At 48.3% G+C, this 71,750-nt stretch overlaps 1 protein-coding gene across 1 annotated transcript; it reads right to left on the bottom strand.

The window, feature by feature from the left end:
* Positions 1 to 30,960: 30,960 nt before the first annotated feature.
* On the bottom strand, positions 30,961 to 67,445 carry IGSF5 (immunoglobulin superfamily member 5). Its single transcript, XM_024561773.4, has 9 exons — positions 66,973 to 67,445; positions 63,669 to 63,747; positions 56,932 to 57,249; positions 52,316 to 52,618; positions 44,709 to 44,849; positions 41,919 to 41,943; positions 38,711 to 38,811; positions 37,378 to 37,451; positions 30,961 to 32,285 (listed from the first exon to the last, which is right to left on the bottom strand). Exons 2-9 carry the CDS (start codon positions 63,724 to 63,726, stop codon positions 32,190 to 32,192), a joined length of 1,116 nt encoding a protein of 371 aa, XP_024417541.2. The 5' UTR covers positions 63,727 to 63,747; positions 66,973 to 67,445; the 3' UTR covers positions 30,961 to 32,189.
* Between the last annotated feature and the right edge of the window lie 4,305 nt (positions 67,446 to 71,750).

The raw sequence follows: 71,750 nt of genomic DNA, 5'->3' as shown, positions 1-71,750 counted from the left end.
TACTTTTTCACCTTGGCAGTGGCACTTCCTCCCAGCTGGACCTAATTTGTGGTTTCTCCCACATTTGCAGACCCCAAATTATGCGGCCTCAGGTACATGGAACACAGACATTGATCTGAGGAGTGTGTCCTCTCCCTCCATCATTAGGAAGGAGAGTCAGAGGGTCAGATCCTTTCCATATTAATTCTCATCTGGGCAAAGACTGGTGTGGTTTCTGCCCCTGATGAGCCTGCCTGTGGGAACCTTATTTCTTTTAGTGTTCACGAAACCAAGTGAGGGAGGGAATTTTATTATCCTTATTTTCACTGCTAAGGAACCTGTGGTTCAGAAAAGTTAGTACTTTGCCCAAAGCCTCACAGTTAGTGACTGAGAACGCTTGTTTGCAAAAGACAAGCAGTCTGGCTCCATAGTTTATGTGCTAGGCTTCACAGCAGCATACATGCTACTAGGCCTGGACTCACTGGTATGAAAGGAAACATCTGTTCAGGGCCATAGAGGAGTAGTAGGATTCATAAGTACTACAGGGTCAGTCCGCGATCACAGAAGCATCCAGGAGAAGGCACTGTGGATCGTGCAGGAGGAATGGAGTCTTATATTTCAGACAATGTCTATGTGATAATCCCCAAGTGACCCAGAAAGAAAAATGCCAGTGAAACAGGAGAGTCAGCTGCCGTCACCCACAATATTAACTTCTAATTCTCTGAATTCAAGCAATCCAACTATTTTCCCTTGGACAAAAAAAAAAGTTTATAAGGTAATAAAAGTTTAAAATTTGCTTATGGTTTTTTTCTTGGAGGGATTAGCATGGTGGACACCGTTCGTTATTCTTGTTCTCTCACGGTCCATGGTAGACTCTCTTCCCTGCACTAAGGGTTCTGCTGAACAAACAAACAGGGTAAAGGCTTGCGGGGGGTGTCTCAGGTGTGGGGCTGCAGAAAGGGGTAGACTGAAAGTAAACAACCACAGTACATTCCCAGGGGCACCTTCTACACCACTACACTGTACAGCATTTAGATGGGTCATAGAAGAATCATTTATGGCCACCACTATCGGCACCTGATGTACATGTCACCGAATGCTGGAAACTGCACGAACATCCTTCAAAAGGAAAACAGAAATGATGCCCAGAATTGATCTGCAAAAAACTTTCATGTCATTGTAGTTATTTCAAGACTGTAAATTATTAGTATAAAAAGTGATGTTCATTTCATTTACTATGAATACTTGCTTTAACTAATTCCAAACACTAAATCATGCCAAAGACCTTATTACCAATGTTGTAAAATTAGAAAAAACACTCAGTCAATTAAATTCCATGAACTAAAATTCTTTAGAAAAATCTAACTCCCTAATTAAACAGCTGAGGGGTGTGATGCTCCCTCCAGATCAGCCAGAATCACCAGCCTTGTAAATGAGCTCATCTGACTGCACTGCAATTGTGGAGAATGAAGCTTAAAGATGCAGAAGTGTCATCGTATGCTTGGATCCCAGGAGACATGGCCATTTTCATCACGTAAAGAAATTAAGCAGCAAAGCTTTAATTTGTCTCCTGAGACATGGCTTACGCAACCAGGTACCTACAAGGCAAAAATATTTTGAGTGACAACATTCTATTCAGTGGCCCTACTTTAGTCTGAACAGACTAATGGCCAGAATGTCCTCTATAGCAACCTCCCTTCCCAAAACACTAAAGTGTGGACAAGCTTGCTGCCCACTCACCCATAAACACGTATCCCTTAAGAGTACTAGTAATGCAAATAACAACATCCATGGGGACGTGGTATCCTTCAGAGTCCATCCATCCTTTGATCTCTAGGGCCATCAAAAAATACCTGAAACAACATGAGGTCCTTGCACTACTGGAAGATCAGCCAGCAACAATTACCCTTCAGAGAGGTTGGCAATAGAAGGCCTAGATGAATAGCTGCAGGAAAGAGCTTTATCCTTGGGTGAGGGGTGGGGCCAAGCCATGGGAAAGGAAGGTGGGGCTCTGCAGCAGGCCACTAGCACTCACCAGGTGTCAAATTCAACATGGGAGAACCAAGGACCAGAGACTACAGGGAGAGTAGAGTCAAAATACAGGAAGGGAGGAGCCAGTAGAAATTTCCAAAGAGGTGTCTCAAAGAATCACTGAGTGCAGGACAGGAAAAGAGGCCCGCAGCCCAGGAATAGGAAAGGTCTGAGATTGGGCGTGATGAGAGGAGTTAGGCAGGGCCAGCAAGGTCAGCACCGTGGAGCCAGGCAGCTAGGTTGCAAGGCGAAATAGAAAAGGGAGGCAATTCTGGGTCTAGACCAGAAGAGGAAGAGCTGCATCTCAGGGCATCCTGGGTTGGAGGGTTCTCACAGATAAAAACTGGGCTGAGCTGGGGGTTAACTGGGAGAGAATCCATGGGCACTGGAGCTAGTTGTCTGAGAGATGACCCAAGGGACATCTGCCAGGAACATGTCTTCAGTTACTGGCCACTGTGTCTGTCTAGTGCATCGTGTTGGGACAAGATATCACTGGGGTCGCTCCCCCCGACAAAGTCAGGAAAAGCAGAGTTCCTAGAGCAGACAAAAAGGGGTCCCGCTGTCAGCCTGGCCTCAGAGGCCTGGCCAACAAGTTGGTTTTGCCTCTCTGCCCTGGTCCTGGCCCCCCTGTAACCGTATCTAAAATTTGTTCACATTATTCATCAGTGAAGGGGGTTTGGTTTGAGGCTCCAAAAGAGCGAGACATGCATACACACACATGTGCACATACACACTGCCGTCATGAGGCTTTGGACCAGGAGAAACCCCAGCTCTACTAAATATGCTCTTCCCTCTGCCCCCGGGGTGAAGGAGAGATGAATGGCATGCATCCAGACGTGAGTAATCCAGGCTGAGACCAGGGGTAAAGCAGCAGCCTCGGCAGCAGCTCAGAGCTCCAAACCGCTAGACACTATCTAGAATGTTAATGATTCACCTGGAAACTCGTCTCCAGCAAAAAGTTCCAGAAAATTCTCACGTATCAAAGAATTTCCCTAAGTGACTGATGAGCTGAGAAGCTGATTCTTGTTGTGTAACAGGCACAGTCCTTTTCTTCAGGTACCTTGAATGTATTATTTGTTAATAATGATGGGAACTAGTAGTATAATTACAACAACAAAAGAAGACTAGGGCAGCTGTCTGCTGTTGTCACTCTCCCTTTCAATATCTGAGGATGGAATTTGTTACACCTAATTCTATGAGTCGATATTAAAGGTATTATTTCCAAGTAGTCCAGTGACTTTTATGAAGTTAAACCTTTGAAGATAATGATGCTGGGATACATACGCGGTAATGATCCAAACACAAGGAAAACAGATGCTCTCACTGCCCGTGGAAAATCCCCGAGATGAAAAGCATTCACAGGTAATAGTTATTTAATATGGAAAGCGCCCATGTTCTTACTTAGAAATGTAGTTCGATTATAATACATTCCCATTATATTCAAATTAGCTGCACGAAAAATACATGATTATTAGATAAATTTCCAGACAAATTACAAAACCAATTTCAAAGAGGGATTTCAGTAAGAAAATGTTAGTAAGTTGGAAAACCAAGAAATTTTTCTTTGGATTGTTTTAATTAAAAACAGCTTCCAGTTTCACAGGTAATTTGCCTTTTTAATTATGGAAATTTGAACAATGAAATCTCAGTATCTCTACTCTGAAAATATTAACATTTGTGTAGTCAAGTCAAGATGCAGGTCATCACATTTGCATGAAGTTGAACTTGACTTTCTAAAGAGGGAGTCTGATGCATGTCTCACCTTTCATTCGCATTCAGCCATCTATGCCAAGTTGGAGCAGGCGGGGTTCTCCGGCTTTGGCTTGTTTGGGTTTTGAAAAACAGTAAATATTTCCAACCAGCTGAAGCCAAAGAGAAAGACTGATGGTAAGAAACAGACTGCCTCCTGGAACCCAGGGACAGAGGGCAGGTAAGATCAACAAGGACAGCTGGACTTAGGACCTGGGGACCCAGGCCACACTGGTAATTGGTTTCCACTTTCTCTCTGCACACTGGCCTTCCCAGGTTGTTCAGGGCAGAAAAGATGGAAGATAACCACCCACAAGCCCAAGTTCATGTGTGTGCTTCCTACCACATGGGCTCTCTATGTATACAGGCGGTCAGGTGTCCCAGGAACTAGCCCGGTTGGGCGAGGTGCCCGTCCCTGGAGGGGCTGGCTATGCCTGGGGAGTATGGTCACACAGCAGATACATGACATGTCCAGCATAACAAATATGGCTCCAGAAGGCAGCCCTGAGCTTGGCAGGGCCAGCACGTCCTCAAAAGAGGAGCTGGCCAGACAGCCTATTAGCTCCTGACAGAAAGCGACTCCCACCTGGGCAGGCTCAGATGCTATTGCCTCAAATATCCTGGGGCTCATTTGGGCCATGTGGCTAAAGACAAAGGAACGGGCATCTGGAACAGAATGACTGATTGCTGCTCAGGGAAACCCCTTACACAGCAGGGCCCTTAGCCCCTGGTCCACCCAGGAAATGCCGAGAAAGGGAGGTGCCGCTGAAGCAGACCACTCGGCTGCAAGCGCCTCCTCAGAGAACAGCGATACGTCCTGTTGAAAAGCAATGCATCTAAGTCTATACTTTTCGAAATACCAGGTGTGGGTCCCTGTCCCAGAGCGAGGTCAAATAACACAAGCTTTGAGCACCAGACCAACCTCTGCAGCCCTAAGCAAATGTCTGAGCCAACCCATGAACCGTGGTTCTTCACCATCCAAAAAAAAAAAAAAAAAATTCATGAAGTGATACCTTTCCCCTTAGACTTGTTGTGAAGATTAAGAAAATCCGGTGTTAGTCTGGCCAGTAGGAAATGTCTGGTTTTGTAGGTCAAACAGTAGAATATCTGCAGTTTCCGAGGGTTCAAACCAACACTGAATGGTTTTAGCACCGTGTCTGGCATGGAACAAAATAAAAACATGAATCCTACCAGGCTTCCAATTAAACTTGGATTGTGCAAAATGCGATGTTTAAAAAACAACTTCCAGGTAGGAACATGGTGGACATAGCACAGGCCATTAACGTACCCTTTGGGGAAGTTTTAATTCAATGCCATCTGTGACAGCTCGTGACAATTGGAAGAGCAAAAAGAAGGTACTGTCCCAGCGGAGCCTTGGAGCATAGTGGCCATCTGTCCTCCCGTTCTGGAAGGTGCCGGAGAAAGCTATTATCTGCGAGGGTGCGGCCTTCCTCCTCTCTCCAGCGAGCAGCCAACAGGCTGGGCTGGGGCTGAAGGCTTTGTGGACTTGGCGATGCCTTTCATTTTTGTTTCAGCCCCGCCGGTTGCATAATTTTGCATTAAAAATAACTTTTATTTCAATCTCCCCAAGTCCCTGACCTGTCACTTGCATACAAAGAGTGCCCTCTGGCCCTCTGCCTGGCCCGTGGTCAGGAAAGCACAGACAAGATTGACCGCCCGGCTACAAAGCAGAAAAATCTCCCTCAGCACGTTCCACTGGCAGTTAGCTTTTACCATATTTTGCTGTGTATAATGCACACCCACATTTTCGGCCCAAACTCCCAGGGAAAAAAATCTTTTGTTTTAATTTTTAATTCATTTTTTTATTGATTTGTAAGCTCAATAAAACCAATTATCATATTCCAGGGTATTGTTTCCTTATACTTTTAACTCATAAGCATAAATAAAAAAATTTAAAACATTTATATAGATATGGAATTAGTACTACCCATGTATAATGTGCATCCTTATTTTTTCCCTCAAAAATTTGTGCCAAAAAGTGCATATTATATACAGCAAAATACGGTAATTAAAAGGTAAAAAAGGTGTTAATTATCAGTTAACAAATTCCAATCTCTCCTCAGACAAGGAAATTAATGTGTTCCAAAAAGCCCTGGATAATCCTTTCTTATGGTCCAGGAAGGGTGGATGAAAAAGTATACTCAGTCCCACTCGGGCTTACGGAAACATGGATTTGCAGGCGGCTATGCCCACCCTTGTTTGCCAGGCTCAAAATTTAAGGGCCGCATTATAAATAACCTTAGGAGGATGGGCCTCTAACCCCAGCAGAAAGGGAAGCTGTTGGCATACTGCTAACAAGATGGATTTTCTCCACGTGCAAAAAGTGGCTGGAGCTCAAAGAAAATTCTTCCCAGGTGGGAAGACAGGGGTTTCTCCTCTCTCGTGACCTCCCAGTGATCCGCGGTAGAGCTGCCCAGTGCAGCATCCTGCCTTTGGACTGCCCTTGTTGTGTTATTTACACCTTGTGATTTCCCCCCAGAAAAACCCTCCCTCTGAGATAGTGCCCCCTTTTTCCAGAATAAGCATTTTCTTTCCTTGGAAGGAAAATTGAACAGGTAACTCTTACGTGATAAGAGCAAGTCAGTCAGCCACTGAGGAATGGGAAGGGGTAGGGGTCAAAGGCATTCAGCTTCTCAGATGAAGCCTGGCTTCCACATAGCCATCCAGGTCCCACAGGCAACCTGCTGGGAGCCATCCACCACCCCCTCCCGAATACGTTAAAATGTGGGTTAAATCTAGTAAAAAGAAATTTTTTTCACTTGCAAGACCCCAAGGTAGGCTGTGTTTTAGATCTTTCCCTGAACCACAAGCATATTTTGAGGTCACAAAGCTGAGGAAAGGGGTGAGGGGGAAGCTTTGCCAAAGGTCAGGCCAGAGACAGCAGTGCCAATGCACTGTGGTCAAAGAGCCCTTTCCCTCGGCACAAGGTGGGACACGTTTCCGACTGGCCCATGTCTCTGCGTGCATGAGCCCCTTGGTAGAATCAGAGAATCAAACTGGAGAAGAATTGGAAGAACAAAGAGTGGTGTGTAGGATTTGGGGTGACACCGAGGTCTTTATCATATCCCCTAATGCCTTACAAATGTGTGACTTGGAAACCATGGCCACCGGTCCCACCACTGGGGAGGACTTGGAGGTACAATCCTCTCATCGGAGTGGTGTCCTCCCTGTGGGCAGAGAGAGACCCATTCACAGCCAGCGAGGTGGCTCCTGTAATGGAAACTGGCCCTGGGAAGAAGCCAAAAGCTCCTGGACACAATGATGCCAGGGTTTATTGTTTGGCAAGGGACAATGACAAGGTAATGCAATAGGAGCGACATCCCTTTTGCTGGGTGTGACTGACTGCCTTGTCTCCAAGAAGAAAGAGTACTCACCATGTCCCTGCTTTGCAGGTGAGCGAGGAAGGTTGAGAGTGAGGCTGACGTAGAGACAGGCATCAGCCTTCCTAGGCACCCCTAGGGAGCATGCTGAACCTGCCACCTGGGGCCTCGGTGGCAGCAGGAGTCCCCAGCGGCATCCAGCCCAACCCGGAGGTGCTCAGGATTCTAGACTTGTGAAGGGACCAGCGTGAGAAAACTCAGTCTTCCTAAGGGGAGGGGAGGAGTCTCCTGAAATCGACCTGATCCTTCTGTGAAGACACAATATGCCTCCCTCTTCATCCGGCAGGGGTCCGAAAAAACAAACAAACTATGAAGTCCTCAAGATAAAGACAGCAAGCACCCCCACACTTTGTTGGGATCTGATACAAAGGTTAGCGCCCCCCTCAAACCATCACTACAAACAGGCCTTTTTATAAGATAGACCAGTGCTTCCCAAATCAAATGAAAATGAGCACACAACCTGTTTGAAGTTTGAAAGGATAGAATTCTGAAAAATGTGGCTGCTCCAACTTCAGTGTGCATTTCTTGCTTGTCGTCCATGCCCTATTCCTTACAGCACAACTTCATAGAAACTCTAGGAGCTGAGCCCTGGCACGTCATCCCTGCTCTATTATTGCACAGGCCTTAAATTTACGTCACTCTCAACTTACTTGGGCAACTCCCTCACACAAACCACCAAAAAAGGAAACAACAAAAGAAGAAAACACAACATCCTGTGTCGAAGAAGGTCACACTTTCAAAGTCAGGAAGTCCAGTGTCCTGAGTGTGGGGCACGATACTGGAGGGACTCACAAGAGCTTCATGACCCACAAAGGTTAAAATTCCTTGCCCTTCGCAGAAGAGAGTGACCCATTTTATTGCCCCAGGAAGGGTGCAGGAGAGGCTCATTCATTCATTCAGTGTCCCAGGTATGAATACTCAGCACACACGCAAGCAATATTTACTGAACACATGTCATGGGAAAGGCCGTGAGCTAGCTAGCATCTCGGGGGCACCTGTAGAATGCAGGAGATAGGACTTTGTCCACGAGAAGCCAACATCCCACTAGTGACAGAAGAACACCCACAAACAACTGGAGTACAAGATTAAAATTGCCGAAAGAGAGCTATAGATACTTAGGTTTCTATGTGGATTTTTTTTCTTGCAAAAGTTTAAGAAACTTTGAACCTAAAAAAGGTCAAAGATGACAACAAACACCTATGCATCCTTGACCTCAATTCACCAATTGCTAACACATTTCCGTACTTGCAGCTTCCTCTCTCTCTCTGTCATTCCAAAGTAAGTTGAAGTCATTATAACATGTTATCCCCAAATGTTTTCTCCCCAAAAGTTTCTTCTAAGAAAAAGGATATTTTCTACATAATCTGAACATCATTTTCATACCCTCCAGAAAATAAAATTGATACATAACATTATGGCGTATAGAATGCATAGCCACATCCTAGGCAGCTGAGACCCTGTCAAGGATCATACAGTGTATTTAATCATCATGCCTCTCTCGTCTCATTGCACCTAGAACAAAGCCCTTGTCTATGTTTCTGGTTTTATGTTTGCTTTCATTGGTATTTGAGAGTCCAGGCCAGTTGTTCTGCAGAGTGTGCTACCGTCTAAACTGGTCTGACTGTGTCCTCGTCATCAGATACAGGTTAAACCCTGGGCCAGAGTGCTGAATATTTGATGTCCTTCCCTTACATCAGAGCAGGAGCCCATGATGTCAACTTCCCCAGTGACCCTGTGACAGATGGCTGGGCTGGGGAGGGAAGTTTCCCCTGGTCATTAATAATAACCGGGGGGAGCGCTACCCAGAGGCCGTGTGACGACGCTGTCCCCGACTGCTCTTCATCTCATGATTTCACCTGACTCAGGGATGGTGGTGATTGAAAAATAAAGACTTTTTTCTAATTCCACCATTTTCCATCTCACACTGTCTCCCCCTTCTGTCTGGTTCTGTTTTGCACTGGCCACGTAGATTTGAAGGAGGAGGGAGCTCTCCAGCTGCGGTAATGCAGGAAACCTCAGAAGGAGATGGCATTGGAGACGTGGAAAAAACTGAAAAATTTCCATTTGGTGCCTCATATTAGGAAACAGATACTACAAATCCAGGTGGCGTGTCCTGGCTGGGCTTGGTGACAGTAACACTCCTTTCTCAATCTTCTGCTGCTTTGGACAGACACGCATGTGAGGAGTCACGTGAGGGGAGGTGGGACTAGAGCTGTGTCCACGATTGGGGCACCAGGTTGCCGGGGCGACAAGAGAAGGTCAGGTGCTGGCCCTGAGCTTCTTGGCTCATTGGGACCAAGGAGCCCTGAGTTCCTCAGACACACAGCTGTAGGGCACGTGCGCTTAATACAGCATCCCAGAGTGACATGTTGGGTGTCCAGGGGGAACAGACATTTTTCTATTGAAATAAATAGGACTCTGATAAGAATACAAATCATAAACAAAATGTGAAACTGAAATACGAGATCTATACAAATGTTCTGTGCCTTCGGTAAGCCGTTCCAGGTCATCCCCCAGAGGCCCAGGGATGCCTGCCTTCTCTCCCTGCTGCCAGGGCCTCACTGAGGGGAACATCCGAGAGACACACTGCACCCCCCGTAGGCCCAATATTGTCCGAGAGACCATAAGTGTCAGGGACCAGGGAGGAAAAATAGATGATAGGAAGACTTGATTCTACAAAGACGAATGGAACATTGACTGGCTATTGACTACTTAGAAATCAATATGTGGTCACCTGAAGGGAGAATTACTCACAAATAACCTCTAAACATTTCATGTCCTGTGAAACCGTTATTGGGAGAGAGGGCTCTAACATGGGCTCCTGCGTCTTACCCTGGGGATGACAAGAACACTTCATGGATTGTGTTAGTAACAAGAAAACCAGTTCTAGCTTTTTTAGGGTTTAATTTTAGGGTTCCTTTTTTAGGGTTCAAGTTCTATATTTTGCAGAGAGAAAGAGAACACTTTTTTTAAAAAAACCAATCGAATAGAAGAAGCATTCCAAAGTCCTACCAGGATTTGGAATCTGGCCCATCATTTTATAAAACAGAGAAAATAAATCAATGCTTTAAATAGAACAAAGTGAAGTCATTCTTTTTACGGAATTTTTGAAAAGTCCAACTCTGAGGATTCAGACTGAGTTTATAAAGTGAAAACCAATAGAGCCTGTAAGTGTAGATTTTTATAAAGTGGAAACTATGCTAATTTTTTATCATTACAGAGTAGGAGACTTTTTTGGGTCCACCTGTCCACTTTAACTTTGAGCTCTCTTAAGTATTTAGTTTATTGCCTCTTTGGAACCGAAGTCTCAGCAGCTGAAATTTTCATGATGTTGGAAAGCACACAGTGCTCACACTGCTGGCTGTGCCCGTGGAGGGTGTTAGGTAACCGGCCTCATGCCCACAGAGGAGACCAGCTCACTCCAAGAACCCAGAGCCCGTAATGCACTGAGAGCAGCTGGTCACCCCGCTCCTGGGTCCTTCCCACTAGGGACGTGTGTCAGGACGCAAGCAAGGTGAACCACGGCACGTAAAACACACCCCCCCAGCTCAAAACCAGCCGATCTCAACTGAGTCCTTCTCGCACTTTCTATCCTAGTATTTCTCAGTTTACAGTTGTGTATTTACTTGTCTAAGGTATGTCTCCTCAACTAGACTGGAAGTTCCCTGGGGCTGGGGATCATGCTCCCTGCCTGCACCTAAGTACCCAAGACAAACTTATGCTGAATGAATGAAGACATGAATGCATGAATGGCTCCCACATAACAGTCCTGTCCGACAGTTTTCCTCCTTGCCCGGGCATTGGTTACTTGGTAACTGGTCTACAGCCCAGCTGGACTTTTATTTAACCAGTTGAGTAGGCTCGAGACTCCGGCTTCCTGTAAACTCAGTCATTCATCCCGCTAATGTTCCCTGAGCCCCCTCGTGCTCCGAGCACTACTGCAGGGGCCGGGGGTGCAGAGACCAACAGGATGCAAACAAATGCAAACACGCCAACCAAAGCAAAGCCTGCAACCACCGTTCCTTCTCAGACACGAGCACATTAATGCTTTCACTCTTAAAACACAATATGGAAAAAAGAGAGAAACTATCAACTTAAGAAGAAAACAACAACCTTGACTCGCTAGTATCTTGGCCCGGAGGGGAGTGAGCTCTCTGATTTCACCCCCTGCAGCCCTAAATTGTCCTCTCCTCCAAGCAGCAGACATTAATAGTGACCCCTAAATGTCTTATACATAGGGACCCTCAGCAACCAAATAATTGATCTCCCACGCCAACTCCTATTGACTGGTAGCTGTGGGCTGAGAAGCCACTACTGGGCCACGTGGGAAGGGCCACCATCGATTACGGATGTCTGCCACATGCCATATTCTTTCAGTCCTGCCCCGGGCTGCAGACATTACTTCAGGGCTGACATGAGGAAGGTCAGAGGAGCGTTTTCTGGCCCTGCCTTAGCACAATACTGGGCCTGCAGTGGGTGCTCAAGAAAAATGTAATTAGGTTGATTCATTTCTATCCCAGTGGTGTTCGCTCGGTGAGTTCCCACCTGCCTTCTGGACCATGTTGTAGCTGAGGAGTCTATGGAAGGTGATGGGTCTGAAACGAGACATCGCAGGTGGCCTGGGTGCTGGTTCTCATTTATGATTATCCGGTAGAGTAACATTCCTCTAAGTCGTCTGATGCGTGCAACAGAGCCCAAGACATTCCTGAGATTTCAGTTATACCCAAGAGATTCCCTGTGTCACCCCCTACCCCACGACACACAGCCTTCCCATGCCATTATGATCATTCATTTATCCATCTGCAAGTTCTGTAAAGACAGGGGTCGTTTCTAACTCATGTTTGTTTCATGAACCCCAGAGCAGTGCTTGCTACATAACAGGTTCTTATGAAATGTTAACTCAATGATGAACTGAAAATCTTGCACCAAGAAATGGAAATGTTGGCTCAACGGCAACATCTGGATATCGGAACCATGACGGACAGCTCATGTTGCAGAGTAGCAGAAAAGCTGAGGTGAGACATCTCTGAGTTGGAAAGAAAAAGATAAGTTCTGTTCAGTGTAAGGCAGAAAAATAGTTATATTATAACTACTCCTCATTATACATTTTTTTCAAAAATAGTACAAAATACTGTGATGTTTAAATATATAAAAAGCAACTATGGGGAAGTCAACAATAACAACAACAAAACAAAGACCCAATTTTTTAAATGAGCAAAGAACTTGAATATATGAGGTCCAGCAGAAGTAACGCTTGCTTCAGTGTGGTGGGTAGGGTAATAATGTGGGTGTGATGATTTATAGTTTTATTTTGAACATCTCACCTAAAATGTCATAGTGTGTGCTTGAGTGTGATACTACTATATCACAGAATTGCATGCTTATGATTTTGTAATACAAGATTTTGTAATTAAAAGGGGGCATTATTTGTGCCAGACCCTATATATTTCTCCAAAGAAGATATACAAATGGCTAATAAGTACATGAGAGATCGTCAACATCTCCAATCATCAGGGTTGTGAAAATCAAAATCCCAGTGAGGTACCACTGCACAGTCATTAGGATGACTATTACTTTAAAAAAAAAGAAAAGAAAAGAACAAGAAGTAAAGTATTGTTGAGGATGTAGAGAAATTGGAACCTTTATACACTGTTGGTGAGAATGGAAAATGGTGCAGCTTCTGTGGAAACAGTACGAAATTCCTCAAATTATTAAACATAGAATTATCATATGATCCAGCCAATCCTGAGTATATACACAAGGCACTGAAAGTAGAACTCGAACACGTATTTGTTCGAACACCAATGTTCACAAGAACCAAAAGGTGAAAACAACCCAAAAGTCCATTCACGGGTGAGGGGTAAACACAGCGTCACACCTACATGTGGTGCAATATTTGTTGGCCTTGATAAAGGGAGGGAATTCTGACTGATATGGCAACATGAACCACCTAGAAGACATCAAGCTGGCAAAGCACACCGGAGACAAAAGGACAATGTTACACGATTCCGCGTCTGTGAGCTTCCTAGCGCGGTTACAGTCACAGAGACAGAAAGCAGAATGCTGGTTGCCAGGGGCTGGGAAAGTGGGGAATCAGTTTTAATGAGGAGAGAGTTTCAGTTTGGGAAAATAAAAATGTTCTGAAGAGGCATCATGGTGATGATTAAGATGCATAACCATGTGAAGGTACTTCATGCCACTTCCAAATTATTAGGGTGTTAAATTTTATGTGATGTGTATATTGCCACAATAAAATTAATATATTTTTAAAAATAAAAACCACATGCCCTAGGGATTATGCTGTTCCGCCTCTGTGGAACATTATCCTGCATGTTTAATCACAAACACGTGACATTACGTGTGTATAATGTTATCTGTGGCAGCATCATTTATAAGAGCAAAATTTTGGATGCTGTCTAAACGGCATCATGGGAGCACCAGCTAAATAAATTATCATTCCAAGCACACGATGGAAAATTTTGCTTCTGTAAAAATGAATCAAGCTGCTCTCTCTATACTCATATGGAAAATTTTCCAAGATAAATAATTGAGTGAAAAAGGCAAGGTGCAAAGCAGAGTGCATTGCATGCTATGGTTTGTCTCAAAACTGGGAGGAGATATGACCTTGAATTGCTTGGCATGTGTAAGACTTCTCCTGGGAGAACAGAAGCAACTAATGAGCAATGTTGCCTGGGAAGGGGATGGGGCTGGGGGTGGTAGAAAGGGGGTTTTATCACACATTCCCTGTTTAATTTTTAAGTTGAGAACCATGCAAATGCATTGTCTGTTCATAGAGAATGCTAAAAACTACTTTTTAAATAAAAATAGGGTATTCCAACAAAAATAAAAAGTGATTATGGGGAATTTTTACTTCTATTGATACCCTGCCATAGCAAATGACCACCACAGACTCGTTTATAAAAATCAGAGACTTACTTTCTCACAGTTCCAGAGACCGCACGTCTAAAGTCAGAAGGTCAGCAGGGCCACACACCCTTGGAAGGCTCTCAGGAGGCTCCTTCCTTTTCTCCTCCAGCTTCTGGGGGCTGCCAGCACTCCTTGGGTTCCTTGGCTTGTGGCTACATCACGCCAATCTCTGCCTGTCTTGTCACATGGCCTTTTCCTGTGTGTTTCTATCTGTGTCCACATTTCCCCTTTGATATAGGGCCCATCCTAATGACCGCATCTTGGTTACATCTGTAAAGGCCCTGTTTCCAAATAAGGGCACATTCACAGGTTCTGGAAGGACATGAGTGTGAGAGGACACTAGTAAACTCAACACATGGCTCTGGCAGAGGTACCCAACCTCCAGGCCACAGACTGGTACCAGTCCAGGCCTGTTAGGAACCAGGCCGCACAGCAGGAGGTGAGCTTGAATGTAGTGCACTTCAATCATCCTGAAACCATCCCCCCACCCCATCCTGTGGAAAAATTGTCTTTCACAAAACCAGTCCGTGGTGCTCTGAAGAGGTTGGGGACCGCTGCTCTAAAGATTATGCTGGTATCTGAGCGTGTTTCTGTCATTACCATCTTATTCGCTCTCCCAAGAAGGCTGGGGTAGAGATGCACCCAAAGGGAACACCCAAATGACCTAACACAAGAGCCGATGCATCCCCTCTTCTATTATTGTTGCTGCGGCCTTTTCCAATTCCCATCCTGTGACAACGTTAGGCACCAGTTTCAGGTATTTCTATATCAACCATTGTTGGGATTATTTTAATCTTTACATTAAACTGAAGGACTTACATGAGAATGACTATCTTGCTGTGATAAATCTTTGAGGGTATTGGCTAAATTGTTAAATCAAGCATAAGGCACTCATCAGAGACACAAATACAAGTTAGGTCCTTATGCTTATTTTTCTTCCTTAGGAAATAAATACTACTGCTCTAGCTGGGGAGAAAGCAGGTTAGTTTTGCAGTCCTCATCATTCCATCCACGGGTCGTGATGTGATATCTTATTCTTAGCTATAATGAGCCGTTTACAGGCTCACTCTTCATTTTACTCAACACCCACTTGTTCTGTTACTGAGCTCTGCTGCTCTTGCAAAAAGTGCTCACAAGCTCACTTCCTCCTTATCCATCTCCTTTGCTTCCCTTGATCCCTTCAGGCCCCAGCAAGCCCTGCATCACAGTGCGTTCTCTGACCCCTGTTGTGAGGGAGGGAAGACAGAGGGAATAGCAGTCAAAACACAAGACGTGGAGTCAGACCCCTGGGCTCAGATCTCACGTGTGACCAGCAAAGAAGGCTCGCACAGGTAACGGAACCGCTCTGAGCCTCAGTTTCCCCATCAGACAAGGAAGTCCACTCTGAGGAGGTGACAACAAATCTGAGACCCAGAAGATGTGAAGATGTGTGGGGACAGTGCCAACACAGAAGATCAGCAAATCAAAGGCCCTGAGATGGAAACAAAACTGACAGATGTGGGGGAGACAGAGCAGGCCAGGGTGTCCGCAGCATGGTGTTCGGCCTGTTTGTGCACTGAGGGGTGGGGCAAGGTAGGAGGTGACATCTGAAGCCAGAATAATAAGGAAGAGCCAAACTGGGGGAGGCTGGAGGATTTCTTCTCCTTCAGTATGATGAGAAATCACTGAATAGTCTTACTGAAGGAACAAATATTATCTGGTTTACATTTGTGAAGATTTCTTGCTGTTTGGACTAAAGCTAGAATGAATCTAAGAAAACCAGGAAAAAGGGTCCTTATGTAGGTGAGAGGTGTTGGGGACCTGTTCCAAGATGGGAGCCATGGAGATGAGCCAGTGGCTGGGTTGGGGGAGTGTATTGTGAAGGGAGAGCTGACGGGACTTCCTCGTGCATTTAGGCAATTTAAATGGAAAGAGACTTTTTTTTTTTTTCATTTTATAGTGGGTCACCTTATCTGTTTGGGACTCTCTGGTTTGAGAAGGCTAGTAGGCCTTCAAGTAGAGACATCAAGGGGCAATTAGGTCCTTGAAGTTGGAGGTCAGGGACAGAGCCAGGTATGAAGATAAACTTGGGAGTCACCATCCTATAGATGCTCTTTAAAGTCATGGAACCCCAGGAAATCACCTAGGGAGAAAACGTAAACAGAGAAGGAAAGAAGGCTGCAGACCAGGGGTTCTTCCACATGTGATCCCCTAAAAAACAAGGAACACAGAAGGCAGTTTGAGGGAGGAGAAAACTTGGGAGAAGGAAGGAACATGGAAGCCCAAGAAGAAAGTGTTTCAGGAGAAGGAAGAGGTCTACTCGCTCCAATGTTGCAGGAGGACCAAGGAAAGAACCCATGTAGCTCTCCCGGACCTTGGCAAGATGGCAGTCATTAGTGGCCTTGGCGTGAGCTGAGTTGACTCTGTGCTGGGGGCAGAGGCTGGATTGAAGTGAGAAGAGAATGGAGGAGGAGAGACCGCACCTGCAAAGGGCTGCTCTTGGGGAGTCAGGCACACGGTAAGCTCCAGGACATGTTACGATGTATCGCTGTCCATCATGAGGCATGTCCCGTGTGCAGCGCCACATGACGCCCAAGTTGTAGATTGCTACAGGCAGAAATACTGAAGTCAACATGCACTCCAAAATGCTTTCATCCCGGAAGAGGGTACCAGCAGAGGAATTTGGCCAGGGCGAATAAGCCATTTGTTAAATAGGTAAATAAATGTAAACTTCTATTTTAAATCACAGGAAGGTATGTTTAGTGAAAACTCATCATGTAAACAAAGGAGGCTATAAATGCTTAAGTGCTGCTGCCCCATCGGGTCCTGGGGCTGGGTGGGAGGAAGTGGGCGTAGGGGGAAGGGTGTTCCTGGACGTGCAGAACGAAGGAGACACCTGCTGGAATTCCTCTCCTGATGAAGGAGTTGTGTTGTGAATAAGTATCTTTTTAACAGCACATGCCCTGGTGTCCCAGCACTTCAGCGATGTCACCGGAAATGAGAGATGTTGGTTGCCGGACTTGATCAAATGGTCACGCTCACTGCCTGAACTGCAGGCCGTGACAGTGTGGTACCCGCTCATTTTGTAAATAGGAGGAGGGGGCAATCTTCTTCCAGCCACCGTGACATTCAAAAACTCCGTGAGTGCAGCAGAAAACCAAAGGAGCAAGCAAAATGCCATGGCCTCCCGCACCTCTGAGCCCTGAGGCAGCAGCTGACTGTCCCGGTCAGACGCTCCCCCTGTTTGACTTGCTCCTTGAACTCTGCTGCGTTGGAATATGTTCAAGGTGCCAGCCAATCCAGCATCTCTGCCTTCCAGAGCTCCAGGCACCCTTCACCCCATGAACCCACTGATGTGTTTATCTGTCTGATAAGGAATTAATCATGTAGAAAATTGAGAGCATCTCTCTCCATTCCCTCTCCAAGCCCCGGAAGTGTGGCAGAGGTGGGTGCATCAAATCATGGACTTAGACACTGTAGCCACGTTCTGCCCTTGACTCATTCACTCAACAAACACATGTTGAACCCCTGTCACACGCCAGGAGCTGCTGCAGCCAGCAGTGCCCAGAACAGCAACACGCAAAACAAACTTTAGGGGTCCTCGTGAAGCTTTTTTCTAGTGGTAGAGACAGACAATAAACTAGCATAGGAATGTGTCCATAATATTCATTTCAAATGCTAATAAATGCAATCAAAAATAATATGGCCGTGAAGGGAGAGAGGTGGCAGGAGTGGGGAACAGGACACTTATAAATACAGCTGACCTGGAGCTCCTGCACTTGGAGGTGCCGTGCCAGCATTGACCTGAACAAAATTAAGGCACAGACCTGGTGAATTTCCGGGGGAAAAGCAAGGATTCAAGGGAAAGGATTGAGCAGGGACACAAGCTCTGAGGCAGGGGTGAGCTTGGTGTGCTCTAAAAGTGCATGTTTGCTGACGGGAATGATCCAGGAGAGAAGGAAGCACTGATGCCGCAATGAGCTGCAGCAGGCGCCGGCCCCACACGCACTGCGTTCTGCAACTGCAAATAGGAATCCGGGCGGTTACACAGGACGGCTTCCAGCCCTCCTCCCCTTTGCAAAGAGGGAATGAAACTTGTCTCTGCAGCTGGACAGCAGTTGAAGTGGTAAAAACAGATTTTATCCAGAACGATTGCAATAGAGGAAGAGACCTCAGCATAAAACCAGGCTCAATTCCTGGGCAAGTGAGAATTATAATCAAGCAGCAGGGTGGGCTCCGTGGGTGGGAAATTCCTAAGAGGAAACATCAGGGGTCGGGGTATTTGGCTAAACTGACCTGCCAGGGTCTTCGCTGAAGGCAGGCCAGGAACATCAGCCATCACCTGGGCGTGGGGGAGGGTGAGAACATAATCAGATATTGAAGGTAATCAGATGTCAAGGGTGTTGGGGTCCTTGTTAAAATGATTTAGCAGGGTTCTCACTAAAAATAGATTTTTCAAGGAAGTACACACAGCAGCCTAGGAGAAGTTTCAAGAGCCTGACTACAGTTTGGCCAAGCAAAGAATTTTTTCCCTGGCTGGTGTGGCTCAGTGGATTGAATGCCAGCCTGCAATCCAAAGGGTCACCGGTTCAATTCTCAGTCTAGGGCACATGCCTGGGTTGCAGGCCAGGTCCCCAGTAGGGGGCGTGTGAGAGGCAACCACACATTGATATTTCTCTCCCTCTTTCTCCCTCCCTTCCCTCTCTAAAAATAAATAAAATCTTTTTTTAAACAGGAGGAAGAGAAGATTAGTGTTTCCAGATTTAAACCCAAGTGGGAATATGGGATGGTCCCAGGTCTCATCCCCACGCCTCATCTCCCTCCACCTTGACATTTAAACACACACTTCCAGGGAGGTAAATCTCTCCGGATGGACTCACACTATCTAGTTACACTCAAACTTCCAAGGTTTGTCCTTATAACCCAGGTCCCACGTTTTAATGCAATTTTCTCAGAAAGCTCTAACAGTGCAGAAACATGAAAATATTTTCTCTGCATTTCCCCAGAGAACAGAATGAACCAAGTGTCCAACCCTTCAGTGAACAGGGAGAAGTGACCAGAAGATGAGCCTAGGACAGTGACAAGTCAGTGTGGTGTGAGGACTAATTGTATGTGTGGACCAGACTGGACCACAGGGATCCCAGATGCTTTGTTTAACTTGATCCTGGGTACATCTGGGAGGGTGTTTCTGGGTGAGATTAACATTTGAATTGGTAGACTGAGGAAAGCAAGTGCTCCACAGTGTGGGTGGGCCTCGTCTAATCCGTTGACGGCCTCAATAAAATGAAAGTCTGAGCAAGAAAGAATTTTCTCTTCCTCCGTCTCTCAGAGCTCGGAAATCCAGTGACGTCTCTCCCCGGGGAGCCCTCTCTCCCTCCCTCACACAGTGCATCGGCCCAAAACCCACCACCTCACAATATTTGTCCAACCTTCCCTGGGCTGCTCCCCTTCACACACCATCTCTCTTCATTCATTTATTCACTTATTTCAACATTTTTAAGAGCCCACTTTCTGACAGCAACTCTTCCTCAATTGCCTAAAGTCTGTATTCTTCTCTGGAAAATGTTCTCAGGGTATGTTGGTCACAGTTCCAACTCCACGTCATCTTTGGGGTCCCGATCTGGACACCCTCCATCCCCTCCCTTCTCACCATCTCTTCCTAAATGTGAGCAGTCCTTTAACTCCGTTTCTTCCAAAGAGCTCACTACATGAAAACAACAGCAAAATCTCCCCGCCCGCCTCCCCCTGAGGGAACATGAAACGGCCTGGCCATCCACCCGCACCGCCTCGCTCCTTGGTAATGAGGCAAAGAGCTGGCTTTTTCAAATGATCCTCAAATGTTTTCACAGTTGACTCTGCATTGTTTAGTCTCACACCTCAGCTGTCTGTTCTATATTTTAACCTTTCTGAAGACATAAATCCCAGCTTTATATCATGTAGTGTCACATTTAGACAGATTTTTACCATTTTTATCTTCATAATAAAGAGAGAAGTGAAGAGGGTGTCGATGCTTCCCTGAAGCGCGGCCCTCTGTAGCAACGCTCTCTCACTGCAGTGTGCCGTCGGTCTCTGAAGCTTAGAGTTGTGCGCGTTCCAGAGAATCTAAATTTTGCATTTTGCTGGTCACGCTTGCCCTGAAAATATCAATGAGTTTAAGGCACGTCGCTCTCGTTAGTTTGTAGGTCTTGTTCCTCCTACAGGCCTTTCGGAGAACCTCGGGCAGATCAGTGACAAGGAACAAAAGCTTGTCACTACCCCTCGTCACTACCCCTGGCTTCTTCACCCATTTGTTTCCTTAGAATGATTGTGACTAAGGAGCCGCTGCTGGGGCTGCTCAATGAAACACGAAGACTCCCAGTAGTCAATCCCAGTGCTAGAAGCTGTATTAATCATGTCTGAGATGTCAAGTCCTCCCTGCCGACTCTTCCCTTGATCTTTCTTGAGGGTCAAATAGGAAAAGGAAAAAGGAGATGAAGCTCCCTGCGGCAGGTGCCTCCCGTGCCCCAGGTCCTGCCTCCACCACCCACTGTCCACAGACGTGGTGAGAGGGCGGGAGGAGGGCAGACTCAGCACCGGGCAGCACCCAGGCTCAGGCAGCCACCATGGGTCTTTCTCTGTGCCGGGGGTCTTCTCAGCAGATGGGAGACAGGGGGCAGGTTAATGGCCCCCGTCAGAGAGAATGCGGCAGGTTACCAGCGCTGCCGCTTTCTGTCCTTCTGGTAGGCCTTTCTGGGGGCACCCTATGCTCCTCGGGGGTCCTGGCCTCAGCCTTGGGCCCTCATTGTCACAGCAGCAAGCCCTGTTGGCTGTATGTATTATGTTGGTAATACCCACACCCTTACGTCGGCTTGCATTCTTTCACTGCCCCCTGGCCCCTACTCCCTAACTCCTGCTTCCTGGGATCTCCATCATCGGTGGGCAGGAGACGCCAACGAACACACCCTTCCCCATACATTTTGCCATTTCTGTTGTCAGGAAGTTGGGTGAGGAGGTAACTGAATTTATGCACCAATTTTAATGCTTAGTGACAATTTTGGATCATCTGAAAAATTCCCTAATTCCTCCAAAAGCCCCGACCCACACATTGGAGGTGATGTGGCCAGTCTTTGGAGACATATAAAGCAGATAGACCTGAGAAGCAAAGATGTTTCTTTCAGACAGTGTTAGTTCATGTGAAAACCCAGATGCAAGTCCACTGGGATATTATCATTGCAAGCAGTGGTCAGGCTGAAAACAGCATCCTGACCACCCAGCGACCTGAGAATTCCATGCAGACAGTATCTGATTCATTGTGTTCAACAGAGCTTTGGGAAATCAATTAATGCAATTGACTGACTCTGAAGTTTCGACTAAAGAAAGCGAAATAAAAGTTCTGAAGCAAACGTGGCAGTCACATATCCATGGTCCCCTGTGTGCCAGTGGGATCCCGGGTTCATCTTAGACATCAGATCAGCTGACGATGGCACATCTGTCCCCAGCTATTCCCGTTCACTTTTTACATAACTTTCACTCATAGTATTTGCTGACTCACATAACGGAAAAATCTTCTGTTGAAGTCGTCTTTTCTGTGTTTCTAACTAACACAAGGCAAGTCGTAGCAACAGTATTTAAATAACACTCCTTGTGTAGTAAGATACATAAAAACAGACTTTGGGAAAATGTCTGTGTTAAAGTATTTTAGGGTTTAGCCATGAATTTCTATAATTCTAGGGTCATTTTCATTCTGTGTGTTTCTGTTACATGAAAAAAGAGAGAGAAGTCAGCCAGAGGACTATCTTATTATTGATAAGCTTAAGGGTACAAAATCCATGATTTTGAGTTATGGGATATCAGTGTTAAGATCTGACATATATCATCATAAATTATTTAAGAAAGGTGCATTTGAATATCTTGCATTTAAAGATGACAGAAAAGCCCCTTCAGAAGGAGTTTCTGTAAACAGACAGATGAAGAGCAGATGGCTTTGAACATGGGCAAGGGCACTTCTAGACTCACCATGTGGCTCACCTTCCCTCAGCACCCTGGGTTGGGACCTGCCCCTTGGGGGCTACGAATCTCTCACCCCCACCCCCATCCCCACCCTGCCCAGCAGCTCAAGGCTGTTGCTTTGAGTGTAGGGTCGGGCATTTGGGCGAGATTTCCTGCTTTTTCATCCTACTCTCTGCCCACCCCGCCCCTGAAGTGGAATCTGATATGGCTGCAAGCCTACACAACCAACTATGCTCTCTCCCGCCCCACTCTGCCCTTTCTGGAAAGCCCTGGGGTAGAGGTCTGATGTGCAGAGTGTGTGAGTGAGTGTGATTCCCCAGGGTCTCTCTGCTTAACTCACACCAGGCTTGTGACAGCGAGTTAAAACAGGAGCTGATACTTGGAAACATTTTGATGGTGGAGGGGGCCCCTTCCTGCCCTGCCACAGCACTCGGCCCTGCCTTTTCTGGGGGAGGGTCTCTCTTCCTTCACTTTCAGGCAGCTCAATTGCCCATGAGCTCAGCTCTCAGACTCGGGTGGGTTCAAGAAAAGCTATCAATGCTGTGGTTTCTCTGGCTTTTTCTCATGAAAGTCCATGGGTCGTTCTTTCTGGCTTTCTACATCCCTGGCTGAAGCGGGTCCCATGTCCAGTTTTAAACGGCAAGATTGCTGCATGTGAATTCCGCATCAGCAAAAATGTCTTTTGCAAACAAGATTGCAGTCACCATGACGCTCTGATGTCACTGACCATTCTCTGACATCACTGATCATTCCCCACTGTTCAAACAATTTTCAAGAAATGTGTGACTGTCCAGTTAAGAGGACCAACAGATGGAAAGAGAAGAAGTTGATACCTAAATGTGCTAATTTGGGGCTTCCTCTCTTCCCTTTGCCAAACCTCGTTTAGAAGCCAAGTGTGACTGTGGAATGGGGGAAACACAGGGACATTTGACAGTTCAAAGGACTCTCGCAGACAGGTAGACTAAAGGCTCCAGCCCTTTCAAATGCAGTCCCATTGTGAATAACAATTACAGTCATACCTCGGTGCTCTTCAACTTTAGAACCCTTCAAACCCTGTACTAGTCACACTGTGACCAAAGAAAAAAATGTTTCAGCACTCGGCACTTGCTCGGGACTCGTGGCACTTGCTAGAACTTGGATGAGTCACAACACCACCCCACACAAGAATATGCTTCATCAGTCAGTACTCACAGATTTCAGTACTCATTGCAAGTTCCAGAACAAATTAACAACGAATACTGAGGTACTCCGGTATTTCTCACTGCCCATTCTGCTATTCTGAAATGAATGTCATCAATAACATGGCTTGCATTTATACCTAAATTTCAAGGCAAAAAAACTCCAACATAATGCCCTACAGCTGATATAAAAGAGATGTAAAAGGGAAGTCATTTACAAGATAGCAGATGCAGTGCTCAGTAGGACTCCACCAGACCCACTGGACAGGCTGTAATCAAAGCCACTCATCCACATTCACATCCCCCAGGAACGCAACAGCTCTAACCCCAGGTGGACCCCCCGTGTCACAGGAGAAACTGAAACACGCCACTTTCCCAATCTGGCACAGGAAATAGACTTCCAGGAAGTCCAGGAAGCTCAGAGAGTCCCAAAGAATTTGGACCCAAGGCAGCGTACACCAAGGCACATCATAATTACATTACCCAAGAATAAAGATAAGGAGAGAATCTTAAAAGCAGCAGGAGAAAAGGAGACAGTTACCTACAAAGGAGTTCCCATAAGACTACCAGTTGATTTCTCAAAAGAAACCTTGCAGCAAGAAGGGGCTAGAAAGAAGTATTCCAAGTCGTGAAAGGCAAGGACCTACATCCAAGATGACTCTATCCAGCAAAGTTATCATTTAGAATGGAAGGGCAGATAAAGTGCTTCTCAGATAAGGTCAAGTTAAAGGAGTTCATCATCAACAAGCCCTCATTATATGAAATGTTAAAGGGACTTATCTAAAAAAAAGACAAAAAAATATGAACAGTAAAATGACAACAAACTCACAACTATCAACAACCGAACTTAAAAACAAAAACAAAAATGAGAGAAAGAAGGAGCTTATACCCTTTGCAACAGCATGGATGGAACTGGAGAATATTATGCTAAGTGAAATAAGCCAGGCGGTTAGGGACAAATACCATATGATCTCACCTTTAACTGGAACATAATCAACAAAAGAAAAAAGCAAACAAAATATAACCAGAGACATTGAAATTAAGAACAATATAACAATAGCCAGAGGGGAGTGAGGAGGGGATAGTGCGGGGGAGGGATTTATAGGAGCTACTATAAAGGACACAAGGACAAAATCAAGGGGGAGGGTAGAGGTGGGGGAGGGAGGTGGGATTGGCTGGGGTGGGGTGGAGGGATGGGGAGAAAATGCAGACAATTTTAACTGAATAACAATAAAAAACATAAAATAAAAAAATGAACTAAGCAAACAATGAGAATAGGAATAGAATCACAGAAATGGAGATCACATGGAGGGTTATCAGCAGGGAAGGGGAGGGGGGAGAATGGGAGAAAAGGTACAGGAAATAAGAAGCATAAATGGTAGGTAGAAAATAGACAGGGGGAGGTTAAGAACAGTATAGGAAATGTAGAAGCCAAAGAACTTGTATGTATGACTCATGGACATGAACTAAGGTGGGGGAATGTGGGTGGGAGGGGGTGTGGAGGGCAGAGGGGAATAAAGGGGGGAAAATGGAACAACTGCAATAGCATAATCAATAAAATATATTTTTTAAAAAGGTTTATCACATACATAAATGTCTGGTGGAACATTTGAAAGTTTGCAGGCTTTGCCCGAATCCTGTAGGACACCTAGGAACCCATCCTCCAAGGACAGTCACCAGCACCTGTCAATCATTGAGAAATTCAAGCACCCACCTGCACCCACTGGGGGAAGAGCCACACCGCTCACCAGCAAGGCTATGGCTCAGAGGAGTCAGGTGACAACCCCAAAGTCACACAGCAAGTTGGCAGCAAGCCCAGTGGCCGCTCTCTAGGCTCTTTCTTCTGCCTCCAGACTCCAAAAGGGAAAATTCCAGCTCTACAATGATCCATCCCCCAACCCCAAAAATCATGGTGGTTCCCTTAAAGGAGCCCCTTTCAGCTGCAGGAGTGTGCTGTTCCCTTGGCTTGAGATGCTGCGGCATCAGGGCAGCCAATGAGTAGAAAGTGGCCACTGATGTACATTCATCCACAGGCCTTGCCAGCCTGGATTCTGAAAACAGTGTGACCAACTGCCGAAGCAACATCGATATGCATGTCCCCTCGTTGCCTTCAGGACAAATCATTTACCCTACAAGTATTTACTGACACACAGGGCCACAGGAGGAATGAGGTGGATATGGGGACTGTTCCCTCCATGGAAACTAATGGGAAAGTAGCCATTCCGTGGTTAATGATGACGTATTAATGTAGACGAGGCACAAACCACGAGGGAGGGAGGGAGTTAGGGTTCCACAGGGAGCAGAGTGCTCGGAGTGACAGGAACAAAGAGTTCACTAGGGGAACTTGATGTCGTCTGTTTCTGGGAGATGCTGGGAAGTAAAGGCCCAGAAGGGGAAGCTGAAAGGACAGAAAAGAGGCACCAGCCAGGGACTGGGAAGGGACTCTGATGAGAAGTCCACATTGAGTGGCTTCCTCTGCGTCTGGGACAGACTTACAGTCACCGTGTCAGCAAGAAGAATTGGATATGAAATGCAAGTCAGCAGTGACACAAACTTGGACCTGGGGAGAAAAACGGGACCCCTGCCTTTTTCCCAGCCTGCCTGACCCCCAAGGTGCAGGGGACACGCAGAAGCTGGCTCCTCTCCCCACAGAGCTGCACATGCACCTGCCCAGGACCCAGAGAGGACAGGAGCAGGTCCTGGCTGAGCTGGAGTTGCTGTAGTCCCAGCGGCAGCCCACCCAGCAAGGTGGCCGGCAGATCAGGATCGGCACCCGGGAGCATGGGCATATTTCTCTGTGGCCAGGTTGCCCCCAGAACCAGAAAGGGAAGCGTAGCTCATTGACCTAGTACAAAACCATCCAAATAGCTTCACCAAGGAGCATCCAAAGGATCAGCTTGAGTTGATCAAAATGAAGAGAGAAGAGGTGATTGTTCGAAGCACATGCAAAGGCCCTGTGGTGGGTGGGACCCTGGACCCCTGCGGGGCTTTCTGCACCGCAGCAGCTGGAATGCAGTGTGTGCAGAGTAGTCATGGCCAGGGAGGGCTGGCGGTAGACCCAGCCCGGCCTCATGGGCCACGATAGGATTTTAAATTTTATCCTAAGAGTGGTGGAGAGCCAGGGGAGGTGTCACGCAGCACAGAGGGTAGATGGAGCACCAGCACTGAAGTCAAAAAAGCCCGGGGTCAGAAGACATGGATGTCATTCTGTGACCTTAGGCTCACGGCTTCACTAGGCTCACCGGCACCATGGAGGCCAAAGAGCACCACGGGGACGAGTGAGGACCGTGTGCAACCCTCCAGGAAACAGCCGGTGTGCGGGAGACCAGAGTCGGCACAGTTCTTCCAGAAAAGGCCAGGGAGTGAATATTTTAGGCTCTGTGCCTCATGCTGTCCCTGTCACTATGGCTTGTCTCTGCATTGTGGCACAAAAGTTGTCACAGGCAAAACACAACTCTTGGTTGGGTTCCTATGAAACTTCACTTGCAGACACTGAAATCTGAATTCCATTATTACTGTCACAGCATAAAATATTCTTCTTTTGATTTTTTCCAACCACTTAGGAATGTAAAAACCATTCTTAGTCTGTGGGCCACACAGAATAAGCAGCAGGCTAGATTTGACTCGATGTTTGCTGGCCCCTGTGATAGATACGCAAGAAAGGTCTCTCCCTTTCTCTTTATACACACGCGCACACACGCATACACACAGGCAAATGCACACCCATGTACACAACACACCCACAAGCACACACACACACCACAACTGTGAAGACACAGAGGCTCACACGAAGCGTCCCCTCCCCCGCTAGCACGATACCAGCGATCAGGCTGACTGCATCTCACCTAACCCAGTCCAATGTGCACTTTGTGAGGGAAAAAAACAAAGTTAATTACAAAGTTAATTGTAATTTTTAAACTAGTTTTTGATTTAGATGATGATTTGCTAATATTTGAGCTGCCTCAGACTTTATTAGCCATGAAATTGAAGCAGAATGTTAGCAATTGTTCCCAAATTGGTACCCTATGAAGTATCGTACATTCTTCCGGTTTCTGAAAGGAAATGTAATCAGTACATTCTGTGCAACGTTTCCCCCACAGACTTTACCGGCATCTTCTAAATGTTCTGCCTTGTTGGCCGGGTATGATTCTGAGGAGGGCATGGACCTCTCAATCCGAAGCCAGCGGTTGGCCAATGATTCTCACAAACCTTCCACCAGTCTGCAGGGTCAGAATCTCGTTGTATTTTTAGAAATAACAGGACACCCCCCAACGAAAGAGGGAAGACAGTCGTGGGGTTGCTCTTGGCTCAGGGCCCAACCTGCTGCCTCTACTCTGCGAGTCATCCAGGGCAGGTGGAGAGGCTGGAGCACACACTTCGAGGACTTCGGGCAGTGAGCCCCACCCCCACCCTGAGGCTATAGCCCGTGGCCTGAGTCACAGGCTGCGCGGGGTGAGAATTAAATATTTACCATCTGCAGAGGAACACAGCTCCCTCCCGGTGCTGCCAGGTGGCGGCTGCAGCCTCATAACAGCTGGGCCCTGTCAGATGAGGACAGGCAGGGTGTGTGTGAGCATGCGCTGGAAATATCTCTGCAAAGGTAAGTGCCAGAAGGGATCTTCGGGGGTCCACCCTTCAGTCCCTTTGTTCCACTAATGTGTCCTTGAACACGTGACCTATTCAAATTCAGTGCAGCCAAACTTCTTTGCTCCAACTGGTGTCCTAGGTAAATGGATTCGTTCTCAGGAAAGGAAAAAGTGGACTGCCACAAGGCAAACCGCCTCTCCCAGGACTCTAAAACACATTCTTAGTTCCTTGATTTCTGTTTCCTAGATATTGCCAGATCCTCCTGGCTGGGTATCTTCTTCCTGCCCCTCCACATCCATTTACCACCCTCCTCCATCCAGGTGGACGCATCCATGGGCAGCCTGGACCTCTGGCTCTGGGTGGGCTTGGTGAACGGGATGAGCAGGAGAGTGAGACGTGGACTGGGAGGCCAGAGTCTTCGTCCCTCTGACTCCCTCCCTGCCAGGTTTCTATGGCTTGGCTGTGTCCCTCCACATAAGGCCCAGCAGCTATCAGGGACACTCTCCCTACAGGTTCAGCCACCTACTTCCCTCGGCCCATCAGCCCTGTGGATGGTAACAGCTCCCCAGGCCCGTGAGTCCTCCCCAGGCCTGCTGGACCACCATCCACCCTATCCTGTCTATTACACCCTCCTTACTGTCCTGCCTCTCACCCATCTCTCTGTCCCTGAAGTCTTCCTGTTCTTGGCTGTTGCACAGAGAAGACTCTCCTCCCTCTTTATGCAGGACAGAGTGCTCCCCAAGGACATCAGAAGCACGTCAGTGGCAGATTTCACGTACTGGCACAGCATCTCCTGCACGCTCTGCAGCATCCACTCACCTTTCAGGTCGTCAAACTCCCAGAAGCTGGCAACCCAACTTTAATGCCCCTAGTGGTTTTTCCAAGGTCAGGGCCATATGAAGCTCTCTTAATTATCTTCGATGTGTTGACATTGCCACATAAGTCCTCTTCTAGGTAACCCATGGAAGTTCCTGGCTGTGTGGGGCAGGCTCGGAATCTGACAGAGTAACCAGGTCCAAGAGCCCTAGAAGGATGGTCAGGTGTGGCCTCCCTGGCTAGGATTTTATGACACGGGGCTTTGAGGGATGCTTGTTAAAGCAACAACAGCCTCATCGGCCATTTATTAGCAGACGGCCATATCTACCTTTCTGAGAACCACCCTTGCCCATGACGTTTGGAGGGACTGACTTCTATCACCCAGTCCCCCTGAACCCGTGTCACCTCTCCACATTGCAGGAGTGAGAGATGAACTTTCCTCATCAGCAAAACAGCATTTTCAGTTGCAAGCTGCCATGGGGTGTGCACCATACATAGAAACCGGTGAATGCACCGACATAACACCAAGGGGAAACGTGAATGGCAGGTTTGGGTAAAAAAGCCCATCCTGGACACATCAAGGTCATTGTCAGGTAGCTAGCTCTAAGTCATCGTGGTCTGACAGAACTGTCTGCAGCCATGACGTCTATAATCTGCACTGTCCAACATGGTAACTGGTAGCCAGTGTGACTACTGAACACTTGATACGTGGCTTGTGCAGCTGAGGAAATGAACCTTACCCTTTATTTCATTTCAGTTAGTTAAATATAAAAAGCCACATGCAGCTACAGGATTGGACACGGCAGCTCCTGAGAGCTGTGTCCAAAGAACTTATCTACCTCTGGTGAACTAAAAACTGGCTGGGATCCTTTAAGAAACTTACTCCTGGAATAAGCTACTATACAACCTCTTCATCAGTGACACAGGAACACTTCCCACAGACAGATGAACATAAAAATATTTAGAGAGTGCTTCAATAAGCACATATTAAATTGGAAACATTTCTATGAAAATCATTCCTCACTGCACTCCTGATTTCAGAACTTGAAGTTCAATTACAGTCTACATGCAACCCCACCCACAGCTCCTAAAATAACCACAGAAATACAATTCTTATAGCCAGCAGATGGCAAATATTTGTTATAATTTCATATACTGTCTTTCCCAATATTGACCTGTTTGATACCGATGCTTCCTGAACGCCTACAGAATGTCAGACTCTGGAAAGGTTACAAAAGGCGTAAATGACATGATGTTTGCCTCGTCTTGGGATCCGAGCTCTGTGGTGGTTGAAGGAGAGTGAGTTACTGAGGGAAGAAAGTGAGAGCCACTCACTGAGCAGCTCTGCCCCAGGGGTCTCCCGAACCTTCGCATCTTTCTCCTTGACTTGCACCCATTCAAGGACGGTGAGCGGAGACAGAAGCGCACCCCCAGGGAGTAAAGAATTATTGTCATAAACAAGAGTCTCACTTAAGCAGGTGCATTGGCATTTTTTTCCATAAAATGGGCTCCTAGGAAAGTGAAATAGTAATGAGTTTTTGAAATCTTGCATTTTTGTTCTACTCCAAAGAAAATAGACAGCCAATGCCCTCACTTCATGGTACGGTCTTAGAAGAGATGACATTTTTTCATGATCCTCCAAATCATGGTGATATTCAAACTATTTGATAGCCAGTGAGGCAGGAACACCAGGTGATCACAAAAGATAGTGTATGGGAACCGACTAATCAGACTAGACATTGTATGGGCACCAACCAATCAGAACAGATATTGCACGGGTGCCAACCAATCAGAATGGGTAAAGTGCCTGCCACACCCCAATGTGCCAGCAAATACCCCATGAGTTAGCTGCTGATTCACAGGCGGGCATGCATAGTAGGGGCCCAATGTGATTTAAGGTCATAAAAGTATTTTATAAGTCATGGTTGCATACAGACTTGTCTACTATTTAATGGACCAGCAAGCAGGAGTGTTGAGTAATAAGAAACATTTTCGTGATGCATTTGTGCCTTTGACTTAGTAACTGGAAGGAATTCACAAATACCTTAACAAATTTTAAAAGTCAAATTCTACTTTGGCAAAAGCATGGCAGGGCACGAGGCATGCCTGTGGGAACCAGTGCCGGCCAGCGCAGGGCTCGGCCCGGTCGCAGCCCCACCTCAGGGTGAAATGCACAGGCATGGGGCGCACAGTGACACACACAGTGAGGAGCTCTCCGTGGAAAAAAGACATATTTGGAAAAGGCAGCAATTTCATCCTTAGTGACAACATTTATGTTCACTTTAAACAAGGCGAGTGCACAGCCGTCAGAGACTAATGCGAAGATGTGGTTTTATTTTTACAGACACGCCCTGTTTGCTCCTCAGAAAACACTTGATTCCTGGGGTTGGAAAAAGGTGAAAGGGATTGAGAAGTAGAAATCACCAGTTACAAAAATAGTCACAAGGATGTAAAATACAATGTATCGTAATGTTGTAATATTGTAATAGCTAAGTGTGGTACCAGATGGGTACTAGACTTATGGGGGTGATCACTTAATAAGGTATAAAATGTCTAACCACCATGCTGTACACCTGACACTAATATAATATTGTTATGTCAACAATAACTGAAGAATAAGATAGAAGAGACGTAAGAGATACAGGAATTGAATACAGTGTATGAACCCAGACTGAATCCTAAACAAAAAACAAGTATTAAAAAAAAACAGCAAGACAATGAGAAAAGTGTAGTACTGAATCACCATTTCATATTTAAAACATTTTTCAATTAAAAAAAAGAAAATGCTTGATTCCTCAACACTATGATCCTGTCAACAAAGAACATAAAAAGCAAAGAGTTAAGAGAAGCAATACAAGCTTTTTGTGTTTTCTCTTTTGTTTATTAAAGAAGACATTCCTCATTTCCAGGTTCATCCTGGCATTTTGGTACGTGAGCTCTACCCTCTACAGAGAATAATCCACAAGTAAGTCGTCTGAGGACACAAGAGCAGCCTGACAAGCGGACCATAAAAATGAGCGTCTTCATGGAAATGCCCAATAATGAGATACTTCTCCAGGTGTGCAGCAGTTGTAGAATTTCATCTTATTTTTAACCTATGAGTTCTGAGTTTCCAGGCAACTTCAGATATCTGACATCTTAATTTTTGTCTTCTTTTTTCACTGACAATATGCAATAATGCCCACATATTACACATACATAAATATAATCTTCATGTGATGCCGGGTCATGGGAACACATTTAGAGTCATGGTAGGGTACAGACTTAGCTACTGTCTCTTAGACCAGCCAACAGGAGTGTGCAGTGATGAGACCAGTGTTGTGATCAATTTGTAGCTCTTACTTAGTAACTTGATGGAATCTTGAAACACATTGAAGTTGAATTCTACTTTGGAAGTTGGGAAAAGCAATTCCTTCTCTCGCCGTGAAATATCCTATTCGAGGATTCCAGCGTCGCTTCTTCCAGGTAATGCTGGCAGAGCTGGGGCCTCAGGACAACAGAGAGCAGCTCCAACCTTGTGTGACCAAGTCATGGGCCACGTGCAATTCCTTCACTATACTAAAGTCACGTTTCTGACCTGTTTAGGGCTGGCCATGTACAAGGTAACCTGCGGGTGACTTGTTGGGCCCAGCTGGCGGTGGTCGGGACCCTGGGAACAAAGGGAAAAGGTTTGAGTAAATCGGTGGAGGTCGCTATACACGGCACACTTAAGGGGAAAGCGCTGCTCATCAGGTAAGATGAAATGAGGGAGAGGAACACAAATGCTAACACATGCCCTTCCTTTACCTGAGTATTCTCGATAACACACACTATGAAACCGCCCAAGGTCAAGCCCTAAAGAGCCATCCAACTCCAAGAATCAGTATTTGTTTAGATGAAAGCAAATTGCTGCAAAGATGCACTGTTTTGTCTTTCAATTTTCCAACGGAAATTCCAGCCTTTGAATGAAAATAGAAACTCTTTCTAACCTTAGCAACACACATCTTCTGAAGGAGAAGGGTAAAATCGAAGGACTCACTCCACGTGGATCACGCAGCAGGCTCCTGTCAGGAAGGCAGGTCTTGGCCATTGTCGTTCTGAACCAACATCCCACACAACCCACTTACTCTTCCAGAGGTGCCACGGCCTGTCTCGGAGTACTGTCCATTCAAAGACATGCGACACGCTTTCCTGCCAGTCCCGAGAACGCCAGCTCAGATTCCAGGGCAGTGTGGCTGCACTTAACATCTTAAATAATGCAGCTGGCCACCATAAATGATTCACACGGCAGTGGGATGGCAGTGAGTCTCAAGGACAGGCCCACTCCGGCTCCTGGTCTCCATTTATTGACTCCCCATCGCACAGACCTGGGGAGCTGACGGGGCTCCCTCGGGCACATGCTGTGGAGTCGTGCTTCCGCTCGGACCACGCCTCGAGTCCTACCCTCGCTGCCTGCCCTTCGTTTCCACTGCCGGTTGTACAAGTGCGTGGCTGTTTGCTGAATTTATCGAGCCTTTATTTACGTCGATCTCGATAGGGGAGTGACAAACAGGGCAGACCTGATCCAGGTTCCAAGTTGTTCCATGTGATCGTCCCCCCAAACTGACAGACACAGAGCTGCCTAAAACAACCAGAAACTGGACCCGCTATGAACAGAGGCCTGGAAAGAAGGTGGGGAGGGGTGTGGCAAGGATTGTTTGTTTTAAATATTCATCAAGATGCAAAACATTTCCAAACCCCATGGCTTCAGATAAAAATAAAAGGCACTTGCCTTTCTCATCAACTGTGATTTTTGGTAAGAATTTCTAGTTGTACCCATCGGTTTTGCCCTAATGTGCTTTATGGGGGGTTACACCTGAGTCAACTGTACTTCACCAACAGAAACTCTTATCTGGAAAATAATGTGGGTGTTAGAGCTGCAGATTCGGTGCAGAAATGATCACGGTAGAAAAGTGTCATGTTCTGGTATGTGTCAGCTTTGAAAATCGGTCTCTCTCTTCCCCCCCCCTTCCAAAGCTTCCTACCATGTAATGCCTGGTCTGGGGTCTCTGCAGCCTAAAACCCTGTTTCTTTCGCTCACACTGAATGCAGTGTGCCTTTGGACCCACCCCAAATCTGGGGGCTTTAAAAAGGGTTCCCCAGCTCCCTGGACTCTGCCAAGACTTTCCACCTCACACCCATCCCAGCTCCCCCACAAGCATTGCAAATTCTTCCCTGCGCTTGGCGACAAGTTCAGGGCGGCGGGCTCCTGAAATCCCAGTCATTCCAAACACACAGTTCTAAGAAAACCCCAGATCTACAAAATGGTTTTTCCCTAGAAACAAATCCACAGTTATAACACTGTGGCTATACGTACATTTTCATACTGAGCCACCAAATATTTTCCTCCAAGCAACTCACCCACAGGGCGGGTGGTAAAAATACCCATTTGCTGGCCTGACTTCCCAGAGTCGGACCCAGAAAGCTGGAAAGAGGCTCAGGAGTTTGATCTGAACCAGCAGCCACAGAGCGTCCCTGCACTGAGACCCACGGACAAACCAGCAGGGCACCCAGGTGAGTGCGTCTGTGGGTGTGAGGTGCACTTCCAGGTGCAGGGACCATTATTCAGGATCCAGGCACAGGAAACACATCCCCACTCCCACCACTTGGAGGCAGGAGCCAGGACTGCTCTCTCTCAGCCTCTGATAAGCAATGCCACAGCCACAGGAGACCCCAGCCAGCGAGTGGGCTGAGAGGTGGGGTGAGCAAAGGAGGGGCCTCCACGCAGCCAGCAGGAAGAGTCCCATGGTGCGCAGCCCAGCGTCACCCCACAGACCTGACCTACGCCAGCCACTGACCCTGTAGCTTCAGAGCACGGTGGCTGCCTTCCGCAGTCAAATCTCCAGCTCTGCAGATGCTGTCCCCGTGACACTGCCCCAGGGACATTTTTCAGTCTTCTAGGGACTGTCAGCACTGAAAGCATCAAGAGATAACTAGGGATCCAAAGAGAAGAGGTTCCCCTCGAAATCAATCCCTTCTCTATCTTCCCCGTGGCAGCATGCACCTATGGTGCTCTGGGCCCTCACGGAAAGGATGTCAAAGGAGCAAGAGCGACGGGAAGCCGGTGCGGTGGCAAATGCGCTTTCTCCCCTTCCAGGGGCATTAAAATCCCAGTCTCCTGTTTCAGTAACTGTTCAGTGGAGAATGAAGTGAATATCGTGCCCAGTGACACGTGATGAGGACGCGGCCGTAGAGGCTCAGGTGCGTGGACACAGGTGTGTGGAACACTGGATAGGACAGGAAGGTGTGGTGTTCAAGGCAAGGGGGACAGTAACCCAGAAACACTGCCTGCCCCTCAGAGCGCCATGCTCAGCCCTGAGCTGGCTGTGGTCACATCCCACAGGGCTCAGTGTCTGTCCCCTCCTCTACTTATAGAGGAGTCTACACAATTCCAGCAAGAGTATGGCACAGTCCACCCTGGGAGGGGTCTACCCCAGCCCCTCCCCCATGTAGTTAGCACAAGCATCATGCATGCCTGGGGGCTGAGCAAATGGTGATTACTGGGTGGTGTGAAATTACGAGCTAGACAAGCTAATCTTCGGCAGCGGCCCACCCTCCATCCCAGCAACCCCCTTGCTATAACGTAGCAATCTTGCTATATATAACCTCCATCTTGCTATAACGTAGCCAATGACTCTTAAACCTAGCTGCCTGTCTAACACACAGGTGCTCTGGCCGCCTGCCCAACTCTACCAAGCCAGGGGGGTCCACAGGTGGGGACCAAGTACCTGAGCCTCCTAAAAGCCGCAAAAGCCAGTTGATTGCATGCAGGACTGTGTAGTCTTTGGGCCAAGAAGGGAGCCACCATGCTCCTAGGCTAGGCCTGGCCCTTTCCTGTAAGTGCTTCAGGAAAACCAGCTCAAGTCCAAGTTCTCCAAATGGGCACCTGCACACAGTGCCTGGGCCCATCCCTCAAAGGCACCCTTTGGTTGGGGATCAAAGATGGACCTTTTCAGAACTGCTTGTCCTAAGGACCCCACGCTAAGCAGAAAAATCCTGCTGGCTAAAACCCCTCTGAAAGTTTCTAGCCCAGGCAAAATCAGTTCCCCTGCCCTGCATGCCATCTGTTCCTTAGGGACCTGGAGCTCCCGGCCAAGATGCAAGGCTCCCTGGGGGCCTTACAAACACTTCACAAAGCTCAGGTGTGTGTATCTCAAGCCCTCTGGGCCCAGGAGGATGGCCACTGTTCTTTTTCCACCAATAGATTATTTAGCTGGTTCCATGTTTAAGTAGCAGAAACTTCTTAAATTTCTCTCCCTGCGTATCTTCCAAACAACACTTGAAGCTGAAGCAGCATCCGCTCAGCCCAGAAACGTCATTCTCCAGTCCTGTTTCCAAATGCATCTAGAGTTCCCCTTTTTCCTCATCTATACTTCAAAGCGAATCTGACAGGACCCTCTTCTGAATCTCCCCCCCCAACCGCCTGCCCCATCCCCCACCCCAGCCAGGCCTGAGCACATTGACTTGTCTACCAGAAAGACAGGGAAAGGTCACCACAGAAAAACCTCAAAGTCACAATGGTGCTGGATGGGAGAGAGACCCTTCATCACCCCACAATTGCCCCCACTCAGGTCCAGGCATGGGGTTGACAGGCGACATTCATCACAGCCTGCCTGGCAGGGAGTCCCTTTCCCAGCCACCTGTTAGTCAAGGGGCCGGCCCTTTGAAAGGGAACCTGTTGCATCTCTGCAATTATCCCTCCCAGCACCAGACTCGATGCATCAAAAGACAGCGGCGTAGATGGGAAGACCTTTAGCTCGGCACTCTCCTGACACCCAGCTTGAGAAAGCAGCTTGAACTCACAATCTGTCACGTAGGTCCATCCTCTTTCATGCCACAGAGCCCTCGTATGTCTTCCCGCCTGGCTACCTTGGCTGCCACCAATAGCATCCCTGAGGCCCTCCTGGAACACGGCTGAACACCTGTCAAAGCACCCCTTCCCCCAAGGCGAGGACCACGTCACAGGGAAGATGTATGGATTGAGCTGAATCCCAACAGCAGAGAGGACTCATACACCTGGAGCTGCCTGGGAGCTCAGGTGAACGCTCAGGTGGGGGCTGCGAAGGCCCTGTCTATGCGGTAGGACCACAGGCTACCGGTGCCTCCCCTGCAGAACAGAGCCAGGGGCCTGAGCCAGCGCGCTGGCAGGAACCCAGTTCCAGGACGGTGCAATAAAAATGTACTTCTCGGTTAAAGCTGCTTTTCTACAGGTCAGAAAATGGTGCTGGTGACATATATTTTGCCTAATGTGATTGTGGATAAAAAGAATCCTATTTTCTGCATATAAACTTAATTCATTAATGTGTGAAAACCATGCGGACTCTGTCACAAAATTAACATACTAGGGACTCATGGGTCCTGACCCTTTTCTTTAAGGGGACTTCCTTTAGAAGGACGCCACCCATCAGGATCTGCCCAACAGCCAGCAGCATCTACACCTGGGCCCTCCCAGGAACCCCAGGCTCATGCACCCCACTGAACACCCAACACCCCTGTGCAGACACCCCAAGATCTACAAGCCCCAATTAAAACTTCTGGTCTTTCCCCCCAAACTCACTGCAAAGGACAAGAGATGTCCTGGCCCAGTTCCCTCCAGTGTGATCAGCTGACCTAGAGGCGAACCAGGGCCACATTCTCCCATCATTCGCCTACAACCACAAGGCAAGGGTTTTTCAATGGCGCAAAAAAAAAAAGTCCAAAAGGGGTGAACGGGTCTACATCACCTGCTGAGCTTGCCCGCTGCTCTGCCATTCGGGAACACTGGTGTCGCGGGGCTTCGGGGGGAGAGAGGCAGTCTCTGCAACAGAAGAATGACCTGGAGTCACACGTGAGGAAGCCAGGCCACATGGCCTAACGATTCTGGTAAGTAAAGAGGTGCGTTGGTTTTACCAGAGCGCCCCCGGCCTAGAGTAACCCTTAACCACAAACAGACTGTTTTTAAAGTTGCCTCGAGGTTACGTACTTTGAGAACATCGGTTTTCTAATGAAATGTAAGTATGGTAACCAGACTCGAAATCAGTTCTTTCCTCAACATGCTCGTCTCACCCAGAGACAAGATGAATCCGCGGTTTTCACTGCTGGCCAAGGAAAATAAACCAACACAGGGCGGACGGGCAAAAAAGAAGCAGCGAGGTTTGGTTCGGGCCGTGATCCTGGTCAAGCTACTTGATCAATGGCTCCAAATATGAATGGACACGGGAAATTTTGCAAGAAGCTGAGGTCGGATTAACAAAGGAAACAGCCCACGCTTTGTGGAAGTCTTGCACATGCGCAGCTGGCAGTCTGGACTGTCCGGGGAGGCAGCCATGGCAAAGGGAAAAGAATGGGCCGCTGAGCATTGTTCTAATTTTAGTCCAAAAAAATAAGTGGTTTTCAGGCCTCTCAACGAGAATCGATGAACTAAAAATCCTTCTGTGGAATGTGTTTTGCGACACAACTTATTAGGACCAGGTCTCCCTCCCCTACCCCTCTAAGGAGCAATTTTTCTGCCTTAAACAAGGACCTCGGTTCTAATCCTACCCCTGCCTCTTCCTAGGGACTGTGCCTTCTGAGAAGTGCTCCCAGGAGGATGTACCCTCTCAATGTAGGACACTGAGAAGCCACAAAAAGTCTCTTCAAAACTGGGTTGCGTCTGTCAACATTCCCCCACGCCTGTGAAGGTGAACTGGAACAGGTGTCTCGACGAGTTCCCGTTCCGCTCGGACCACACTGAGGTTCCGGGGCAGGTGCCCTCCGTGTACTAAAATGCCTCCTCGCAAACTTTAAGGTAGAAGGCTTTAAAGAAAGAGAACGCATGGAAAAATTTTATTTATAAAAACACTTAAGTTTCCACATCACTTTATTTTTACATGTTAGACAAACTAGGTGGATTATTTTGCTGTTGGTCTAATCCTAGAACATTCCCAGTTCTGGAATTTCTCCTCCTAAAAATCACCCAGAAAAGAGAAACCAGCCCAGCTAAACCACCCGCCTCGTGGACGAGCTGGGGTTTGGGTGAGCCCCCCTCAACCCCTCCCAGCATTCCCAGGTCTTTCTCCGGCCCACCCATCCACTCACGTTTGGTCCCCTGCTCGTCCAAACTGTATCCATAGTTTTCGTTTCCGCTTCTTAACTTTGGCTCAAGAGTTTCCATGTTTGTCTTCACATTTGGAGGTTTCCTAGAATTAGACCATTTTTTAAAAACCAAGTGTTAATGGTGATGGATCTTTCGTTCACGCTGCTCCACCCAGAACATTCTCACACGTTGAACTGACTGCGAGCCACCGCCCAGCCGCTGGCTCTGAGGGGTGTGAGGCTCTGGACGGACACTCCCAGCCACCCACGAGGCTGGCAGATGGCCTGCATGCTCACACACTCCTGGGACGGGGAGAGATCAAGCGTTAGCATCAGAGGTCTGTGGACTCCACTCCCAAGTCAGTACTCACCTCTCTGAAACCAGTGACCAAATAAAGCAGTGCTGGCAAGCTACAACCCTCAGGCCAAATCTGGCCCACCACCTGTTTTTATAAATAAAGTTTTATTGAGACACAGCCACACCTGTCTGCTTCCATGTTGTCTATGGCTGCTTTCATGGCACAACAGCAGAGCTGAGTAGCTGTGACAGAGAGCATGTGGCCCACAACACCAAAAATATTCACTCTCTGACTCTTTCTAGAAAAAGTAGGCGACCTCTAAAGTAAAGCAAAACTCACTGCAGCTTCCCAGGGACAGGAAGTGTGGCAATGGGTAGCCAAACATTTTTAAATATTCATGCTTGGCCACTAAGAATTTATTACAGGGAAATAATCTAAGATACGTGCAAAGATTTACTTGAAGGAATGATCATTCATGAGCTAGTCACAGTAGCAAAAACTGCAAACAACCTCGGTGCCCCACCGTAGGGGACTAGCAGAATAAGCGCATCTCTGCAGTAGGTGAGAACGCCCATGCACCGCTGCTGGAAGAGGAGCTGCTACGTCTACTTCAGAAAACCGTGTGGCAGGATCGGCTAAAGCTGAACAGTGCCCACCCGACAACGCAGCTTCCACGCGCCGCTGCAAGCCCGACAGAACACGCGGTGCACACGTCACCAAAGGCGTTAGAAACTCGGTGTGGCCAGATTCATTCATTCATCTGAAAACTACCCAAGTGCCCACTTAAATAAGATGGAAAAGTAAACTGCCCGTCTGCCCGAAGGTAGGATGATATAATGATAAACGATCTCCATCTGTCGTCGGCAGGATGGGTCGTCTCTCAGTGGGAAGCGCAGGAAGACCCACACGAACGAGGACACGCAATATGATCTCACTCATATGAAGTTTCTGAGTCCACACTCTGGAGATGTGGGGGTGGGTGTCAGAAGAACTTTGAGGTAGGAAGGCAGTGATGGGGTGGGGCCTGGGGGGTGTCGTTTGGGGACCTGGGAGTGCTCCTGTTTTGCGTGTGGCATTCCAGGCCCAGGCTTCATGAACACACCCAGCAATCCAGCTACACACCCACAATTTGTGCACTTTTCTGTACTTGGGGTATATTTCAATCAGATACTTTGTTAAGTGAAAGAAACACAAATGTCATAGGGAAGGATGTGTTAGCAGAAATCATCCTCAGAATAATGTCAAGTGAGAAGAGTAAACTATAAGATAACATTTGTTATAATCCAAACCTCACAAAACATCTATGTGTATCTATGCGAACTCACCCGTGTAAGAATATACACACTTATATAACAGTAATTTCTTCTGGACAAGAGATATGGGCAACTTTAAAATCATTTCCTACCTACCTTTAAAATCATTACCTACCTTTGTTTTCTATTTTTTATAGAATAAACATGCATTGATTCTATCGAAAACTATGGGGTTTTTTTTCTCTGATGGCTGCTAGCAGCTGACATAGCACCATGGACCAGGGCCCCAGCCCCAGGCAGAACAGCCCAGCTCACATCCTGACCCGTCCACTCTCTGGAAGCGGGACACCTGGCACAACACTTAACCTCTCTGTACCTACCCCACAGTCTCCTCATCCACAAAAAGGAAAAACAGCCTCATAAAACCACAGTGAGAACTCGGTGTGATGCAACATCTCCACCCACCCAGTGTAGAACAGTGCCTGGCACATGTGTCAGGCACTCAGAACATACAAGCTATTAACATCGCTACCGTTGTTATATTCGTTACTGATTCTCCTCCCGCTGTCCTGCCTAGCTGTCAATCACTGTGTTATAACTGAAGTCTCCTAAGACCACAGCAACTAGAAATGACAGATGCTGCACGGTCTGCAATGGTGAGCTGAAGAATCCAGGCTGCCATCCTGCTAGGGACAGCCGTGTAGAGAAATGCCAGATTAACGATCCGGCTCACTTTCCCTTCCTGTCCTCTTGCCCTAAGTCCAGCCCCAAAGGAGGTGTATTTTCAGGTTGCTATTTTGTGGTGCCCTCAGAGAAGGGGCAGCTGCCTCTCTCACAACGCGCTCTCCCCAAGGAGGGCATGGGGTCCGAGAGCAAAGGGGTAAATTCTATTACACTCGATTACCCATCTTCATTCACCATGTGCAGCCTAAAGCTATTTGACAATCACAGCATTTCAAAACATATGTAATAAACTACTGACAACTAGAAGTGGTTTTGTTATAACACCCCCACAAATCCACGGCTGTCTAAAAACCCCTGTCCTCAGTACATTTGTAATTATGTAAATATTGCAGACACGCACTGGTTATTGTATTCTTATAAAGTCCTCAACGGTTACTTAAAAGTGCTTGCAGCTACTTCTAGACAGTTTTGGTCCCTCCCCACTCCCTGGCTCCTGTGCCTGGTCAGTTTCCTGTGCCTTCTTCCCCCATCCCCCTAGTCTCACCATTTTCCACCGCCCCGGGAACTCCAGCAGGACCTCTGCCTGGTTCTCAAACATCCTTGAACCAGTCCTCGATCCCCAGCCTTGACTCAAAGCAGGAGGGACAATAGTCATGGTGCATAGTGTCCTCTTGTGGACAGAGCTGCAAATGCCAGGCACAAGCAGAAACGCTCACTTTTCCGCAGTGAGCTGGGAGCCATCAAACGTGGACAGTAACGGCCCGCCTGGTATGTTCCGCATGTAACAAGCCGTGTGAGTTTGGGATGGCACAGGTGTCTTTCGGAGCTGTCCCCTTTCTGTACTTCGTTTTGAGTAACATAACCCTAAAACCCTTCAGTTACACGGGGTGTGTGTATGTGTGTGGAGTTGGTGGTGGTGTCTGCTTGTTTTGCATTTGTTTGTGTTTTCAGAAAATAGATGTGACTTAAACTTACCTTATTTCACTTTGATAACTGGATTCTGCAAAAAAAAAATTACATCAGCAAAATCAGGACATTTATTCTGAAAATAAAATCTCATCCATTTTTATACATCTCCCCGATTTTAATAAATTACTGTGTATTGGTGACCCCGTAGGTATTAAGTTCCCCCACACAGAATTATCAAATGACTTCTAAGCATACGGAAAGTAGAATTTGTTATTTACTATTATAAATGTAAATCACCCCTAAGTCCCTGAAATATGGTAGGTCCCTAAGAAGGACTTAGAGAATCCTGAATGTGACCAGCGAGATTGTAGAGACACCATTCGCCCTGAAGGGGCGCTCTGCTTCCTGCGTCTGCGGTCAATCACTCAGTACTCGCGGTGGGCCGCACCACGCCAGCCAGCGCTGCGGGCGGTACGACCTCATTCAATCGTTACAACAGCCCAGAGGTAGGGGTTACTGTGATCGTGTTTTTAACAGGCTAGACGAGACACTGCTATATTAACATTACTATATTTTTAACAGATAAGGAATTATACGGCTCAAGCACCGTATTTCTGGAATTCTAAGATACTTGTTCAATGACTGTGTATGAAAGGTATGAATTCATACCTTTGTGTCCACCCTCCCCCCCGAGGCTGTCATCAAATTGCTATTGTTTCCACTCAGTGGGCTCTTGGGGGGGGGGGCCAGAATAGAGACCTTGACCATGGGGAGGAACAGAAATAGACAGCAGTCCCTTCTGTCCGTCCCCGAAGCCAGTGTGTTCTTTGCAGCCCAGCTGCCCTGTAGGCCTTCTAGTCACGGCGTTTCACGAGATCTAAAAAGCACTCATTTTCCTTTTCTTTTGAAAGATAATGCTCTCACCTATTTTCAGTTCTAATAACGTCCGCTGGTTCACACCCCAAACTGAACCTCAGGAGGGATCTCATTTGAAGGTGAGAGGTTGACTGGTCTCCCTCAGGTACAAAGGGAGTGTCGCTGGGTGGGGTCCTCACCACCCTCCCTTGTCCCCAGATAACCAGTCAGCACACTGAGAATTCTCCAGGCACCAGCAAAGCAGAATGTCAGGGGTACTTTTGAAGGAAACTCGATGTATAATATTTGTAAGCATGGAAATGATTGCCATGGGGAAATCCAGGACTTGATTGGCTCCTTTACATCATGTCAGGGTGAAGTGCGTGTCCACTGTGAGTGACACCCGGTGGGGGCGGGCCTTGGAAGGAGGCTCTCCCAGGCTCTCGTCCGATCCTGTCACAGAACAGCTCAGTCTTATGTGGGCTTTTAATCTCAAAGTTAAATAAAAGATAAGTTCTAGGGTGGATCACAGAAGCACTTAGTATATTAGTTTATGGAATTCTCACACCCAACCTACAGGATATACTTACTCCTAATTTGTAAATGAGGAAGCTAGGAATCAGAGAATCACGCTTCTGCACACCCTACGGGGGCCCCAGCACCACCAGCCTTCTTACCAGGCTCGTGTGGAACAGACAAAAGCCTGTGAGAAGCAGAAGCCAAGCAACCAGAATGTTCTCCAACTCTGCCACAACAGCCAGTGCGGAAAACAGTCATCCGACAGCACTGAATAATCCCAGTCACTTCGAACTAAAATGTAAGTTATCCAAAAGTTTCCACTTAAACTGCAGTCTATCCTACTTGAGTAATCCGTCTGTGGGTAGAGGGTAACCCCAGCTGAAAGCAAAGCCCCATCAAACCTGGGCCAGGGGTTCACAGCCTTTCCTTTTCTGTTTCCTAGGGAACAAAGTTATATCACAGAGTCAGCGCCCCAGTCACAAACCAACTCCACGCGAGAGCTGAGGCTACACCATGCTCTTGGCATGGAATGTTTCACTGCGAGATAATATTTTATGTAAAACGTTTACTTAACCCGGTGCCTGGCACGCACACTCAAAGAGCTCATCCAACGACAGTTAGTGTTGATAAAAGTAAAGATGTAAGTAAACCAACACCAAAGCTCCAACTTTCGAGGTAAAGAACTTGATTGTAGAAAATACTCAAATAGAGTATTATAAAATAGAGTATTATAGAGTATATAAAATAGAGTAATTTTAGTTGAAGGTTTTACGAGACGAACATAAGGATGGACATACCCTTCAGCACTTGGAAAGTCCTGTGCCATCCACACACCAAAGAAGCTATGGTTTCTGACATCACAAACAGCTAAACTCTACAACAAGCCCACCCTAGTGTGGAGCCAGACCCCCAAACCAGGCCACTGCCTTCACAGAGCTTGAAGGATCTCAGAAGACCTCATTCAGAAGAAATGTGTAATCATTTTTATTAATTTTATTTGTACCGTTTCTGTTAACAGGAGGCCTTCTTTTTTCTTTCTACCACTACATCAACATTCACTTACAAAGGGAGATTTGGAATTCTACAAAATAGGAAATAATCTTATGATGTGTTTGGATAGGTAGGTATTATTCCAGAAAAAACCTAAATGACAGTTCACAATAGCCTTATATCCTTGCAAATAAGCACAAAAAATCACACAGTCAGTGTGTTTGATGCTAAAGGTGCCACCTCATCACCTTCTCAAAAGCTTGAAGACCTGTCCTCCTGGGGGTGTGGTGGGGAGGGGGGCCACATCAGGCCCCAAAGGAATGGCTCTCTTCCTTAAGAAAGTTCGTGTCCCTCTGAGACTTTCACACATTTCCCTTTGGGGACCCCGGAAGCCAGTGTACTTTTGGAAAGAGCTGATGAGCTCATGAACTTCAGCTGCTTGTACCAACAGTTAAAAATACATACAAATCTATAGGAACAAAAAAAAATTACCTTTTTCCTGTTTCCTGGAGACACAGTAGCAGCAGAATATTACAACCAGAACAACGATCAGGACGAAAAGCAATGAGAGCGACACTGCAAGTAGGACTATGGCCCAGGTGGGCAACGCAGTGCCTGCTGCATCGATGCTGCCTGTCAGGTCGGAAGAGGGAAAAAGAAACATTTCAGTGATGCTGGCCACCGTCTGGGGCCTGTCGTCCCTGGTTTGGCCACACTACAGGCCAGGCTATGTTTTGCAGTCATAGTACGACCATCTGGTCTGCTACAGCTCGGGGTCGTGGGCCAACTTCCTCCCTTCGCTGTGCTTCAATTCTTGGCAGTATCTTCCATGGCTGTACTTATTGCTGCCCGTAAATACCTGCTTAGTTCCACAGCCCAAGTGCCCATCAGTTAACGGCCTTCCCGTGCCCGAAGGAAATGAGGGCAAATTGAGGGAGGGTCCCTCCTGAGGGAACCTGGTGCCAAAGCCTTCCCTGGGGGCCACCCAGTCCCCATCCTCAAATTCACTTTTCACGCAGCAATTGCTCTTCCCTTGGCTCTTCGGGCACTACCTTAGTCCACTTCACACTCTTGTTTTGTCCAGGCCTCACAGAGCTCGGGTGGGAGAGAGGCTGAGCAGGCAGAGCACCCAGGAAGTGGAAGGGGGTGGGGAGGGAAGGAAGGAGGGATGGAAAGTCAATTTGATTTGTGACAGCCACACCTTAGCCAGAGCCGTCCAATGCACCATCATGTGGCTGTCTAAATTCAAGTTTAAATTAATTAAAATTATATACAGTTGGATGCTCAGAGCCTCAGACGCACTGGCCACATTTCAAGGGCTCAAATGGCACAAATTCTGAACTTGGCCTTCATCACAGAGTCCTGTTGGGCAGCGCCACCTAGCCATGCACCATGGGAACTGCACTGATGTTCCAAAAAGCCCTGACCACTCCCTGCCTACCATACTGAACCACAGGGAAGTCAAACAGCATTTGAATTCATCTGTTTAAATGTGAATTGCTATTCAGTAAAGGCTGCCACTCAACCCGGAGTGCCTGGACGGTATCTCGGTGTAAATGCATGTATTTCATTAGATGCTAGTCATTAGAAAATATTAAAACAACAGACTTCCTAGGGAAGAAGACAAGGTTTGCTTAAAAATCAATGAAGCTTCAATAGGGTGGGCTTGGGGCTTTGTGTGCATGGAACCAGTGAAATCGGATGGCCACTGTTTACTTGTGCTCCCTTTGGCCTCTGACTCCCTTACCTATAACAATTCCTGCCCCTCCCCCAGGCTGTTCAGAGACTCAGGAGATGCGTGTGAAAGTGTCAAGAACACTAAGGTGTGATGCACATGTTCGAGACTGAGGTTTGAAAATATTAGGAGCCTCCGCAGTGAGGGAGCCAGCTGGGGTTCAACATTAAGGTCTGGCTTAAGATCCAACAGACAGGCTTACAATTCGTCCCGGACCAAGTCAACACACTCGTTGACTTAGTGAAATACTCCGCCCCTGCTGCAGAAAACTATCAGCAGGGCCACACTCTGTCAACCCAGTGTTGATGGGATCACCTTTGTCTCCACACAATGAGCCAGCCTCTTCCCCTTGGGGAGGACCTGTTGAAAGACAGGGAAGGGCCACCACGCTGGGGTTGGTGACCCAATCAAGGAAGAGAGCAGGCGGTCACGTGACCTCACTCCTCTCTGTCCCTTGATTCAACCACCAGGTTCAGCCAAAGGATGCCTGCACTCCCCTAAAAGCCCCAAATTCTCCCAAAAATAGCAACTGATTCCCATGGCTCATTCTTTCACTTCCTGTTTTGTGACCGCACTCCTTGGGGTTCAGATCTCCGCCCTGAGCTTCACACCTAGGAGGGCCTGACACTGTCCCTCCACTCCAGTGGCACCCGAAGAAAAACATGGTGTGTGCGCCCTGAGGTGTATGTAATGTGGCACAAGAGCTACACACAAGAACCATTCTTATTTCCATAACAATGTTTTCATTTATCGGCTATGACATGTATACACAAATATATGTGTACATATGCGCCTATTATATCATGGATTTTTTTAGTAGGAAGCTAATTTTTTAAATGGATACACTTAGAGTGGATTTAAAGAAAAATAAATAATGGCCATATATTAACAAATCAAATATCGTGACTGTGGACGGAAAACACAGAACCTTGGCGTGATCTCATCCTTAACCCAACCCCTTCCTCTTGCAGATGAGACACTTGAGACAAAGGGACTCGGTAAACCGGTCAAGGGCGCTCAGGACAGGAAAACCCAGAGGCTGGATGTGTGTCTTTCCATTCTGCTGCTTATCATGTCCACTGTGGAATAATTCTCCTGAGGAAGCTACAGCCTGGGTCTCACAGGAAAGGGGCAGTCCCAGTGGGCACCGCCCCCCGACACGTGCCTGTGGTGAAGGGTGTGGGTGTGACGAGTCAGTGCTGGAGAGGCGAGTGTGCTATGCCTGGGTAGCCCACAGATGGTGACTAAGGAAGATTATCTCCCAGTCCAACAAGGCCAGCCTCCCTCCCTACGTCCCCTCGAGGGGCTGCACTCACGTTAGGGCGGCGTTACTGAGTTTGCTGTGCGACTTTAACCTCAGCTGGGAGACTGCCCTTTTCCCACATGTGAAGAAAGGGAAAATAGTATTTCCCAGATGCTCTCATGGGAATGCTCGGAGTTTTGAAAGGGCACACACGATGTCTCAAAACCACCTGGATTAATACTAAATGTCACCACTGGCACATGCAAAGCACGCTCCTGTGCTGACTGGAGGGGACACAGATCTCTGAATCCATCGAATCAAGGACGGTCACTCACTCTGCTGTCCCACGTGCTCTGAGGCAGGGCCTGTCCTAAGCACTTTAGACATTGGAACCCGATTACTTCTCACACCAACAACAGCCCTCGAAGGTAGGTATGGTTATCTCAGGTTAGCAGATGAGAAAATCAAAGCACAGAGAAGTTAACTAACACACCCAAAATCTCAGAGCGAGGAAACAGGCAAGCTGGCACCTGAGTCCAGGCTGTCTGGGGTCCAAGTCTGGCTGCTTAGTAGCATCTGATGAGACCGGGTTAGGAGGAGGGGACTCTGAGACATTGCAATTCCATGGTCCCCAATCCTGACTGCCCAGTAAAGTAATTCGGGAGCTTTATTTTTTTTTAATGCCAATTCCCAGGCTCCACACAGACGAGTCAAGTCAGAACCTCTGGGTTGGGTGCTTATGTGTTAAAGCTCCCCAGCGACAAGCAGCCAGGAGAGAGAACTTCTGCCCTTTTCATCTCCTGCATGGTTTACAAGCAAGAAAATGGAGCCCAAAGGTCAGTGACTTGCCCAAAGTCACAGAGCTAGTGCCAGAGCTATAGCTTGGGACTGTCACTCCAGCCACTCTTGTCTGTCCTTGGAATTGCCACTTCTCACGAAGCTAAGATTTTAGCGAGGAGTCACTGCATTCTACGAGGTGCTCGTGTGTCCCACAAAGGTTGCTTTGTGCTCACATCTCACAGCCGGTCCATTACAGGAAAAGAAACCCACCCAGTGGGCAGACGGGGGGCGGGGGATTGACCAGGTTTTCAGCTAGTTATGTGTCTGCAGTGTTTGAAGCTTGAAGCACTTTTGGAATAAAAAAAAATCGATTTTTTAGAAAGCATTGGCATTAGCCCTTTCAATATGCTTTCCTTTAAAAAAAAAAATCAGTAAGTGCTTCATACAAGTTTTTGCTTGAAAGAATCAGACTTCCGAAACTGCCATTGGCACTCTTCTTTCAATGATTTAAAGGCATTGTTCGGAGAGTGAACACGAATTCCTTGCATTTGTCGGAAATGGGTGTCAGGACTGGCGTTCATCCGATTCCGGAAGGAGCCGGAACAGGCGCAGCTCCTTCATCCCGGGCTCTCTGTGAACGTGGTGTTCCGTGAACTTGGTGCACTCCTGGAAGCCTTCTAGTCTCCAGCTCCACCAGCAGAGGCTGTAAGGAGGTCTTCAGCTACTAAAACTTACATGAAACACACAACACGCAGCCAGCCACCACCAGCTGCTCCGGATCTTGATGAATAATTTAGAAACAAATTAGCCTTTTCCAAATGAGTCCAATAAAGTAAAACTCATTGCAAGGCACCCGCTGCGCTCTCTTCTGTGAGGCAGCCGGGACTCCAGCTGCCGTGATTAAGGCTGCTCACTTCACTAGTCCTAGTCTAAGAAGGACTCGGCTGAATTCAATCCAGTCGGGGACACCGGGGAGGCCCGTGCCCTTCTCCTACAAAGAAGAAGTTTGCAGGCAAGCTGTTCTCCCAAATCCATTTCCATGGGCTTCATCAATCAGACCAGAGCCCTTCGCTGCATTATCGCCTTGCTGAAGTGCGTGGTTTGAACAGTTGATTTCCTTCCATTTGGTGCTAATGGAACTTTTTAAATCTTCCTATCCCAAACCCAGGCCACACTCTGTCATACTTAAATAGCTTAACGCAAGCTGGGTTGGCTCCCTGGAGACTGGCAGGATACAGGCTGGAACAGGGGAAAGGCTGTGGGAGTTTGGAACATCTTCTTGGGCCAAGGGCTCAGGTATTAATAGGGACATGTCCATAGGACACCAGCCAGCTGGAAGGAATTCCCACTGGCAGAATATAGAGCAATCCAGGCATCAGAATAAATAATGACAGGAGCAAATTATAGCAATTGAATAAAAAGGAGTCCATACAAAAACTGGTTGTTTTTTTTTTTAAAGAAAGAAAAAGAGGAGGAAGTCTTCTCTTTACAGAAGAACCCCAACTAATAAATATAGAAAAATGGTGGAACCGGAAAATCAGTCTGACTGTCAACCGATAAGTGATTCAGGCAGTGACTTATTGAGGAATGGAGTAGCCAGCAAGTGAAAGAGTATTGAGAAAGGAGATATTCACACAGTATTCGTACATTATGGATTAATTACAAAGGCAAAGGGCACCTTCACAATGAAGGAAGTCGGGGACTCACCTTAACCGAGTGATTGGACTCGCTACCAACGACAGAGAAAACTGGCACCGTGCCCCCACGTGACCCCGCCCATGTCTTGGCAAAAGTATTTAGCCTAAATCTAAGTGTGGTGGAAAAACTCAGACAAACCCGTATTGAAGGGCATGTTGCAAAAGTGACTTTTTAAGAATGTTTACATCAGGTAAAACAAAAACGCTGGGGGAACCGTTGGAAATTGAAAGAGACTGAGGAAGACCTACCGGCCAAGGGCAAGGTCGGTCTCGGACTGGCTATTGGTTTAGGGGAGAAAAGAGCCATAAAGGACAACTGGGGAAATTCGAGTGTGGGCTGTATACTGCGTAACAACATTGTGGCAATGTCAAATCTCCTGGCTGCCCACTCCGTCGGGGTTACACAGAATGACCTTATTCCTCTGAAGCACAGCTGAGGAATTTAGGGGTAAAGAGGCATACAGTCTCCAACTAACTCTCAAATAGTTCATTAAAAAAATAAATACAAGCTGAGAAAGAGAAGCAAACATAACAAACTGTTAACATTTGCTGTATGTAGATAAAGGTATATTGATATTCATTGCACTATTCTTGAAATTTTTCTGGGGTGTTTAAGTTTCAAAATAATAAGCTGGAAGAAGAAAAGCAAGCTAGTTGAATTCTAGCTTCCTCTCCTTATGTACTGTTGCTGGGAAGAAGCTAAATTCCTTTCAGTTTAATAAGCTAAAATAAGTTGACCTTGACTTAACATCAACGAAACACCAGTTTCTGTGTCCTCTGCCCTGAAAAGCCCTGAGGCACCCCTGAGTCAGGCCAAAGACAGTACCAGCTGCCGCCCCCGGGGGCAGGGCATGCTCTCTGGTTCCCTGCGCTCCATCTTCGCCCTGATGCATACTCACTGGTGCTTTCATTTCTGTGGTCCGCCTGGTCCCTAGGGCATCTGGGTTGGAGACAGAGACAACGGCCTGATGTTGGGTGGGTGGGAGGGGTGTGGGAACAAGCTTGTGTGGGCCTTCACGGGGGGCCGACCCTGCAGGGCAAGCACAGAACCTCTCGGTGGACAACAGTCGGGCTCTGAATGGCTCTTCACAGGCTGGCAGGGACACCATCTGCTACGGGGTGAGTTGTGCCCCCAAATTCGTGTGAGAGTACTGACTTCTAGTACTTCGGAATGTGGCCTTGTTTGGGAAGGGAGTATGGAAGATGCAATTTAGATAAGGTGAGTGAGGTCAGGCTGTGTGTAGAATGGGCCCTAATCTGATATGACCGGTGTCCTTATAAAAACAAAAGAGACATCTGGGCATAGACAAGCACACAGGGAAAATGCTGCCTGAAGATGAAGACAGAGCTCGGGGTGATGCTTCTACAGGCCAAGGGACCCAAAGGCGGCCAGCAACCCCGAGAAGCTGGGGGAGGGGAAGGGAGCAAGTGCTCCCTCAGGGACCACAAAGGGAGCCAGCCCTGCCAACACACCAACTCCAGGCATCCAGACCTCGAGCTGTGCCACGGTCCCCTTCTCTCGTTGACGCCCACTCATACTTGCTCTCATCGGCCCCAGGATATGCCTCCAACCTCCACGCGGCTGCTCCAAGTGCAGGACACAGTTGACAGGGGAGCAGACTCTGAAGGCAGACTGGCAGGGTCACCGCCCACCATTTATAGCTCTAGGGACACGGGCAAGTGCCGAACGACACTGTGTCCCTGTCACTTCGCCTTACAACAGGAAGAGCAGCATCCACTCAGAGGGCTGTGGTGCGGGTCCATTTGGTTAATGTCTGAGATGTTTAAAACAGTGTCCCTACGCAGTAGGAGCGAGGTAGGGCTGGGAAGACCTCCCGGGAAGGAGTTTTCATAGGAGGACAAGCTTTGGACCAAGAGAGAAGCTCTTCCTGGCTTCCCAGCCCCTCAGTCCTAGCCCCTGTCTGACCTAACAAAGAACAGCACCTCTCTGGCCTCCCTTTCTCTGCTCTGGAGGCGTTCAAGTCCAGCCCCCAAGCTCCACGTTTTCTCATTGGCCCACGCCGACTCCAGGCCCAGGCTAGCTCTGTGAGCCCGGCAAAGGTGTATGGTTAGCGTTTTTCCTGTCCAAAGACCCTACAGTAATTCCCTTTGGGACTGAAACTTTAAATTTGTTATTTAGTCCCATTAAAAATCTACATAGACTTGGTACTTTTAAGTACACTGTGGATTTGTTGGGTAAAAAATGAAACCTTATAATGTCACTAAGATTGGAAGGAATCTGAGAGGACCCACGCACCCTCCTAAAATATTACGAGAGCTTGCTCCATATTGGCCCAGGACGGGATCACCTCAGAACAATGAATAAGAGCTAGAGGGAAAAAAAGCTGATTTCAAGTATTTATCTCTGAACTTGATGCTGTTTCATGCTACTGGTTGTCAAGATTCTTAATGATTTTCACATGTGAGTAGAAAAGGGAGAAATGCTTGGAGATGAGATTTTCAAATCAAGTGGCACTGCGGGGCCATTAGGCAGGCACTGTAAGCAATTTGTCTCCATCACCGTCCCGCCCTGAGATCAAGACCGCCAGGCGATTTTCCTGGACATGGAGCTTAGGCAGCACGGCATACAAAAATAAGCATGCAGTAATAATGTATTTACGTAAAGCAAGAAGTCTTCACTTACCCAAGGGAGGCGGAACCACAGTAAGATTTATTGTGAGGGAATCGCGGACTGGCAGCCCCTTCACCTTAGCCACACAAGTCAGAGTCCCATCGCCCTGCGGCGTCAGAGCCAGGACGCTCAGTGTGCTTTGGGGGTCGTCGTCGGGCTCCGGAACCGAGTGGTAGCTCCAGTGACTCACCGCAGCACCGATCTCCCAGCAAAGGTCGGGGAGCGGGGTCCAGCCCACCGCGCGGCAAGTCACGTTACAAGGTTCGTCCTCAATGACTATAAGACTGTCACTGGGGGTGAGCAACTTGCCCACAACTGAAGAAGAAAAGAGAAACATTCTGAAGGAATGACCACGCCATCCAGTTCCAGGTCTCCTTTCGTTTTTCCTTGAATTCGCATTGCATAAGAGCGACCTCCCCAGACCCGAGTTGGCTGTGTCTGTAGCGGGAAACCTTCATTCAGGTGGCACCTGAGACTTTATTTGTACTTCTCAGGCCCACAGAGAAAGATGGAATCTCTCACTTGAAAATATGTAATTGCAGAGAAATGAATAAAAATCAGTATCCAGGGGGATACGAATTATATGAGAAAGGGAGGACCGCTGTGCCTGCCACAGGGGTTACACAGTCCCTAACGTCATCCTGGGCTGCCGGGAGCCCAAACAAAAAGGATAGTAAATCAAAATCGAATCCAATAGAATTAAAGAAATAGCCACCCTCAATCACAGGTCAGAATATATTGCTCAGACAAACTGTTGAAAAGTTGTCGCCAAGGACAACTCACATGTGCCACTGTTCACACTGTTAACAACCCATCTGAAAGTACCACTGGTGCTGCCGGTGTTACTGAAACCGCCTGTGGGCCCCTGCTGCAGACACAGCCCTCCCGAGGACAACACGGACACAGGGCCACGTCCCAGTGGCAACCTTCGAAACTCCCAGCCGCACGATGTCATGGGAAGAACACTGGACAAGAATCAAAGCCTCTGCCCATAGTCCTGGCTGGCCCACTGAGTTGGCATCTGCTTGGGCAAGTCCCTGAGATTTCCCGGCCATTTCCTCCCTGGGAGGAGGCGATTTGAGTAGACTAGTGGTTTTCAGTCCTCGGGTTTCCACGCGTCCTAGCTCTTACAAATCGCTAAGGACCCGAAGGCCTCTCGTTTATGTGGGTTGTATCTATCGAGACTTGTGTTATGTTTGAAATTAGAATTAAATATTTATTTTTAGATATTCAAAAATAACAATACTCCATTTCATATTAATAGATCCATATTTTTATGAAAATACCTATATCTTAAACCAGAAGTAAGTAGTAAGAAGAGCGATACTGTTTTATATTTATGCAAATCTCTTTCACCTCTGGCTGGATTCTCATAGCTCCTTCTGTATTCAATCTGTTCCCATAAATTGCTTCATTTAAAGGTTATAAAGAAATCTGACCTCACAGGGCTACAGAGCCGAGAGAGTGAGCAGCCTTTCACAGGCTTTTCAGAGAACCGCAGATACCCCTTGGTACCATACCAACACTGGACAAGTAGTGGCTTCTTAAAGGTCAGTGTCGCTGTAGAAACTGCAACTATATAAAGGAGCATTCGTTGTCTGGTAGGTTATAAATCCATTGCTCTGTCTGCCTCTTTGAATGGCTCTTTTTACTCTTACATATCAGCCCTTTGCTTTTCACTGGTCCACTGAGTTATGCAGACCTGTCCAGTGTGGGGTGGAAAACTCCTGCTCACACGTGAGGATTGAGAGTGGGAATGACAACTAACATCTTAGTATCGTTCTGAAAAGTGTCACGACCTCATAGATCCCCTTGACAGGGTGAAGGGGACACCTGGGAATTCCCAGCCTAGACTGAAGTGGGTCCACTGGGAAAGCTCTGCTTACCCAGAAATGTTGGCTTTCCCATTATCCCTCTCCTAAAGAGTCTCTTGGAGGGAGCAAAGCACCTTTGCCAATTCAAGGACGACTGTACCCGCAACAGTAGGAGGGCACCGGATTTGTCCCTTAAGGCCAAAGAGCTTTGTCCTTGTTCTTTTTTGGTTTGCTCCTTGTTTCGTTTGGTGGAGAGGTTTAAGACGACAGAAGACTGGAGCAGTGGTGTTGCCTCACTTAACCACAGGAGCAATCGGCCCTCAACACACCAGAGGTCGAGAGGTTGGTGTGTGGCCAGTTGGTGGGCTGGGCACACGCAGCAATCTAATGGAGCATTTTCTTTTCTGTGTATGTTGGTGATTCAGCTTTTCCCATTGGCCTTCCAGAAGGTCAGCCAGGAGAATGACACATTTTATAAGGTGAGAGCTACAACATTTTACACAGATTTTGGGGTGACTCACTATGGAATTATGTAAGTTCTCTCTGTTTTTCTTGTTGATACTTGAAGAGAACAAACGATCTTTGGATAATTCACTTTCAAGATATATTGGATGTTTCCTCTTCTTTCAAGGTTCTTCTCCCTTGAGGGAGACCCTGTTGCTCAGAGAACATTTGTTCCTCTAAGAGCAAAGTGACATGCGGACCAGTGGGGCCAGGGTAAAATGACTGAGTTCTGTTCTGCTCTGCAGGGTCCGTCCTCAGGACCTTGGTCGGGGAATATTTTAACTTCCCAAGACACTTGTTCTTCTATTTCTTTTAAAACCAAAAGCTACAGTAATTATTAGCTCGTAAAAATGCACGTCTGAAGACACTTTACAGATTTGCAGCTTTGGGAAGAGAGGCCATAAAACCACACGGATTTACGAATTTGATACCATAAACAGTAATGACAAGCCATGCCCAGGCCGTGGTTCCTTGATCCAGGAGGGCCCTCTTCTTCCCTCACCTCCCGAGGTTGCCTATCATCCACGGACCTTTGAGGCACATCTCAAGGGGCACCTTCTCTTTGGAGTCATCCTTGAAATTGTCTCATCCCCGCCCCCAATTTGAACCTGAGCTGTCTCTCCACCATGCAGCCTCCAGGTGCACCACGGCTACTCCTGCACTTGCACCAGCCACGCTTCCTGTACAATTCTGGAGGGCAGGACCGTGTCCTGTGCTGCTGGCCTCTGAGTCCCCTGTGGAGACCTAACACAGCAGTGTGCTCCTCCTGAGGATGCAGAAAATAATAGCAGGTGGCTCTCTGGAGATTGCAATGGGCCGGGTGCTGTTCTAAAGACTGTCTGAGACCTACTCATCTGACCGCGCAGCAGCCCTGTAATGAGGAAACTAGGTCCAGAGCTGATGTGCCTACAGTCACTGAGTCGGTCAGTAACAAAGCTGGAATTTGAACCCAGCACTCGGGCTCCTGAGAGCTGTTAACCACTAGACCACTGCGGTTCCAGGGTCTTCAACCATCCTTTGTCACTTCGTCACCTGATCCTCCCAGTACACCTGCGAAGCAGGGAGAGGAGTCTTGTCCCAATTTTAAGAATGAAGAAATTGAACCAATTCAGGGGTCACCAAGGTGGGTAACTGATGAAAGCAAAACCAGAACTCATATCTTTGATTCGTTGTCCAGTGTTCTTTCCCTTATACCACAAATTATAACAGTAAGAATCTGGTCATGCAAGCTGGGCCAGTAATCCAGGTAGCTTCACAAAGTCACTTAACATCACGAAATGTCATTGGGCTCCTAATTAAACTACATAAAGACACATAAAGTAAAGATACAGTGATTTGGCTAAATCAAAAAATGCAAGGAGAAATAGGTAGACATGGATCTGCACCAAATGTTATCCGATTTGATTTGATAGCAGCATGAATACAGACCAAATCTGTGGAAATTTCTCCTAGACAAGCAAATAAATAAATGTGAGAGAAACTTCAAAGACACAATGTGGTTTGTTTTAAAAGATGCTGCTGCAGAAAGCTAGCCCCAATGCATCTGGAAATAGTGTATAATTGCAACTTTAATAAAGGTGTTCTGAATCCTTGTAAATCATCCCTTTATTTTTTTTCACTATGTAACGTGATCTTCAGCACCTAAATATTAGCTTTGAAAATGAAAGCTAAGTTATCCATTTTTATAAATTTTGTTTTCTTTTTTCTCTGAAACACTTGATACCTTTGTAAAAACCACTGGGGTGGGGGAAAGTAATAAATTGGGGAAATTAAACTGAAAAAGGAAAAAGTTACAGCATAATTCAAAGTTGATAAAGATGTCAAAGTGATGTAAAAATCAAAAATGATGTAAGGCAAAGAAATAGAGTCAAGCACTTGAAAAACTGGGCATGAGGCGGTGACTGTCGACTCTCTCTAACTCATGGACAAGTGATGACAACTGGCCCCAGAAGTATCGCAGGAAGTATTTCCAGAAAAGCAATTAGGTACCGAAGTGGATGAGATGGGAAGGGACAGAAATCTGTCTTTAAGAGTCTTAATCATAGACATGGAAAGAAAAGATGGAAGGAGAGAGGGAGAGAAACAGAAAGGAAGGAAGTGGAAAGAGGGTCAGTGAGGAAGGCAGGAGAGAAATACACAAATAACAAAACCATGAACTTGTCAGTTCAGAATAATCCTAAGTGTGACACCAACTGAAGGTATCCCGGCTGCAACCACACAGGACATGAACCTCAGAAGGTGTCTTCCATGTCTCTGGCACTCAACCCAATGGACTCCAAGCACCGCCCTCAGCTGGTCCCACACACGCACCTTGGACAGAAAGGAAAGCGGACCCCTCGCTGTCACTGTTTTGGAGGCTGCATTTGATGCGTCCGGCATCACTGAATTTCACGTCATGGATTATCATCTCCGAGATGAAGTTATCACCCTCCTCATAGCTCGCAGAGGTGAAGCGGTCGCTGGTGATGATGGGCTCCTTGGGCGTGATGCTCAGGACCACGGTGCCATTCAGAGCCCACATGATGAGCCTCCAGCCCTGCGAGACGGTGCAGTTGAAGTGGGCCTCCCCGCCCACCAGCACCGTGGTGTTCCGGGGTCCTTCTAAGATTTGGTTGCTGGATCCGGAAGCTAAAAGACAACCCATTTTTCAAGTAAATGAATGAATCTATGTAGATCCACTGTGGCATTTAACCCTCCCACATATAAGTTGGGGCCCCGGAGTGACCACCTTCCATGGTCCAGGCTCCATGTCTTACTGATCCCAACCCTGGGTCTCCCCAGAAGATCAGAAGCTTCCAGGGGATGGGAAGTCACTCCATCCCTCCATTCCATGCCCCTCCCCTCCCTGCACAGTGCTCAGCATCTCAGCATCTCAGCATCTCAGCTGGATTGGTGGTGAGGAGGCAGTGCTCCTCCTCCCCTCCCTGCAGGATGTCACCTTAAGTATCTGACCCCAGCTTGGCCCTGACAGCCACCACTAGCCCAGCTTGGTCACATTAGGGAAGTTTTTTGGCCTCACTCTGAAAAGAGCATTTTTCCTCCCAGTGAAATGAGGAAGACCTTCTCCCGGAGCTGGGAGGGGACAGGGGAGCACCTTGTCTTTACAAAGAGGCTGGAGATGCCCGCACGCTGTGACATGGCCCATGTGTGCCCCCTGTGCCCTGAGAGCCCCCACACGGGGTGCTTAAGTCAGTGTCTGCGGCTGGAGGAAGTGAGGAATACAGCCAGAGAGAGATGAAAGCTGGGTCCTGCATATACGGTCACAGAGCTGTGGAAGAGTCAGTTCTGAAGACAGTACTGTCATTGGGGCCACGCCCCTCCTCCTAAGGACCAGAGACAGAGAAAGAGATGAGGGGTAGAAAGATGTGGGGAGTTAGATCCCTTCTTGAGAATGCTCAAGGGATGTATTTGTCAGCCCCTCAGAAGCTCTCACCCCACCTAGTGTTGGGATGAAAACTCGACACTCTGCAGGGGTGTCCAACATTTTGGCGTCTCTGGGCCACACTGGAGGGTTGTCTTGGGCCACACATTAAACACACAAACACTAACAAAAACAAAATATCTCATAGTGTTTTAAGTAAATTTACGATTTTGTGCTGGGGCACATTCATAGCCACCCTGGGCTGCACGTGGCCCATGGGCCGTGGGTTGGACACTCCTGCTAGAATGTAAGACCACAGACTCCAGAGCAACGGTCCTGGCTCAGCAGACAAGTCCTCTCCACTCCTGCATGCCCCACTCTCCTCAGCTGCAAAACAGGGACACTAGTCCCACAGTGACTTGTTTCAAGAACCAAAGAGGATGGTGCATGTGAACCCTTTCAGGCGACCCCCAGGCACTCAGTGAAACTCACTATTACACGACCCGCAAGGAGGGATTGCACTGACCTACAAGATGAGCCAAGAAAATCATAAAGTAACATTGTTTCCATTCCACTTTCCACAACATTCTGCCCTTCTCTCACCAGGTGCCCTCTGACACTGGTTTTAACTGGGGTGGCAGCTCTGATTGGTCTCCCCATGGAGCCCATCAGGGGTTCTCCAGCTCACACGAACTCCGTCATTATCTCTTGACGTGGAGTGTGCTCTGCCCCTGAAGAACTCAAGCAATCTTTGGGTCACTTAGCACTGATTTTCTTACCACTCGACAACAGCGAATTGGCAGCCAGAGTTTTCCTAGACTTCCCCACGTTGGTAATAACAATGCAAAGTATGGCAAGGGTAGTCTTCAAGGTCGCTATTTCCGTCTTTCACTGCCTGGGTTTTCATGTGAGAAATGAAGACCAGCAACATCCCAGGACCTGTGACCACAGTGGTGGTGCGCCAGCCTTCCACTCTGAGTCCCCTCTTCTCCACTCCTTCCCCTCTGATCTCACTCAGGGTTTGCAGCAAAAAGAAAAAACCGCCTGGCAGACCATGCAGCTGCCACATCGCAGAGCTGTGTGAGGCACACACTAGGCAGCCCACTGTATACACTGAGTGTCCCCAGAAACTGCAGCAGACCCCTTTTCCTTCCAACCTTATGTAAGGTCCAGTGGTGAAGCAGGTTCTAGAAGAATTGCATTACAGCCCTAAAGTTTTCTGGGAAAAAAGTACACAGCTGGACACATGTTCACGCCGTAACACTTCACCGGAGTACCCAGAATGCACTGTGGAAATACATCTCAGGAACAGGTAATAGTTACACAGACAGGGTCCCCACCCCAGCAGGACTGGGCCGGGAGGCAGCCAGGGGCAAGGAGGGGCCACCAACTCCAAAGAGTCAAATCCAAGGGAAGGTCAGACGTAACTGAGGCTACTCCTGTGCTCGGGTAAACATGTTGACTCTTCTCTAGCCTTTGCTTCGCCTCTGCACACAAAGGCAGATAGAAAAAAATAAGTGTAACTTAAATAACAACTCCAATTGTCTGAGCAAGTTGCTCAGATCTGGGATCCCTTTGATCTGGGAGTTTCTAAAAGGAAAAAGCCAAAGGAAGGGAAGTCAGAAATGGTTCCCCAGAGAAGCCACTGTTGTGCCAGCCAGGCTCTTTCCATGAGCCCTGAACCGCACCTTCAGAAGGACAAAAGAAAAGAAACGGCCAAGTCTACACCCGGGGGAAAGACGGACGCTCTCATACTCTACATGGTGATAAGAACCCTCTTCCCCCTCCTGACTCAGGCCAGTGGGAGTTCACTGAACAGAGCCACGGGGACGGGTGCAAGGCTGCAGAGACAGGTGAGACCCAGGCTGGCAACTGCAGCAGAAGAAGCAACGAATAGCCATCTGAGACCACAGTCTCTTCCCTGCCTGGTGCGAAGCACATTACACAGATTATTTCAGTCCAGGCGCGTTCACCCCACACCTGTCTTCAGATCCCTGCAGACCGCACGCATGACCAAGAAAACACAAGGGCCATGTACCTTACTTTGCAGCTATGGCAGTGAGAGGGGGGAGGGAGGGAGGGAGGGACCTGTACCAGACGGAAACTCTTTGAGTCTGAACTTGACCTTTAAGTTAAACAGCAGGCACTAAATCCTAAGCACGGCCTGGCCCTGACAATGCAGCCTGCAGTCTTCGCTCCCACCATCAGAGAACGCCCCTCCGGCTCCTCCTCGTGACTCAGAAGCTGCCTTTCTGGAAACGTGTGGCCCTGCGGCCTCATTCCTCTCTCTCCTCTATCCTATCAGCCGGTTCTGCGTGTAGCCCTGTCCCACCCAGAACAAATAGGAGAAAATTGTAAATAAGACCTTTAACCAAAAGTCACCTACCTCGACACAAAGCCTCCCTTTCCCCTTTGCTCTCCCTTTGACTGTAGAGCGAAAAGGCAAACGAGGGGCTGAGCCGCGGGAAAGGTCGATGTTCCCCTCCCAGGAACCTCCCGTGGCTACCAGCCACAGTGGTCCCCCAGCACCAGGTCCCCCCTGGGAGGGGCTTATCCACTTGCAAGGTACTTATTCATGCTGACACTCTCCAATTCCCAAATGCACGCCTCCAGCCTGCCCTCTCGCTTTCTCTCCTGCCCCACAATCCCACAGCACCGGGCATCTCGGTATAGGGGATGGGTTGCCCCCCAGGGTTGAAAAGCTCCTCTTCTTCTACTCACTGCACCCTTCCATCGGCAAAATGAAACCACTCACCCTGTAGCAGGTTTGCAGCTCCCGTGGCTCCCACCGGCCTGCCCTAAGTTGATCCTGAACCTAAGCCTTGCTCTTCTGCAACGGCTTTTTCTCAGCGCCCTGGAAGAGCAGCCAGTTGCCTCCCTGGCTGGAAGGCATGGACCCCTCTATTCCTCCACTCTCCTCTTCTCTAGCTCCTCTCACTGCACCTGAAGACCCTCACCTTCTCCCATCTCTTACTTAACGTCGGAAGTGAACAGAAAAGCAGACGGTTAAAAGGCAGAGGGCAGAAAGGGAAGCAACATGGAGGGAAGAAGAGACCTGCTCTGCAGAGGCAGCTCTGGAGGACTAAGTGGGAGTCCCCATGCCCCTGGGGCTGGGACCAGCAGAAGGAAACTGAGAGGTGAGGGAGAGGGTCTTCAGGTGGCTCTGCGCATCCTGCTGAGTCCTGCTGACAACGGCAGGATGTGCCAGCGTCACTGCTGTTCCACGCTACCACCCAAAACAGCTCTCCATGTGGCAGGGAGAGGGACCTGCTAAACACAGCAGTACGAGCAGGACCCTCCCTTGCGCCCCACCTCCACACCCCAGACTTCGCTTAAACATTTCCATCATTTAGGGCAAAGACCAGATGACCCTTAACATTTCCATGGGCTAACACCCTGCCTAGCCTCACATCTACTTCCTTTTGCCCCAAACTCCGCCTCTTCCTCACCAGCCCCAGGGCCTCAGCACAGGCGGCAGCCAGCCTGACATGACAGCCTCACGCCCCAGCTCCCAGCTGAGAAGTTGTCACCCCCTCAGGGAGCTGTCCAGAACACCCAATTTAGATTACATTATCCTGTAACAGGCTTTCAAATTAGTAAAGCAATTATCATGGGGTGATTTTATACTGATTCTCCTATCAATTAACGCCTGTTTCCCCTGCAGCTCTAAACTCCTTGCTGGCAGGGACTACCAGCTTTTGCTCGTCACCGAGTCCCAGTGCCTGCAACCGCATGGCACACACAGGCCCTCAGTGAATGCGCACGGAGTGAGTAAACAGGGCGGTCCTGATCCACACAGTCTGTTACACTGGGGACCAGGTGGCAAGGAGAGGGCCGGCGGAGCGCACTGGGCGCGCTGGGGCTAGCCCTCAGCTGTTCAAGGCTGAGTCTGCAAGTGAAGGCGTCTCTACCCCAAGAAGCATCCAAGGGGCTGTCTTCTGCTATGGGCCCCATCCCCCAGGGGCTCTCCAATTAGCCCGCAGTCCCCTCCCTCCTGGAGCAGCCGTCTCCAGGCCTCCGTCAAAGCCATCCCTGCCTTTGACACAGAGCTTCCGGGGAGAGGTCTGCGAAACACTGCAGACCCAGAGTTCCTCAGTTTCCCACTGAGCTTCTGGAAGAGATTCTTTTTGCCACCATGGCCAAAACAGCCTAGTCGGAGCCATGTCCCTAAACTTGTGCTGAGCCTGGTTTGCCAGCCACACTGGTCCCCGAGCTCCGCACAACGGGGGCAGCATTTTCCTCTCCACTCTACAAACAAAAGCGAGGTTATCAAGCACCTTGGTGTTTATAAACACCGAGCACCGCGCACTGTCAGGCCGCGGCCTTCGAACATCTCTGCTCCCAAATACGTGTTAACACCACGGCCTGGTGCCCATAGACCTCACATGTGAATAACCCAAAATCAAATGCATAAAACAATCCTCACTGCATGTAACACACTCTGAAGGTCCCTGTTCTAGTTCTAGTTCACTCCATTTTATTTTTTTGATGCTGTCATGGCCAGAGTTCTTTAAAACATTATGTAGCCCTGGCGGGTGTGGCTCAGTGGATTAAGTGCCAGCCTGTAAACCAAAGGGTTGCTGGTTCAATTCCCAGTCAGGGCACATGCCTGGGCTGTGAGCCAGGTCTCCAGTTAGGGGGCATAAGAGAGGCAGCCACACGTTGATGTTTCTTTCCCTCTCTCCCTCCCTTCCCCTCTCTCTAACAACAAGTGAATAAAATCTTTTTTTTTAAAAAAAGCATTATGTGGCCATCGAAAATAGAGTTCTATGTGTATAAAGTACAAAACCAGCAGAAGATATCTCCACAGTTAGAAGTCAGAATAATGGTCCCTTTGGGGGGGGGGGGGCAGGAAGGGCATCCAGAGCGTGCTCTCGGTCTCACTGTTGATACACAGAGGTGCTCAGCTTGCGCTGACTCATCGGGCTGTGCCTCCGTGACCGTGCACTTTGCTGCCGGTAGCCTTTTCTTCACTGCAAGGCCTCAAAACCACTGCGGTGGGGAGCACAGGACGGCCCCCCTGAGGGGTTCAAAATCTAGCCAGGAAACAAGACAGACACAGCTGAAGCCATGAAATGTAGGCGAGATGGAGTCAAAACAGAGCTTGGGGCACAACCTCCAGCCATCCTATGGACCCGAGGTCCACACACTGCCTCTCTGCAAAGCGGGGTCTGATCAGGGGACCCTGGTGGGGACACCCTGGAGGCCATTCCGGACGACACCCTGGGAGAGGTCCAGAACAAGGAGGTGCTATTGACAACCACCGCCCCCCCCACCCCGCATCCTGTCAGTATGGAAACTGAGATTATCGCCCTGCAAGGTCAGGAAGGCTTCATGGAGGAGGTGACACCCAAGTTGGCCTTTCTCAAAGACCAGGCAGAAACAGAAGAGGGACAGGAGCAATGACTTGTGGAGAGGCACTGAAGGTCAATGCCCAGGAGATGTGAACCCCAAAGAAGAGAAGCAATGGGGTCTGCTGCACCTGAAGGACCACTCCTGGAGCTCAGTCAGTGCAGCGGGAAGGGGACCCCAGTGAAGAGACCCCACAGTGGGGAGGGGACGCAGTGGCGAGTGCTTAAGGAACAACCTTCTGGCAGCCATGTGCACCAGCGGCCTCCCCTGGGCTCCCTCCCACCCACTCCAGGTAGAAGCCCTGGACTGTGCCCCGAAGCTCCCACGACCCTACCTGATAGGCCAGCCACGACGACCAGCGCAGCCAGGACACCTCGCCAGCTGCCCTCCATCTCCGCATGCTCCTCCTCTCCCTGGGAAAACAAAGCAGGCAGGAAACAGTCTCTCGCTGATGAGCGTTTACCACGCAGAGCTGTGCGGAGCCCCGACTAGCCCCCGGGTGACCGATGGAGCACAGATGAGTCAGCACTGGTCAGTGTGGTCAGTGGCACCAGCCTCACCTGCGAACTTGTTAGAAAACCAGATGCTTGCGCCCAGAGGACCAGAGACCTAGGAGGTGAGCCCAGCAACCTGTCTAAACCAGGTTCAATTCTGGCATGTGCTCAAGTCTGAGAATCACTGTATTACATGATCTCCCTCCCAAGCCCATGTATAAATTATGGGATGCCCGTGGTATGCCATTACTGCTGAGTTACTGACCGCGACGGAGCTGCCTGGGCTCACAGCTCTTCACTTCAATCCCGGTGCTTTAATCACTGAGAAAAGAAGACCCCACACACAACAGCTTCACATGATCAAGCGGGAACACAGGCAACAAACCGAAGAAGCAGGTCATGAGGCCACTAGAAGGCAGCAAGAGGCGTGAGAAAAACAGACAGGGGTGTGTGTGTGAGGGGTGTGTGTGGGCAGGGGCTGGTTACCGCCTCAGGTAGGGAAGCCAGAGGAAGGCTCCCAGGAGGTGTCCTCTGAACAGTGAAGGAGGGGAGGTGCCACAATGTGGATACCTGCAGAAGAGCTGCCCAGGCTGAGAAGGAGCAGGTGCAAAGGCCCTGGGGTGGGAATGTGACTGGCACATTTGTGGAACTGCAGTGAGGACTCTGGGGCTGGGGCATAGGGAGGGGTGAGTGGAAGCGGGAGAAGTCAGAGGCAGGGGAGGTCGAGGGTAGGCAGGGTGAGGTCTTACCAGCCCCCCGGCAGCATGCCAGGGTCCTGTCATGTATGGCTCTCAGCCCTCCCTTTCGACCCCTTTGCTCTTTGATACCCTCTAGCTCAGCCTTCACCCCTGTGTCTTTTCTCTTTATTGTTCCCTTCTCTGAAGACAGGCCTATCCGAGGCAGTCACCAGCACTGCTTGGTCTCATTGAAGCGTTTAGGGCAAAATCATCTGCCAAACGTATCATAAACTGTCTACAAAAAATAAAGAAAGAAAAAACCCAGCTTCCTAACCTCAGGAAATGGTCTCTGTTTGAAATGTTCTTCAACCACCACCATCTGGTGCCCGGTGATGGAGGTGGCTTCGCCTTCATCTCTGACATCACCCAGATGGCACATCTGTGCTGGGGAGCCACAGTGCCTCCAGAACATGGGGTGCAGGGTTCCATCTGAGCCCCGTGGCAGGATTTTTGCAATGTGCTGACACCCCCATCCAGGGCTCCAGTCCCTTTCCTTCCTCACAGGCCGAAGGGGACAGACCCACAGGCAGAAGTACAAGACCTGAAACGGGCACCGGGAAATACCTGCCTCAGGGAAGTTTACAGAACACCCCTCCCACGAGGTGCAGAATCGAACAGAGAGGCAGCGTGCCGGATGGCAACAATGCTCAGGCCCCGACACCCATTACGTGCCAGTGTGCGACTGGGCAGTCACAGCCCACTGGAAGGACTCTGGGTTCCCCCCGTCGGTTTTCCAATGTCTCTGAAAAGCAGAAGTCAGCGTGCGTTTGCTAAACCCTACCTGCTCTTGTCCCAGGGCGAGGTCCAGAGTGTCCAGTGCAGGAGCCCCACCCCGCAGTGGAGCCCCACCCCTCGATAGAAGCTGCACTGGACTCAGCAGACCCCTAAGCAAACCACACCTCAGTGGCAAGGAGCACAGCAGCTGCACACGGCCGAACCAAAGTCACGGCCTTCCCAGACCGGCTCAAGATCCCCAGTCACATCATTAACCAATGGTCAAGGTTCAATGAACACAATTCAGCACGCCAATCACTACCAATCGGCTAGAACGCTAGATCCCGACACAGGATGAAAGAGAAACTGAGCCACGGAGTCGTATTTTACCAAAAGCAATAAACGAGCAGTATGGACCTGACGCTGCGGAAACCAGGGCAATAGCTAAAGGTCACGAGGAAACCCTTGGAGCCACTGATAAGCAACATGAGTCAGGATGCAGACTAAGACCTGATGACAACTTGTTACACGCTTCATTCTGCCACCACCCTCACACCCCACTCCCGCTTGTTCTTTGTAGGAGACTCCAAGTCTAACCAGCTGGCAGAACCCAGGCGGGTGGGGCAGGGTCAGGCCGGGAGCTGCAGAAGTGGATTTGCAAGGGGTCGGGATTGGAAGGGTGTTTGGGGAAGGGCCTGTCATAAAGCTGATTCCAAGTCTGAACTGAGATCAGACAAGCCACCTTAATTACACGGGGACCTCTGCCAGGTCATTTGCGAGTTACTACCTCTATGGCGTAGTTTGGTGGGTCCCTGAATTTAACTTCTCATTCATTTCCATGTGGAAGACTTGAATTACCAACTTTTAGTTGAGAAACCCCTGTCTCCTTTTTTAAATCTTAAGTCTTATTAAATTATATTAAATAGATAGGATTTAACCCCCAACCAATTCCTTAATGCCCCGAGAACACCAAAACACTCAGGCGGTCTAGACCCACCAAGCTAGTCGTCTCAGGAAGAAACTGCTGAATTTGCTCATCTCACTTGGTGACCCCATGCACAAATGCTCATTTCAGGGTTCTTGGAAACAGCTTGAAGTCAGGAACCTCAAGCCCAAAGAGAAAGAAGTACTTTGCATGGTGCGTGAGAACAGACTGGCTGGCGGCAAACTGCCTTACCTTCAAGAAGGCAGGAACGCCCCTACTCTCTGAGCACCCAGATCTGTGCACCCTCCATTGGGAGGAGCCCTGGCACCACCTGCCACACTTGGGGCAGCCTTAGAACTTCCAGAAACCTCAGAGCGGGTCCCCTCTGCACAGGCCTTCTCATCAGGCACTCAATCAAACGCCATTTAAAAGGTTGTCTGACGAACAACATGAGTCACAGTAATTTTCCAGCATTTGAACCCCGACCTCCCAAATTCCAGCCCAGGCTCGGCTTTCAACGCATCCCTGAGAACAGCTCACTGTGAAAGGGACACTCGCTCGCTCAGAAATCGTCTCAAATTCCCACTCCCCAGAACAGCCGCTCTTTTAATTTTTAACTTTGGACAAGCCGGGAATCGGAGTCCGTGGTGATGGTCTGACACTTTCCCTGGGAGGACAGCTGGAGCGCCCCACTCCCTGGAGGAGACCAGGAGCTGTGGGGAAGTCCCCTACGGGCCTGTGCAAACACCAGTCCCTGAGCTGTCTTACCTCCGGCAGGTAGGTCTTCTCTTCGGGGCTTCAGGGAAGGTTCTCAGTTTCCAGAAGGCTTCTTGGCCTCCGTCCTCTCTCCACACAAACACAGGAATAAATTCAATCCGGCCACCAGAGAATCCTGACCCGACCTCAGCAGTTAACAGGAAGTCCCTAATGAAATGGTCTGTCACGTCATAGGCTAGTCTCTAAACACAGAGGTGGCCTCTGCCAGCCACAGGCCCTCACTCCCTGGAGGTGCGTGCCGCCCCGCATATTTCCTGTTAATCATTAGCCAGCCCCAAACAGCAGCCCAGGAAGTCCGGCCCAGGCCTGGGAATGCCAAGGCCGTGGGGCCAGGACGGACCTCCAGCTCAGCCTCCAGTCCGTGTCCCTCCTCCAGGCCTTTCCCCGGTCCTGCGGAGCCAAGACCGTCTGGGCCCAGCCGTCCTCTCCCACCAGCTGGAGGCTGGCAGGCCTGCCCAACCTTGCTCCCTCTGGCCTCTGGCACAGGCCCAGGGGCTGGTGAAGCCGGTTCCTTCTCCCCGCCAGGCACTTCCACATCCGCAAGAACAGGTTCTTTGTGAAAAAAGAAAAAAGAGTCCTCGGGGTGCACAGCTCTGGAACGTGGCCACCTTGAGGGGTGAATCAGAGTTTCCTGGGGAACCTTTGCACAGGACTGTGAAGGGGTTTTCAGCAGCCCCCCCACCATGCCCCACTTTCAGCCCCCCAGCAGTAAACAAAGGAACGTGGCTTTACGAGGGATTTGACAATTTCTGGGGAAAAACCCGTCGCCCAAAATCCTGATGCTCAGTGCTGTGTTGAATTGCCCTCTCTCTGTTTTTTTTTAACTGTCCTCTATTATGTGGTTCTTTTTTCAGTATCTGGCTTGTCTCCCCATTACATTTTAATCTTGCCAGGAGACTCAGGATCAGGGGCGTCTGTGGAGAATAGGCACCAACAGAAATAAGCATCATGTATTCAGAGTAAGACCCTAAAGTAAATCAACGGGGAAATGCCACCCTTCCCGTCAAAGGGCATCAGAACACGCCACCCCAGGAGAGTCACTTTGGCATAAAGATTAGTTTAAGCTGAAAACATTTGAGATTCCACAGATGAAAAGAAAAAAAAACACCTCAGAGCTTCCCTTTTCTGACTTACAGCAGCAATTTTGGGAATTAAGACTACCATTCAATCTTCTCCATGGTGGCTCCGCCCCACAAGGGACAACTCAAACAAAAGCTACTACATTGCCCTTCTCCAGGGGAGTTTATGATCCTGAAAGTGGAAGACCATTTGTACCTATGTACGAGGGGGGATCCGAAAAAACCCGGAATTATCTTCTGGAGGGCAGGCCCCTTGTAGGACAGGCTTCCCCTGCCAGGTGAGTGTCCTAGGAACCCGTCTGGATCAGTGGACCAGCTGGCGTTGTTGTGAGAGGCTGCATTCAGCTTCAGTGAATTTTTTTGAAGACTCAGTGCATTTGCCCATTTCATGACGGGTGATTTATGAGTGCATCTGCCCACACTGCGCTGAGTGTTCAGCAGTTTTTGACCAAAAACGGCATGGTCCCTCAGCTCCAACCTCCTATTCACCTGATCTCACCCTGAGAGACTTTTTTGTTTTGTTTCCCCAGATGAAGAAAGTCCTCAAAAGGAAACGTTTTGCCGATGTGGAAGAGGTGAAACAAAAAACGGCAGAAGCACTAAAAGGCATCAAAATTGACGAGTTCAAACACTGTTTTGAGCAGTGGAAAAAGTGTCTCGATAGGTGTATTGCATCACATGGAGAGCACTTTGAAGGTGCCTGAAGTTTAAACATGTGAGAATAAATACACAATTTTTTATAAATAAATTCTGGTTTGGGGGGATACCCCTTTGTAGACAAACATTCCACTAACTTCCTTTTGTCCCGTCCATTCTCCTAAAAATCTATTCATCTTTCTTAAAGAAATCTTCTTGTTCATCCCATAAAAAGCCTGTTCTCCCCCTTCCCTTTACCATGCTAAATTCAGTATGTAAACCTTTAACCGCTTAATGAGCCAGTTACTTTTTTTTGTTGGCTCCTATATGTACCAAAATAAGCTGCTTCTCCTGTTGATCTGACCTTTGTCAGTTTAACTCACAAGCCCCAGCCACTGAACTTAAAAGGATAGAGGCAAAGATTGTCTTTTCCCCTCCCTACAAAGCCCCATGCTAGGAGCTGATCAGAAAAACGGTGAGCAAAGCCGACGCTCAGGGAGTCAATGTATCACTCCCATAGTCTCGCAGACCCACCCAGGGCCATAGCGCCTTATTCCCGTGTCCCTGAGGGCCTCGCGTAATTCAAAATGCAAATAATTTCGGAATAATGAGATACGAGGATGAAACTCTAAGGCCGGTGTCACTCATTTCTGCCCGGCTGTGCTTTTTTGATTTTCTCAGCTTCAGGCCTCATCTTTAGACTACAGTCAGCCCTGGGAGACACAGGGGCTGGCCTCCAGGGTCCAGTGTCACCGCTGACTTGCCCCCAAGATTGCCAGCCTCACTCCTCACCTGCGCACTACAACCAGAGCGTGTTGTTAGAACTCCCAGAAGTTTTTGTTATATACCAATGAGTGCCTTGGGGAGAAAAAGTTTTTTTCCTCTACTCTCCTCGGTTTTGTGTCTTGGGCCCTGAATGTTAAACTGGCAAAAGGCAAAGATTAACAAGAGTTTGCTAACAGGTGCAGCAGTCACTTACACGAGAGAAAATCAGTGAGGAGTAACTATAAGGGGTGGTTAGAACTTGGACTTACATAGTCGGTATCTCAAGAAAATACATCTGTAGAGAAGTAACAAGACGAAGGAAAAGAAGTTCAGGTTTTTGGGGGTTGGGGCGGCAAACTGTGGGAAGGTGAGTAGAGGCAGGGATTGATGGGAGATACGGCGGTTTTGGCAAGGTCTGCCGTGTGGATGCTGACTGCGTCTCCAGGGATTAAGTTCCTTTAGCCCTTCCTGGGACAAAAGAGGGGAAGGTAGTGAGTTTGTTTGGTGTCGCTGTTCCTCAATTATCTTCAACTTCAAATAAACCTCATGCCAAAGTGGAATGTTTTGTAGGAGGGCACATTCTGACTCCTGCAAGTGGCCTGACAACAATATATATGGAATAATGATAACCACTCGCAGAAGTTCGGTAGCAAGTGCAGGGTCTCCCTTTCCCCCACCCCTGCCAACGCTGGGCCTGGGGGCGACTGTCCCCCACTTCCTGAGATGCCGCCCCAGGGCAGCCGTGGAAATACTATTTATGAGTCACAGGAAATGCAGCTCTGGAACTGTGCCTTCCTGAGAGGGTTTTTTTTGTGGGTTTTTTTTTTTCCATTTGGGAGATGTGCATTATTTCAAAGTTTGAGCATAAAGAGGGATTTGACTAATATTTTTAGCCTAAGCTATTTTAAAATCACAAAGTTCAAGTTTAAATAAAACATATTCACACTGCAGTTTAGGTTGTGGTAAAGGCTCTGAAGGAAGCTGTGAAGAAGGGGTGGAGTGGGGACAGATCCCCTGAGGAGACCGGGTTTGAGCTCAGATCGGGGTGAGCATGTTGGGAGTGAACGAGTGGGAGGGTGGAACAAGGGAGGACCTCGTCCTGAGGCAGAGAGGACAATGTGCATCGAGGCAGCACCCTCGCATCTCAGGTGGCAAGAGCCTGGCTCACCTGAAGAGGTTGAAAGAGGCCCATGGGACACGAATGCAAAGAGGTGGGGGACAAGGCTGGCCTTGGATGAGCCCAGAGGGCAGGCAGGGTCCAGACCAAGGGTACAGTGAAGATGCTGGTTTTTGTCTTCAGACATAACAGAGAATGTGCAGGGAAAGTGGTTAATAACTTTCAAACAGGCAGAGAAGAGTGTGGGGTTATCTGATTTCATAGGACCTGAGCTACCTTTGAGCTGTGGCGAACTCTGCGTTTGTGATGGTTAATATTGTGTGTTGACCTGACTGGCCACAGGATCCCCAAATATGTGGTTAAACACTGTTTCTTGGTGTGTCTGTGAGGGTGTTTCTGAAAAAGATTAGCACTAGGGTGAGCAGGCGGAGTAAAGCAGTTTGCACTACCCAGGGTGGGTGGGTCTCGCCTAATCCGTTGAGGCCTTGAGTGGCATGAGAAGGTGGCAGGAAGGGTGAATTCTCTCTACCTCTCTGGGGCATCTGTCTTCTCCTGCCTTTGAACATCGATGCTCCTGGTTCTCCGGGCTTTGGACTCAGACCGGACCCTACCCCATCAGCCCTTCAGTTCCCCGAGCTTCACACTTGGACTGGAGCTGTACCAGCAGCTCTCCTGGGCCTTCCCCTTGCAGAAGGCAGACGATGGGACGGCTCAGCCTCCATAATCGTGTGAGCCGATTTCTCATAATGAATACGTTCTCCTGTTGGTTCTGTTTCTCTGGAGAACCCCGAAGCTGTAAGAAACTTAAACAGTAACACAAATGATTCTGGTTCTGATAGAAATGCAAATGAACTTCGTCTGGTGAGCATGCAGCTGGTTTTTGCCCTGCAGATACTGACCAGTGTCCACGACGGCACAGGTAGGCATGTCCTGTGACATCTCCACGGAGTCTGCTGTACCGTCTTGCTGCACTCTCATCAGCCAGTGAGTTCAGTAAAATCCCCAACATGCGTTTCTGTTACAGCCGTACGAGAGCCACGGTGTTAAATCTTGTAACAGGACCCCTCCGAGGAATATGAGCACACAAGTGACATGACCTCCACAGAATATTTAGAAAATATCAAAAGTAATACATGGGATCATATAAAAGTGTCCACACTTAGCTGGGGTTT

This window comes from Desmodus rotundus, chromosome 2 (genome assembly GCF_022682495.2).
Source record: "Desmodus rotundus isolate HL8 chromosome 2, HLdesRot8A.1, whole genome shotgun sequence".
Taxonomy (NCBI): Eukaryota; Metazoa; Chordata; class Mammalia; order Chiroptera; family Phyllostomidae; genus Desmodus; species Desmodus rotundus.
Note: the sequence above shows the minus strand (reverse complement) of the source record. Positions and strands in the feature narration are given on the sequence as shown.

Coding starts and splice junctions, on each gene's coding strand:
- IGSF5 (XM_024561773.4), bottom strand. CDS start 63,726: ATGGAGGGCAGCTGGCGAGGTGTCCTGGCTGCGCTGGTCGTCGTGGCT. Junction 57,250..63,668: donor CGTCGTGGCTGGCCTATCAG/GTAGGGTCGTGG, acceptor GTTGTCTTTTAG/CTTCCGGATCCAGCAACCAA. Junction 37,452..38,710: donor GGACGAGCAGGGGACCAAAC/GTGAGTGGATGG, acceptor CTTCTGTTGCAG/AGACTGCCTCTCTCCCCCCG.